Raw genomic sequence first — 69745 nt, 5'->3', positions numbered from 1 at the left:
ATGAAACAAATGAACTTATTTGCAAAACAGAAACAGATTCATAGGCACAAAATGCAAAATTCTGGTTACCAAAGGGGAAGAGAGGGTAGGGATAAATGAGGAATTTTGGATTAGTAGATATACACTTCTGATATAAAATAAATAAACAACAAGGTCTTCCTGTATAGTACAGGTAAGTGTATTCAATAACCATAATGAGAAAGAATATATGTGTGTGTGTGTGTAACTGAATCACTTTGCTTGTACAACAGAAATTATGCAACACTGTAAATCAACTATACTTCAATAAAAGTAAATAAATAAATAAAATAAGAGGAGCTGAAAGCCATTTCCTCACCCACCAACATTCCTCCTTCACCTCAACCGGAAAGAAGAGCTAATCAAACACTGAGCCCTTCCTCACCATTTTCAGGAACTCCAGAGAAATGCAGATTATTTCTCCTTTGAGGAAATGCCCTTCAAGGTCTACCTGGTCCTAAACCTGGACAGGCTCCAGCCTGAGCCCCACCCCACCACCCCCGAGGGCTGGGGGCCGAGTGGGGGGCCCCTCACCTGCCTGCCGTCCTGTCTGAAAACCCACCACTCAGTCAGTTCTTTGTATCTGGTTGCCCACCACAAGGTACAAAACTGGCTGAACGCTGGCTTTATCCCCTTTAATTCTCAGCACAGTCAGGCGGCAACTTGACCCTGGGTCCCAGCCAGCCCCATAGTCTGACTTTAATCCCTCTTAAAGACTAATGAGCTGTGACCTATTTTGTTTTGGTTTTCAATGTTGCTGATGCTGCTGCTTACCTTGCCCCTGGCAAGAGATAGCAACACAGTGTATAATAGTGCCTCCCTTATCCAGAGGTGAAAGGCTATAAAAGAAAAAGAAACACTCAGGAACCAAAGGGGGGAAGTTAACATTCACTGAGTGCCAACCGGGTGCCAGGCACAGCTTCAACTCTCTAAACAATCGGCTGTCCATCTCTGAGCGAGGATTAGTAGATATACACTACTACTGAGGTGAGCCTGCCTGAAGTCACACAGGGCACCGACACCAAGCTGTGGCTCCTGCTGGAGCCCCCTGCCCACAGCCCTGAGCAGTGCAGCTGGTTTACAGATGACAAGGCCAAGGCTGGGAGAGGTCAAGTGACTCTCCCAAGGCCACACTGCCGGTGAGGGACAGCACAGTCTTAACTCAGAGCTCCTGAACCCTAACCCAGGCACTCATGCCTTCTTTGGAGGGTACTGGAGGGCTGCTATTGACTCCTCAGGGGGGCAGCACTTATGTAATTTGCTGACCACTTAGTTGGCAAGCCAAGGAGCTTGCTGAAATGCAAGATGGGAGAAGGAAGCCACCTCAGCTCTCTTGCGGTGGGATGTCCTGGTATATATAGTTTGGGTTCTACGGGGAAGCCCACGGTCACCCCTCAGCATGCTTAGAAAATTCCAACTTAAGCTTAGGGTGAGGCAGCTCACCCCATCCTCTCTGTGCCCAGCCCAGGCCCTGGGGCACGGCCTCACCAGGACAGTGTTCTGGGTACCGAATAAGGACAAGGTCAACACGCACACCTGCAAGCTCTGGAAACTCCTGAGGAGGCAAGATGGGCTGACTTCTGGAGCCTTCTCTTCTGTTCCCTAAACTCTCACCCTAGCCCTTTGGGTCTCTTCCTTGAAGCCCCCTCCCTGGTCTTTCCCCAGCTGAGCACCCCTCCATCTAGTACCTCCCATCCAATCTATGTCCCCACAAAGGCGTCCCTCAGTGAGGCCTCCCAACTTACAGGACTTATCAGAGCCCTTAGGCCCATCGTCCCTTACAGAGCTGGAAATTCCCCGAGGACAGGGCTGCTTCTTCCCCCTCTGACAGGTATCTGCTATTTGTTTCATCTGCACCGCTGCCAAGGACAAGACGTTTGGATCAGGAAATTCAAGAGAAAGAGATGCGTTCTGGTCCCAGTTCTTCATTCCCAGTCATGTCCAGGACTGCCCGGTGACCATGGAGTTTTTCCCAACAGAAGAGGAAAGAATTCTATTGCCAATGATGCAATGTCACCCTCCACCCTGTGGGCTCAAGGCAAGTCATCGTGGTTGAAACCGGCAGGAAGAAAAACAGAAACAGGCAGCTCTGATGTCAGATTTCAGGACACCCCAGCCCCAGTGTGGGTGTAGCACCCCTCACATCAAATGCACAGCCCACAGTTTTGCTTTGGACCCCAACACATAGGCCATCTTTAACCTCAAAAGCTCTCCTCCTCTCCCTCCTGCAAGGCCCCAGGAGTTGGTCTTCTTGCCTCTCTTCTCCAGCAACTCCATCCCCCTTCATCCTTTGAGTTTGCAGCAATCACTGTTGGTCACCAACCATCTGTCGGTCCCCTCCCCATCCTTCCTCTTTTTTGGCAAACTCCACCTTCCATGAGGAAAGTTGAAAATGCCAAAGACATCTCAAAACTTCCTTTGCTCCTGGAAGTGGCCAATGGATCTGGTTCTGAAGTGCTGCAAAGGAGAAAGACCTCTCCTGGAGAATTTAGGAGAAAGATTTTCTGCCTTGGAAAGAAAAAGATTTGGGGAGCGGGGAGAGGAAATACCTCCTTCTTATGTGAACTGTTGTTGCTGAGGGAACTATACTTAAGGCTGCTGGAGAGGGGAACAAAAAGAATTACAAAGAAATTGGCATGGTTGAGCTGCAGAATTATCCAGACCAGGAACCCCTGACATCCAGGTTTCTTATTATGAGATAATAGGCTCCATTTATAATCCAATTTAAATCAGGTTTTTTTTTTTTTCAGCCTAAAGGATCCCAGTTCAGTTCGGTTCAGTCGCTCAGTCATGTCTGACTCTTTGCGACCCCATGAATTGCAGCACGCCAGGTCTCCCTGTCCATCACCAACTCCCGGAGTTCACTCAAACTCACCTCCATCGAGTCGGTGATGCCATCCAGCCATCTCATCCTCTGTCATCCCCTTTTCCTACTGGTACAAATTTCCTCTTCCCAAGACTAATCATAGAGACAATCTCCAGCTCCCCTCCTTGTAGCGGCCCAGAAATCAGACCTCAGAAATCAGAAGTCCCAACCAGACACTGTCCAGCCACAGGGCCAACTTAGGCTGAACTCCTGCCTCCCATCTATATCGTTAAGAGAAGGAGAGGTAGAGCAAATATTAATATCTGGAAACCTGAGCATCTGGAAATCAGATCATCAGATCCCAAAGGGAGGTCCAGAGGGAAAAGGTAGAGAGAAATGAGGTCCCAGATAGCCAGTTGGCTTTTTCACTGATGCAGCTTGGTACGCTGTTTCTGCTATCTTCGAAGTAATGTAAAGATATTTCTACTATCTTCTAGATGTGACCTCCTGGGACTTCCCTGGTGGTCCAGTGGTTAAGCATCCACCTTCCAAAGCAGCTGGCGCAGGTTCAATCCCTGGCTGGGGAACTAAGACACCGCGTCGCAACTAGAAATCCGTGCACCACAACTAAGATCCTGTGTGCCACAACTAAGACCCAACGCAGCCAAGTAATTAAATAAACAAATAAAAATTAATTCTTTTTTAAATGTGACTTCCTCCTTCTGTAATTTCCTCCTTCATACTAGATCAGTGCTTTTCACCATATCAGTTTCAACTCCTCCCACCTTTGCACTCAAGGCCTCCTTGTACTCAAGAGCCCACAGCACTTCTCTGGTGGGACAGGTCTCACAGTCCCCACTGCACACCCTCCTTCAGGCTGCACCTTCCTCCTTTTCTCACCCACCCATGGGCCTCCACCTGCCAAACTCAGATCAAGTCTCACTTGCTGCGCAAAGCCTCCCAAACCACAGTAAACCTTCTGACCTCTTCCTTCCACAAAGGCTTCAGATTTTATTTCCTCCAACACATCATTCAGCCTGTAATGTCACAGGCATCATCATTTAACTGCCATGGACATTACTGCCTGTCACAAAAACCAAGACCCTACTGCCTAAGTCATGGCCCCAGAGGGCAGCCGACACAAAGGTCACCCTGGCTTGTAGATTCTCCGACTGGTGGGAGCCGGCTCTGCCTGCCTCAGTTCTGACTCCAAGAAGGACAAGTTCACAGTGGCTTTATTTGTGAACAACATGTTCTCCAGAAGCATCCCAATGCAGGTCCAGCCTGCTGTCACCAAAGAGCACAACCCATGTCACAAAGAGGGGCAACTTCTCGTGTTTGTTAGTCACAGGTCTTACAATATCACCCAAAACACCGCAAACACCAACTCTGACCATTTCACATTTTTCCAGCACTTATCTTCAAAATATTTTAGGCCTTTATATATTTCTCTCAACCAGAATCTATAAATCAAAATACCTGGCAGTCCAGGAATTAAGATTCCGGGCTTCCACTGCACAGGACTCAAATTCAATCCCTGATCAGGGAATTAAGATCCCAGGTGCCATTCAGGACAGCCAAAAAATTAAATTAAAAAAAAATACAGAAAGATGTTCATTAAAAATAAAATTTTTTTAAATAAATAAATTGGGACTTCCTTGGCAGTGTAGGGCCGTGGCTAAGACTGTGGGTTTGCTCCCTGGTTGGGGAGCTAAGATCCCACATGCCTGGCAGCCAAAAATCCAAAACATAAAAGCAGAAGAAATATTGTAACAAATTCAATAAAGACTTTAAAATACTAAAACCACCTTAAAATAAACGAATAAATAAGTAAAACATCTAACTTGCTTCTGTTGCCTCCCTGTCCACTGCTACCAGTGCCCGGCCCCTGCCTGGCCTGCCCTGCCTCTGTCCCCCCAGTGCCACAGCTGTCCAAAGCCCTCCCCAAGATGCCTGCAAACTGTAGGAGACTTTACATCCTCACGCTTATCTCTGCTCTCGAGACTGTTTTCTGAAACACCTCTATGAGCAACATGTAACAATGATTTACATGTGAAATTTAATCTTTTCCTCAATTTCCACCTAAAACAAAACAAAGACATACAAAGGACCCACGTCTGCTTCCACCAGCTTCCAGCAAACCGCTCCCCACCCTCTTTCCTGTGTGTGTTTGTGTGTGTGTGTGTGTACACACACGCGCACAGGTGCGCTAAGTCACTTCAGTTGTGTCCGACTCTTTGAGACCCCATGGACAGTAGCCCACCAGGCTGCTCTGTTCATGGGATTCTCCAGGCAAGAACACTGACGTGGGTTGCCACGCCCTCCTCCCCCACCCCTCTCTCTGAGTCCCCTAAATGGGAATGACCTCCCTCCTTTTCCCCCTCTCCCAGCTCCTCTTATTAGAGTACCGCTGCTGCCCTCTCCTGGCCTATTTCGGCAAAGGCCCTGGGCAGCTCTGCAGTCCATCCCCTTTGTCCTGCCTGCTTCTCTGAACTGAGAGGGCTGATGGACCCACGCTTCACATATACCATTCCCCACAGCTACTGCTCCCAGGAGTCAAGGACACATCCTTACCTTCTTGGCATCAGGCTGGAAGGGCAAGGGAGAGACCCACGGGCCTACTCTAACCCACCCAGAGAGAAGCCTTATCCTTACCATTAGACCAGCGATTCGCGTTCAGGGGCTGTCTCCTGCTCAGAGAGCTCCCTCTTTAAATTGGGAGCTTCCTGGGGGTCATTCTATGATTGGGGGCTATCCCCTACTTCTCCTGGCTTCCTCAGGCAGGTGAAAGCAAGCTCAAGGAACAGAGCGGCTGCAGGCCAGATCTCCAGCCGCAAACCAGGGTAAACACAGCAGCTGAGCTTCCAGATGGTGAGGACAGACCAGGGTCACCTTGCCCTGAACTTTGCTGAGATAATGAGGATCAAGGTGTGTTGATTTTTTTTCCCCTTAGATATTAATCCCATTATTAAAGCGCTATTTTAACTTTTTAAAACATAGGTGCTTGCATGAGCTGGATGAATATATTAAAAAGGAGGAAACACTGGAAAATCAACACACCCTGGGAGTGGGTCATGACAGAAGCTCCTCCCTGACCACTGCTGTGGTTCTCACACCCGTCTCCCATGAAGGCAAGCAATGAGCTCACCTCCCCCCAGGGCCCAGGGCCTTCATTACCCGCATGGCCGGTGCTTCCCCCCTACCTACCTTCCATCACCCCCTCCTGTGTCCTTCTAGGTTCCCCAGACAATATCATGGACTGGCCACACAGGCCAGGGCTGACACAGATACTGGGACTCTTAGAGGGCCCTCAGCAAGAAAAATGAAAGTGTTAGTCACTCAGTCATGTCCTGCTCTTTGTGACCAGCCTGCCAGACTCCTCTGTCCTTGGAATTTTCCAGGCAAGAATACTGCAGTGGGATGCTATTTCCTTCTCCAGGGGAATCTTCCCAACCCAGGGATCGATCCCCTGTCTCCTGCATTGGCAAGCAGGTTCCTAGCCACTAGTACCACCTGGAAAGCGCTTTAATTTTCCAGTGCCACCTCCTTTTTTATATATTCACCCAACTCATGCAAGCACCTAGATTTTCAAGAGTTAAATGGTTCAGAATAGCTTTTAATAATAAAAGAAAAAGAGCATTCCCTGCCCTCCTGCAGGTCCTCTCTTCAAATACACATCATTTTAACTGTTTCTTTCACTTACTCTGTACTCACTATTCACCACCATGCTATGCCCGTGGCTTATGCTTCTCTTACTCCAGGCACTGGCTTTAGACACTATCTGCTGAGTGCATACCATAAACAATAAAGATTAACTTGCCTTTTTTTATTAAAAAAAATTTTTTTTTTGTCAGGGACCTAATGTGGCACCCCCCGCAGTGGAAGCCCGGAATCTTAACCACTGAATTGGCAGCAAAGTTCCTAACTTGCCTTTTTTCTACTTCCTAATTCTTCTCCCTGTCTTCCTCCCCAGTGTTGATAGTTACACTATCATTCCAGCTCTTCTCTTGACTACTTGTGCAACTTCTAATAAGAAATGGCAGGCCCCCTTTGCTTTCAGCCAGTACCTCTTACCTGTCCCTCTTTAAGATGAACTTGTCAGGACCTCAGCCTCCCCAGCAGTCACCTCCCCCTTCCTTCTCCTCCCACCTTCTGTCTTATACTGTTGTGCAAAACATTCATATTCTGCTCTGGGACCGCAATTAAACCTTCAGGCTCTGTTTATAGGTTTAGTATAAATAACGAACCAAAACACAGGGCTTACTTTGCTATGGCAACATAATTATTGTTTACTCCACAGCCGGAAGTTGCTAAGATGACTCTGTTTTATCTAATGGCCCAGGATCATTCTCCTGGTTTCTTACAGGACAGACCTAGCATCACAGTTGAATAAAGCCTTTTCTTTCATCCTGTGCATTGCTCAAAATCATGTCACATTCTAGGTTGCTTTGTTTCTGGATCATGACTTTCTTATTATTTTCTATTTTATCTCAAGTCACTAATTGCTTTGGATTTTTTGTTGCTGTTGATTTCCTCTTGTTAAGAAAAGGCAACTATGGGACTTCCAGGGTAGTGAAGTGAAGTGAAAGTCGCTCTGTCCCGTTGTGTCCGACTCTTTGTGACCCCGTGGACTGTAGCCTGCCAGGTTCCTCTGCCCATGGAATTCTCCAGGCCAGAATACTGGAGTGAGTAGCCATTCCCCTCTCCAGGGGATCTTCCCGACCCAGGGATCAAACTGGGGTCTCCTTCATCGCAGGCTGGTTCTTTACCAGCTGACCCTGTAGTCGTCCAGTGCTTGAGAATCCACCTGCCAATGCAGGGGTTGTGGGTTTGATCCCTGGTCTGGGAAGATACCACATGCCACAAGGCAACGAAGTCAGCGCACAACTACCTCTGAAGCCCACGTGCCTGGAGACAGTGCTCCGCACCACGGGAAGCCAAAGCAATGAGAGGCCTACACGCCACCACAGAGTCGTCCCGCTCTCTGCAACTAGAGAAAGCCCATGTAGCAATGAAGAGCCGGCACAGCCAGAAAGAAATAGATACAATTTTAAATAAAAAAGAAGAAGAAGAAGTTCCAGGGAGCCTGTTCGTTTTCTTTAGGGAAATGCTGGGTCCAGACAGCTATTGCTCTGCAAGCAGGTAAAGGAAGAGAGGAGAGGGGTGTGGCTGCTCTGGATGCCCACAACTTTCAGCCAACTCTAGCAGTGCCAGCCCCCTACTCATTCCCATCCTCCATGGCCAACTCATCCTGAAGTCTCCCTGGTACTCCAGAATGCACATGAGTTTCCAGTTTCACTCCATTCCCTTCCTGGCATCATATTCTGTCTGAGGTTTCCTTCACTCAACCAACATACCTCCTTCAATTTTCCATCTTTTGTAAATCTTTGAATCTCTGACTCACTGTCTCATGCACCTCACATCACCTTTCCTGCTATGAGCTTCCATCCCTTTTTCCAATGGGATCTCTGGAGAGAGACACAAACACAAATCCTCAACCCATTATTTGGAGCCAAATATCCACTATGATTCATTTACTGTGTTCTCTTCCAGATTTTTTTCTAACCACAAGTTTCCAGTTCACGTTCCACAGCATATTAATTTCACAGGAGATTAAGTTTTGTACAAAGAAGAGAAAAAAAATGTAGGCAGATCACTTTGGAAAATAAATTCCCTCTTAGAAATTTATAGTTACACATTAACATAATGTGTGGGTCAGTGTTCAGAACTGCAAGCAATGGGAACTGCCTCCAACTGATTTGAACAGGAAAAGATTTTAGTCAAATGATGTTAGACATTCGACAGATTCACCAAGAAGACTAGGGAATGAGAGCTTACGGGCTAGCAAAAATGGGCAAGAATAAACAAAAGTTACACAAACAGAAGCATAGACATAACCGTGCCACAGTAGCGGTCTGGCAAGGACCTGCGTGGTCACACTGAGCACTGGGCTGAACAGCCATCACGGGCACTGGCAAAGCTGCTGCCCAAAGCCAGGAAGGATTCTCCATAACCCCTGATTCCTGGGGCACCCGGCCCACCTCCAGACTTCCAGGCAGGTGCATCTCTGATTGGTGCAGTTGTCGAGGAAGAGAGAAATTAAGTATATAACTGGAATCTTCAGCTTCTACAGTGGAAGATGGATCTTCCCCACACATAAAACGGAAATCCAAGAGCTGGGCAGCCAAAATGAAAAATTATCCACTTCCCATATCCAACAAGGCTCTGAGAAGACTCGCAAAAAATAAATCCTGTCTGATAAGGTTTCACTTAGGCTCTCCTCACCTTGCAGTACCACATCTCCTTTTCTAGAACAATTATTAACATCTCACAGAAAGGAACGCTCGACAGAAAGTAATATGGGAGATGCTGTTACCTCTTACATATTACTTAGAGTAATATCAAAATTGGAAACATACTGTACACATAATTTTGTATTATTTAATGTGCAACAGTATATAACAATATATAGGTTAACAGGGCACGGTCCCTTGTTTCTGCTTTCTTAATGCTCTCCTTTTTCATACGTTCTTGCTCTTCCTTTGATTACTACTTTTGTTACATGGATCATGCTTTATTTCATCATAGTTTCTCCAGTTACTTGGAAAACATGTATTTCACTCTCCATTTTTCCTGTGGATACTTTAAAAAAAAATTTTTTAGCTTTCTACAAATATTATTCTAATCTTGAAAGTCAAGAATAAAATTATATCCTTTCATTTTCCTCATATAATATAAAGAAATGTATACACTTTTGCTTTTTCCAAACCCACTTCCTGTTTAATGTTAATATGGTTTACAATTTAAACTGCAGTTGTTGCCAATAAATTATTGTGTTTACATTGTATTTTCCTTGAAATAATTATTTTTAAGCTTACTTTTAAAGTTTAGTGGAACAGTAAATTAATAATATATTTTATTATTATATTTTGGACCTAACTATAAGTTAAGTGGCTTTATTGGTTTATTATTAAGAATTCTAAGCCACTATGCCTCAAGTTCTTCGTTTGGATTCATCTTTCGATTGGGGTCATACTTCCAGTAATTTATTGCGAGAAGAGAATATAATCAGTATATTTACTTCCAGAAGAGAATATAATTAGATCACTTTGACCTTGGCAGGTCTGAGAATATTTTTCTGATGCCTTCACAGATGGCCAATAACTTAGTTATAAAATTCTGAGTCAAAAACTTTTTCCCCACAAAACTGAAGATTTTGCTCACTTGTGATCCTTATGAGTAAATTCTAAGAAGCACGAGACACTTGAATCATTTCTTTCTAGATAACATTTTCCCTCTTATAATCCAATAACTTTTCCAGAGCATGTCTAGGCATTTCTGCCTTTATAAATTTTGCATGGATTGCAGTAAGCCCTCCTCCCACACATTCTTGTATCTTTTTTATCCCAGGGAGATTTTATTTGTGTTGTATGTAATTATTTCAGCTCTCTTTATTCTGCCCTCTTTCTCAGGAACAGTCATCACCACATGGGACAGTACTGAGATTAAATATCCAGGTGTGGAATCACGCCCACCTGGGGTCACACAAGCTCTGTGATCTTGGGCATGTTTATTAATCTTCCTAAAGCTGTTTCTTCATGTGTGAAAACATGGTGACAATACCTTGCAAGGATTAAATATGATGCTTATAAATGGATTAGCATAATGACTAATACCTGAGAAGTATCAGGTTGCAAGGCAATTGGGGTTTTGTCTTCTTCTTCAGACTCAAGTAGAAAGAAAGGAAGAGCAAGGAAAACACTTTTTTATGATTATAACCTCACGTTTGCTTCATCTTAATTTTGCAGTTGATACTTAATCCACAGTGCTTGGAATAATTGTGTTTTTAATTTTTCCCTCTGTTAAGAGTGTTAAGATGTTGTAACCCTTTTATATAACCCAATAATTTTTTTATAATGTGAATAATTTCTAATCTATCTGTGTGCAATGAAGATATTCAGGCAATAGCATGAATTTTTAAACAAGTATTCTTTTTAATATTTGCTTATTTGTCTGTGCCAGGTCTTAGTTGCGGCATGTGGCATCTAGTTCCCTGACCCAAACCTGGGCCCCCTGCACTGGGAGCTCTGAGTCTTAGCCACTGGACCACATTATGGAAACTCCTAATGTGAATTATGTTTAATAATATAAAAAGCTAATCCATGTGGTAGACGCTGCAGCTCTAGAGTAAGTTTTGGATTTGTTGCTGCTGATTTGTTGTTTGTTCTGTCCCCCTATACCTTCCTCACCCGTGTTAATGGCCAGGCCTTCCATGAGTGACTGCTCACAGTCCTATTAGACTACTTAGCAGCTGCTATTACTGTTACCATAATGTTACAGACCACTTCCAGGCTCCTCTTTCTGCTCTCTTACATCTTCTTCCTGCCCTCTGGTTCTTTGGGAATTGCATTCTCTTATGAAATATCGAAAGATTGGGAAGAACAGGAAAGATCTCAGGGCTCTGGCTACCTCCAATGGATAGAGAGAAAAACAGGATGGCAAATACACGCTTAAAATAAAATAAACCTTTCAAGAGACTCGTCCACTTAATGATAACCCTGTGTAGCCAGAAGCTTTCCTCCTTGCGCATATTAGGAGACAGGGAGGGGGATTACCCTTTCAAGGACCGCCATTCTGGGACTTCCCTGATGATCCAGTGGTTAGACTCTGCGCTTCCAAGGCTGGAAATGCAAGTTTGATCCCTTGTTGGGGAACTAAGATCCCATGTCAGCGGCCAAGGAACTAAGATCCCATGTCAGCAGCCAAGGAACTAAGATCCCATGTCACCGTTCTCCCAGGTATCCAGGCCCCCACACACATCCATGTGGCTGTTGGAGAATGAGATGGGAAGTTCAGCCAAGTCTTCAGGCCCAGAGCCACCTTCCTGCTGAACCAGCCAATGCTGGCCCTGATCAGCTCCAAGAGGCACCATCTCAGGGCCAGAGCTTGTTCTGAAACCTCAGTGACCTCTGTCTGCTCCTGCACTCCCGCCCCACCCAGTCACCCTGGCTCCTTGGGGGTTCGGAGGTGCAGGGTTCGAGGTTTGGAGGAGGGGTCTTAGGGAAGGATTACATATGCATCCAAATCTTTATTTTCTTTTTAAAATGCAAGCACCAAAAATGTGACACCGATGTCCTTTCAGGTTCTGCACTAACTCATAGCCACCAGTGACTCTGGTCCAGCAGCCTAAGTAGTGGGAGGGCTTAGGGTATCACTCAGTGAAGCCAGAAAAGGGAAGACCACCAAAGGCCCCCAGCTCCATCTCCGAGCCCTTGCAGAGCAGACCCTTGAGGACAGTGGTTCTCAAAGTGCAGTCCACCAAACAGCAGAACCAGCAGCACTTGGGAACCTGTGATAAAGGCAAATTCTCAGCCCCACCAGATCTACTGTGTTAGAAACTCAGATGGTCCTGCAATTTGTGTATTAACAAGCCTTTCAGATGATTCTGATGAATGCTACAGTTCGGGACCCATGGCTCAGATAACAAATGTCTCCCCATGTTTTCACAAGCAGAAGAAACTCTCCTGAGAGAAGACAGAGGAGAGTGCTGCCGGATTTCCTCAGCCCTCGTTCTTCCTCATATTTCATACTTGTTGTCTGTAGAGATTTTGTCTTTCTCTCTACTTCCATGAAGGGTTTCCCAGGTGACATAGTGGTAAAGAATCCATGTCCCAATGCAGGAGACTCAGATTCGATCCCTGGGTCTGGAAGATTGCCTGGAGGAAGAAATGACAACCCACTCCAGTGTTCTTGCCAGGAAAATTCCATGGACAGAGGAGTCTGGCGGGCTACCAATCCACGGGGTTGCAAAGAGTCAGAGCGACTGAGCATGCACGCACGCCTAACCTTCGTGAGTCATTCTATGAGAACACGATGGTAACAGGGGCTGCAGCCCAGACCCCTTTTCAACCAGAAGCTCTCTTTGCAATCTCATGGCGACTTTGTGGGATGGATCATGTGATCCCCACTTTTCAGCTGAGGAAACTAAGTTTCAAAGACGTTAACTGCCTTTTGAAAGTCCCCCTCCCTCCCTTCTGCAGTGCCATCCAGCACCAGAACACCTGGGCATGTGTCTCAGCCCTGCCACCAGCTCTGAGCCAGGGGCCCCGAACTTCACTGGTCTGAGCCTCTGTCTCCTCATCTGTACGGTAGGAGTACAGCTGACCTGCCCAGCCCATCTGCCTCACAGGGTCATTTGCAGAGCCAAGTGGGGGGAGAAGACATTGATACAGTACTTATCTCTTAATTATCCTCGCCTGTATGTGTAGGTGGGGTGGGGGAGGTGGACAAAAGACGGTGGCCCAAGGAGTTTGGGGTGGGGAGGGGGGCAGGGAGAGAAACCACCAAGGATGTGAGTTGCTGTGACGGAGTGTGAATGCAGGGGTTCTGAAGGGATGTCTTACGAGGACTCTGCTGACTGAAAAGAACAAAACGAAAAGTAGCTTCAGGGGGGAAAATACCTCGTATCACTAGAGGACACAGAGAAATGCCAAGACTCAAAAGATATCACCTGTTTTCTAGATGATGGATCCACTGATGCCCTGTCTCTGTTAGGAAATCCCATTCTCCCCTGCCTAGGAGGACTTCCTCCATGAGAAGACAGACAGCTTTTATCACACACATGTTGCAATCACAGGGAAAGAGAGCTTTCTTCCTCTAGCATCCGTCCCCCAGGAAAGGACCCCGATTGACTCAGTTTGGGTCACATGACTTAAAAGACTCGCTCCTTGGAAGAAGAGCCACAACAAACCCAGACAGCGTATTAAAAAGCAGAAACGTCACTTTGCCAGCAAAGGTCCGTCTGGTCAAGGCTATGATTTTTCCAGTGGTCACGTCTGGGTTTGAGAGTTGACCGTGAAGACTGAGCGCCAAGGAATTGATGCTTTTGAACTGTGGTGTTGGAGGGGCTCAAACCATTCAATCCTAAAGGGCATCAACCCTGAACATTCGCTGGAAGGATTAGTGCTGAAGCTGAAGCTCCAATACTTAGGCCACCTGATGGGAAGACCCAACTCACTGAAAAAGACCCTGATGCAGGGAAAGATTGAAAGTAGGAGGAGAAGGGGTGACAGAGGAGATGGTTTGATGGCATCACCGACTCAATGGACATGAGTTTGAGCAAACGCCAGGAGATAGTAAAGGACAGGGAAGCCTGGTGTCCTGCAGTCCACGGGGTTGCAAAGAGTCAGACACAAATAATAATAATAATAAATTTAACAAAAAAGAAGAGTCAGACACAAATAATAATGATAACAAATTTAATAAAAAGAGAAGAGTCGGACACAACAGAGCAACTGAACAACAAGGTCACGTGACCACCGTTCAATAGTCCTGTGGCCAGGCTGACATCATCCACAAGAGCTGGATTTGAGGCTTGAAGCAAAGCGCATTCTGACACCTCATTTGTGTAGTTTGTTTTTATTGCAAAAGACCCCAAAAATTCCATCCCACAAGACATTCCAGAGGATCTCAGGCTGGAAGCTGTTCTCTGAACTTTTCCAGTTCCCCCTCATGTTTTCAGCTTGGTCACACTGAAACTCCAGAGTGACAATATCAAAAACCGACCTTCAGAAAACCACGTCACCTGGATCCAACCCCTGGTTTCAGGCACAAGTCCCTCTTGGCTCTGAGCCCCATCTTGCTGCATCACTCCTGTGGCAAAGCCACACAGCATCCAGGTCAGGGTGGTCGTCGACCCTCATCCACCAGGTGTCTCCTCCGTTCCAGGGCCGGGAGGAACTGGGCACAGCAGGCCAGCCAGGGCCCGCAGCGCCAGGGGACAAGGCTGTCGGACCAGCCAACCTGCACTCACACACCCACTGCGGCTTGGAGGAGTAAAGTGGTATAACTGGGAGCACAGCCAGAATGCAGTGAGAGAGGGGAAGGAAAGTTCCTCAAAAGGGGAAGAGATGGTGGTCAGAAAATGCATGCACGCATGAAGATGAAAGCAGCAAGCACACCAAGGGCCACCTGGCCTCCACGGGCCTTCGTGGGGCATCTGACCTTACTGAGCCCTTCTCGCCGGTCATGTGGTCCAGTTTGACTCGCCAGCTCTGCGCAGCTGGCTTCCTACACCAGCTCCATGAAGAAGAGTTTCCATTTCCAAGACCAGAGAGGGGTGGCTGTGGAATTTTTGGCCAGAGAACCCCAAGAGCGCATGAGTCAGCCATGAAGGCCCTCCTGGGGCAGGGAGGAGGGGCTGACCCAGCAGAGGAAGGGAGAGGGGAGAACCTGGACTGGGGCTCGGAGGGGACAGGACCCTCTCTCCTGCCCACCAGGGCCACTCTCCAGGGACCCAGCTCAGGGCTGAGTCGGTCCTCCCCACGCAGGGAGGGAGGGCAGATTGCCTGCAACCAGGCTGAGTGAGCTGGGGAGAGGGGGAAGCTGGCTAGGGAAGTGGGGATTCATCTCTGACTTTCTCCTCCAACAGCTGCCCAATCCAGGAGCTGGAAACTGGCTTCCCCTCTGGACTGAATTCCTCACTCCCTGTCTCTTCTCCTCCTGCTGCTTCCTGCCAAGCCTGAGCCCCGACCCACTCTTAGCCTGCTGACGAAGCCACCCCTGGCCTCTGAGGAGCAATAACCCCAACACCTGTATTACTACCAGAGTGCAGACTGTCCTGCAGGCTTCATCATCTATTAATCTGTGTGCTAAGCGGCTCGGTCATGCCCAACTCTTTGCAACCCTGTGGACTGTTGCCCTCCAGGCTCCTCTGTCCATGGAATTCTCCAGGAAAGAATTCTGGAGCGGGTTGCCATTTCCTCCTCCAGGGGATCTTCCTGACCCAGGGATTGAACCCACATCTCCTGCACTGGCCGGTAGATTCTTTACCACTGCGCCACTTGGGCTCTCGTTCGTTAGTCTACATCATCTCATTAGTCCTAACCCTGCATGGCTTCTATAATTATCCCTACTTAGAGGTGAGCCAGTTGTAGAGAGAATATGCAGCTGTCCCCAAAACACACAACCAAGAAACGAGAGCGCCAGCGTTCAGGTTCCCGTCTACTATGGGGGTCCAAGCCGGGCCCCCTCGCTGCTCTCCTGCCACCTCATGGCTGACCCAGGAAGCTTCCTGGTCATCCCTTCATCCATTCCACAAACCCTAGAATCAGTGTCGCTAAGAGAGCTCCCTAAAACGGAGCCAAGAGGCCACTGAGGGAGTGAGACCTATGCACGTCTCAGCGCATAGGGAAACTGACCTTTCGACCTTTCATTGTCTTCACAAAGACATCCAGAGCATCTGCTCCACGTTCCAAGATGCTTATCGGACACTTACCCTAAAATAACTCAGGACAGCCTATCCCTTAAGGACAGTACTTCCTTCCTTGTGTCAGAGGACAGACCTGTGGCTTTTGTCTATGTGAGCCCCTGACTGTCTCTTCCTCAGAACACTCCTTCTGGTTGACCCCAATCTGTGCCTCCAGACTGCAGGTCTTAAGAGCCCAAATGAAGTTCTTTGTTCTTTGAGGCCTTGATACTGATTGTTTTCCGACAACCTTGACGTAACAGGATGTTAAAAAAAAAAATGGAACTTTTTCAACGGTCTTCTTTTTGACTGAGGACGCAGGCTGAGGTCAAAGGGTTAAGTTTCTACACATTCTAAAGAGAGGCTCTTGACCAACTATAGAGAACTTCCTAGGAAGGAGGTGAAGCAAAAAGGCAATGTCTTTACCTATCCCTCGATGTGGGGGAAGGAAAGGCTGGGATCAGTCAGAGACAGGAGGGCAGCAGGGTGGTGTGGCAAGGCTATTATCTGTACGCTCCCACACCGCAAAGAGGCAGAGGCTGAGGCGCTTCTCCTTCACTTTAACCCAAGTGAGAGCCACGCAGGGCATGGGCTGTGTCCTGCGGACACCCAAACTCTCCAGGCAAGAGGCCGGCTGCTCCAACAGCAGGTATGGAAAGATGCCTGCCAAGGGGTGAGATTGCCCTCCTGCAACTGTGGGGCAATTGCTGGGGTCCTATGGCCAGACCCCCAGCAAAGGGGGCCTGCCTCCAGGATGGAGGGACCCCAAATGAGGGCCTGCGTGGAGACTTCTGCTGGAAGTCAGAGCAGAGCAGAGAGAGGCGAGATGCTGTAAAGGATCAATGAAGGGGGGTTCTGACAAACCCACAAAAGTTACCCTCGCCCTGAGAGAGTCAGCATTTGAGCCCCACCCAGGAGGACTCCAAGGCCAGCTGATGCGTGCCCTGATCACTAAGACCTCTGTAACCCCTTGTCTCTCCTGTCTCTGTCCCCCTAGAAGGGCCAGAGGTGACGTGGTGAGCAGGGAAGGAGGGTGAAAGGGTAGGTGTGACCAGTGAAGAGGCCACAACCCCCACCCTCACCCCTCTTCAGCCCCCACCAGGCAGGCCAAGTGCGCTCACTGGGATGAGAGATGGATCTCTGGACTCAACGTTTCACTTCCTGAAAATTAAGAGCTGCAAGATTTCCTCTGCAGATAGAGAAGAATGAGAAATCAGGTTTAACGGAGAGCATTTGGAGGGAATAGAGGTTCGTTTTTGTCTATACTTCACTGAGCGCAGTGCATTCAGTAAGCTGGTTATGTTTCGTGAATCACCTGCTGTACACCCCATATGGTGCTGGGAATGAGGGACACAGCAGTGAACACATCCAGGGTTCCTCGTGGTCCTTCTGGCATTTCCATGAGAGTGGAATTCCAGGTCTATGCCCACCACTGCTGTGTTTCCCCGCCACCCTTCAGCCATGTCTCTCAAAGGGTAACTCATGGATACCCTCTGCTTGGTATGTGCAGACTCAGGACCCACATGTTGAGCCTGATCTTGACTAATCAATTCCTCCAACCCCTGCCTCAGAGCTGAACTTTTTCTCCAGCTTCGAGATGCGTGGCTCCGAGTTCTGTGTAAAAATTCTTGTGCAGTCCCCCATTCCTAGCCCTTTATCCCAGAGCCTTCCTGAGTGTGGAAGTGTGTTCATCCATCCGACAAAGATGCATGGGACACTTATTAGGTGGCGGGCTCTGTGCTAAAATAAAGACGAGGATGACACGGTCCCTCGTTCTGAGTAGCTCCAGGTGTGAGCACCAGGAGAGGGGATGGAAGGAAGGGGAAATGAAGGAGAAGAGGCTTATAGGCAGGTGTTTACGCTAAGGTGTAGCAGGACTAATATAGACAGGTGTAAGAGGTGCTATAGGAGTTAAGAGCAGAGACCTAACATGTCACAAAGCAGGTGACACTTGAGCCTGGAGTGGGTTTCCCGAGAGACGGAAGAAATTGCCTGGACAAATCATGGGATGGACACGGCAAGATCTAGGGACCAGGGCAGGTGTCCAGCGTGTGTGCAGTGCTCCCTTCTACCAGCAGAGGATACTTTTAAGGGCACAAATCCCATCCTGAGGGCTCCACCCCCATGACCTCATCCAAACCCAGTTATTTCCCAAAGGCCCCAGACTCCAAGTATCATCATGTTGGGGATTAACATACGAATTTGGGAGAAAGGAACATTCAGTCCATAGCAGAAGTCAATATAGGATTTTAAGCTACAGAATCAGCTTTATTAGCCAGAAAGACAAATTTGACAACAATGTGGAAGACAAACCGGGTCTAACTCTATTTTTCCTTATGCTGTAAGGCTGCCCATTAGCAGAGCAGTGTGACTCAACACTAAAGAGGAAGGGTCTGGCTTCTGATCAAGACATCTGGCCGTCAGGTTCTCCCAGGCAATCTGCTAGCCTCTCGGGCTTGCCCGTATACAGGACCACGCTGCGTGGAGACTGAATGGTCAGCAGGGGGCACCAGAGGACTGGTGATTGGACTGTCTCAAGGCTGGTCAGAGCCTTCCCACCACGTGGTGAAAAGGAAAGCCTTCCAGGTTCCAGACCCTGGCACAGCCTAATCCCTTGGGTTCCATCATTGCCAGCCTCTCCCACCCCTCACCCCAACCCCACTCTGACCTCAAATAAGAGATCAGAAAACGAAGGAGGTGGGATTTTTTTTTCCCCCCAAATTCAGGGCAAACATGCACACATACATTTTTTTTTAAGGCTCTTCCCTGTTTCTTAGGAAGGTTTTTACCCACCAAACTCAGTATTTCCTGATCAAGTTTTGGGTCATATTTCTGTGCGTTCCTAAACTAATGCTCTGAGCTTTGAGCAAGGACCCTCCTCAGAACATAAAATCACAAGCTAGAGCTGGGTGTGAGCCTCAGAACTAATTACAATCTGGTAATAATTCACACGACTGAAGCGACTTAGCAGCAGCAATAATTCACACTCTTGAGAGTAACTCACAATTTAAATCTATATTTATTAATATATTTACCATAGGTGATCTGTAACTGGGAGGAGGAAAGGACCATCTAAATGTCCAAAATTAAGGGACACCTGGAGAAGGAACTGGCAACCCACTCCAGTATTCTTGCCTAAAGAATCCCCATGGACAGAGAAGGCTGGCAGGCTACAGTGCCCAGGGTCGCAAGAGTCGGACACGACTTAGCGACTAAACCACCACCACCAGCAAATGTGGAACATCAACAGGAAGGAACTGTGTGTCACCAGTAAAATGGAAATTATGTACTTGTAGGAAAATTTGGTGAGAGAGTAGAAATGCTTGTCTTTTCTTTTTGTAGGGGAAGGGGTATGCACTAAAAGAATTTTGACTCAAATAGCTATCATCAAAAAAATCCACACATAATAAATGCTGGAGAGGAAGTGGAGAGAAGGGAGCCCTTCTACACTGTTCATGGAAATGTAAATTGGTACAGCTACTATGGAGAACGGTATAGTGAAGTGAAGTCGCTCAGTCGTGTCTGACTCTTTGCAACCCCACGGACACCAGGCTCCTCCGTCCTTGGGATTTTCTAGCCAAGAGTACTGGAGTGGGTTGCCATTTCCTTCTTCAGGGAACTTCCCGACCCAGGGATCGAACCCAGGTCTCCCACATTGTAGACAGACGCTTTACTGAGAACAGTATGGAGGTTCCTTAAAAAACTAAAAATAGAACTCCCCTGTGATCCTGCAATCCCACTCCTGGGCATATATCCAGAGAAAAACATGATCTGAAAGGATACGGGCACCCCAGTGTTCACTGCAGCTCTGTTGACCAAGACGTGAAAGCAACCTAAATATTCCGCCACAGAGGAACGGACAAAGAAGACACGGTACAGATATACCATGGTATATTACTCAGCAGCCGTTAAAAATAATGAAATGATGCCATGTGCAGCAGTATGGATAGATCTAGAGATTATCATATTGAGTGAAGTCAGACAGAGGAAAAGAAATATCCTATGAGAAGAATCTGGAAAGAAATAATACAAATGAAGTTATTTACAAAACAGAAATAGACTCACAGACTTAAAGAAGGAATTTATGGTTACCAGGGGGGTAGGGATAGTTAGGGAATTGGGGCTGACATGTACACACCGCTGTATTTAAAATGAAGAACCAACAAGAACCTACTGTATAACAGGGGGAACTCTGCTCAGAATTATGTAACAACCTAAATGGGGAAAGAATGTGAAAAAGAATAGGTGCATGTAAATGTGTAACTGAATCACTTGGCTGTACACACAAAACTATCACAGCATTCTTAATCAACTATACTCCAATACAAAATTAAAAGGTATTTTTTTGTTAAGTTTTTACTCATTCCTGGAGGCAAATGTAGTGTTCCTTCCCAGAGAGAGTGAAGGCAGGCAGAGGAGTATCCTGCTTGGTTGGGAATTTGATTGCTTGCTCGTTTATTTGAAACAGTAAGTGATTATAATGCCTGTTTTATGTATTTCTGTATTCTGGTACATTGTGTAATTCTTAGGTACCAAACTATTAGCATTTTGTCAATATAGCAACATTAATTCAATATTTTTTAAAACCTGAAACCCTAACCATTTTCATATTGAGGTATACCTAAGAATTATAGGTTACATTAAAATTTCAACTCAAACAAAAGTTAATCCTATTAGAAAATATTTTTCTATACCTCCATAATCTGCAAAAGGTGACAGAAAATGGCAATCAACATAGTAAAAAATAATTCTTCTTATCCCTGAGCAAAGGATGATGGACATTTTAGTACCGAGATTGATACCAGTTCCTCCAAATTATCATCCATATTCATATATGAAGTCAATAAAGAAGACAAGGGCCTCCCTGGTGGCTCAGATGGTAAAGAATCTGCCTGCAATGCAGGAGACCTGGGTTCAGTCCCTGGGTTGGGAAGATCCCCTGGAGGAGGGCATGGCAACCCACTCCAGTACTCTTGCCTGGAGAATCCCATGGACGGAGGAGTCCGTGGGCTACAATCCATGGAGTCGCAAACTCAGACACGACTGAGCGACTAAGAACAGCACAAGGAAGGCAAAGCAAACTGAATGTATATTCTTTAAAACAGGAACTGTACCTTACAACAAACAACAAAGACAGGAGGCCCCGAAAACAAACCCAAAAGCATCTCAAATTAAGCAAGAAATGAGGACTTCCCTGGTGGTACAGGGGTTGAGAATCTACCTGCCAACGCAGGGGACACAGGTTTGATCCCTGGTCCGGGAAGATTCCACATGCCTTGGAACAACTAAGTCTGTTTGCCACAACTACTGAGCTCTGGAGCCCCCTCCTGCCTCCCCAAGCCGCAGCTACTGAAGCCTGCATGCCTAGAGGCTGTTCTCCACAAGAGAGGCCACAGCAATGAGAAGCCTGCGCAGGGCAACAAAGAATGGCGCCCTCCCCCACCACCACAACTTGAGAGGGCCCACACAAAGCAATGAAAACTCAGTACGGACAAAAAATAAATAAAAAAATTTTTTTTAAAGAAATGACATCATTAGGAGATGGAATCAGCTGCCCCTCACCCCTCTCAGTCTCGATGAAGATGACAGTACCTTCTGTAACTGTCAAACTGTCCACAAAATTACATTCACAGCTCAAGGACAGCACCGTTGATGATGATTGCTTTTTTAAATTGTGTTCTTTTCTAAATTAAAGTATAACTGGTTTACAATATTAGTTTCAGGTGTCTAACATAGTAATTCAATGTTACATCATAAAATGATTACCACAATTACTCTAATTATCATCTATCACCATACAGAGTTATTACAATATTAGTGACTATGTCCCCTATACTGTATATATATCCCCACGGGGATATAATTTCACATTTGCTTTTCACATTTATTTTCACATTATTTCATTCACATTTTATTTTACTTATAATTTTCACATTTTTTTTCACAACTAGAAGTTTCTACCTCTGAATCTCCCTTACCTATTTCATTCATTTTCCCTTTATCTCCCTCCCCTGGCAATCACCAGTTTATTCTGTCAGAGAGGAAGAAAATGTTCCCTGCCCTTTTCAGTTCTTCTGGCTGGTATGAGAATTAAATTGACATGAGGCAGATTAATGGGAAAACATCAAACAGAAGTTTAATAACATGCATACGCAGGAAAGTCCAGCCTCCTAGTGTGACCAAAATTAATTAATGAATGAATGAAAATCTACACGTATTTACTATAGTTTCTACTGAAATAATTCTTTTTCTAAAATTACCCTCATTTCTAAACAAGATAGCCAAATTAAGACTAATGTATTTGCAAAATAAATTTACTTTCATTAAAATTGGTCTGACTATTTAACATAAATCCAGCAAGAATAGCTATTGACCAATAAGCTCTTTTAAATCAGTTTGTTGGGAACTTTTCATAAGAAATCTCCAGATTGAACTTTTAAATGCCTCCAAGGTCAGGAAACCATGCCAACAACCTGCCATCAGACTTGCCTGTGATCCCTACAAATTTGGGTGAATTTCTCTCTGTCTGAGGTCCCCCAAATATCCTGAGGTTCTTGTGCCTGCCAGGAAGTGACCATTCTTACTCACCTGGTAAGACTGCTGGAAACCCTGTAAGGAAGGTTCCAAACTATTTTTCCAAGGGGCTTTAAGACTCAATAACATCCATCTTAGTTCCTTAAAGCTGTCACATCTGATTCTATGCTTGTCTCCTTCAAATATGATATTCCAGTCAAAGTCTTCATAAAATAACCAATGTTTCCGATTGTGTCCTATTACAAGGAGAACAGATTCTTAGCAAGTATATGAAATAATTATATTGCCAGGGCTTCCCAGGTGGCGCTAGTGGTAAAGAACCCACCGGCCAATGCGGAGGGGAGACAAGATCCCTGGCTCAGGAAGATCCCCTGGAGAAGGCCATGGCAACCCACTCCAGTATTCTTGCCTAGAGAATCCCACGGACAGAGGAGTCTAGCATGCTACAGTCCATAGGGTCTCACAGAGTTGGACACGACTAAGGCAACTTAGCACACGCACACGTATTACTGTGAAAATAAGAACACCCACTAAGAGTTGCCGACTTCTGAAAGGACCAGGGAGAGAGAAAAAAAAATAAATGTTTCAATTGTCCTTACAAAGGTATAATTTACCAAATTGCTGTAAGTCATAGTTAGCATAAAAGAAAAGGTATCCTTTTAACTGGAAAACAAAGATTAAAAAACCAATAATATCCCAGCTATGGTTTTTCCACATGTATGGATGTGAGAGTTGGACTATTCAAGAAAGCTGAGCACCGACGAATTAATGCTTTTGAACTCTGGTGTTGGAGAAGACTCTTGAGAGTCCCTTGGACTGCAAGGAGATCCAACCAGTCCATTCTGAAGGAGATCAACCCTGAATACTCATTGGAAGGACTGATGTTGAAACTGAAACTGCAATACTTTGGCCACTGAATGAGAAGAACTGACTCACTGGAAAAGACCCTGATGCTGGGAAAGATTGAGGGCAGGAGAAGGGGATGACAGAGGGTGAGATGGTTGGATGGCGTCATCGACTTAATGGACATGAGTTTGAGTTAGTTCTGGGAGTTGGTGATGGACAGGGAGGCCTGGTGTGCTGCAATTCATGGGGTCAAAAAGAGTTGGACACGATTGAGCGACTGAACTGAAACTGAACTGAACGTTCCAGACAAAAAGTTATACAAATTAGAATTGTACTCATCAGTTCATTTTAGTCCCATGTAATTAATTCTTGTTGATCTTGATCTTTTGTTAGCATTTTTAGTATGTTCAGAAAGCCATCAGCGTTTTCATTAGAGTTCTGTAATTTCTTACCTAGTTTCACTGGTATTATTTAAAAGTTATCAGAAACTTGTCCGTTTTTTTAAAAAATGTCCTATCTATGAAGCTTGAAGCATTTCCCCAAAAACATCAGAGTAAGATAATAACTGTCTATAAATGCCCAAAGACTTTAAATGTCACATTAAAGATTTGATTACAATGCAATTGAAAAAGATATTTGGTCATTTCTGTGACATACAACATTTTAACATAATAACTAGAAATATAACTGATGACATAACAGGACATATCCAACTTTTAGGGATTTTATACAATTTCTAGCATATTTATGTTAATGACATTTATCCATACAATATAACCTGAGAAGATTTATCATTATTTATTTGATAATGTGCCACAAGTAATTTAATATGATGAATGAGACTAATTAGTTTAATATCTCTTTTGGAGATGTTTCAGGGGCCCTTTGATTCTCTAAGTTAGCTAGCGGTCAAAAGGGCTTTATTTAGAATTTGATTTGGGGAATTTTATCAAAGATTTTTTAAACACTTGGTCAAATAGGATCATAAGTCACTGTGAAACAATACTTATCCATTTAACCCAAGTTTCAATAAAAGATTTCAAAGACAAATACAGGAAGTTATAACATATTATTAATACTTAAAAGATGAAGAAATTTGTACAATTTGTTACCCAAAACAAATCAATAGGGAATTCCCTGGTGTTTAAGTGGTTAGGACTCAGCACTTTAACTGCCGTGGCCCAAGTTCAAAATAGATCAATATTTCAAGAAAATGCTCTCCTGTTATTAGAGAGAGAAAGCCAAATTCTAATTTTGTATCAGCTTACTTCTATATTAAAACTAATTCACTTAATTAAATTCATCTTAATCTTAGCCATCTTGACCATATATAAAACTCTTTTTTCCAATGTTCCTTTTCCACAAATCTTCTATAATTTAATTATTTACATTCAGAATTTTGTCCCATTCTCCTCTCTCTCAGCCTCTCTTTAGTATAAAATTACTTTCTTTTCCCTTAACAAAATGCACTTCCATAACTTTATACTTTTAAAATTTCTTGCATATGAGAATGTTTTCCTTCTTAATTTTAGTAACTTTAATTACACTTGTTGATTAGAATTATTAACCTTTAGAAACCTTAATTTCTATTTAAAAGTAGAAAACAACCAATTGAAGACTGTTTGTTATACCAGTATTTTTTCTTTGGCAAACTTATACATGTTATAATTTCTAAAAATATACATTTCCTCATAGCATGACTTTTTTTTCAGTGGTACATGACATTTTTCTAATAGACCCAAACATCTTTAGTTTTTCAATAATAAGAAAAAAGTAAGTAAATTTAGATTTATTTAGCAATTAATGTTTCAGCATTTTATCTTATCTGGAAATAATCTAGGCATCTAATGAATTTCCATCATTTAACTTAGCAAAACTAAAGAGTTAAGTTCCTGAAAGATCTTGGAAACTATCTTTAGAACTTTAGATAGATTTACATCTTTCTAAGTCAATAAACTGTGGAAAATTCTGAAAGAAATGGGAATACCAGACCACCTGACCTGCCTCTTGAGAAACCTATATGCAGGTCAGGAAGCAACAGTTAGAACTGGACATGGAACAACAGACTGGTTCCAAATAGGAAAAGGAGTACATCAAGGCTGTATATTGTCACCCTGCTTATTTAACTTATATGCAGAGTACATTATGAGAAATGCTGGGCTGGAAGAAGCACAAGCTGGGATCAAGATTGCCGGGAGAAATATCAATAACCTCAGATATGCAGATGACACCACCCTTATGGCAGAAAGTGAAGAGGAACTAAAAGCCTCTTGATGAAAGTGAAAGAGGAGAGTGAAAAAGTTAGCTTACAGCTCAACATTCAGAAAACTAAGATCATGGCATCTGGTCCCATCACTTCATGGCAAATAGATGGGGAAACAGTGGCAGACTTCATTTTTGGAGGCTCCAAAATCACTGCAGATGGTGATTGCAGCCATGAAATTAAAAGACGCTTACTCCTTGGAAGGAAAGTTATGACCAACCTAGATAGCATATTCAAAAGCAGAGACATTACTTTGCCAACAAATGTCCATCTAGTCAAGGCTATAGTTTTTCCAGTAGTCATGTATAGATGTGAGAGTTGGACTGTGAAGAATGCTGAGTGCCGAAGGATTGATGCTTTTGAACTGTGGTGTTGGAGAAGACTCTTGAGAGTCCGTGGGACTGCAAGGAGCTCCAACCAGTCCATTCTGAAGAAGATCAGTCCTGGGTGTTCTTGGGAAGGAATGACGCTAAAGCTGAAACTCCAGTACTTTGGCCACCTCATGCGAAGAGTTGACTCATTGGAAAAGACTCTGCTGCTGGGAGGGATTGGGGGCAGGAGGAGAAGGGGACGACAGAGGATGAGATGGCTGGATGGCATCGCTGACTCGATGGACGTGAGTTTGAGTGAACTCCGGGAGTTGGTGATGGGCAGGGAGGCCTGGCGTGCTGCAGTTCATGGGGTCACAAAGAGTCGGACATGACTGAGCGACTGAACTGAACTGAACTGAAATCACTTATTCCCAACAATTATGTTTGGCTACCCATGGAAACTTTGTGAGACATTAGACAAAGTCAGCCATCATCACAAGCTATTTTTCTTGCTAACAAATTTTGTAATGGAGATAACGAACTTTATTTGACTTTTGGCAAGCCTATATATTATAAAATTTTACATTTAATGCTAATAACTCTAAAGACACTTTTATTTTAATCAAACCAATACCTTTAAACTTGCTTTTATTTACTTACCAATGATTAATCCTATATCACGTGAACTTGAAAACATTTGAGATAGTTTCTATTATACTTTTGAGCTTTGGAAATATTTAATCTATAGGTGGTTGCATTTATTTACTTAGGCCATGCCACATGGCTTGCAGGATCTCAGTTGCCCAACCAGAGACTGAACCCAGGCCACAGCATTGAAAGCCCAAGATGCTAACTATTAGGTCACCAGGAAACTCCTGTGACTACTTACTTTTAAACCAATTAAATAGAGTACATTTTCAAATTAATTTTGGCAATATGATTCTGAGATAGAAAAATATCATATCGATAATGTACATACCCTCTACCTGCCTAACATTTTCCTGTCTGTTCTAAGAATTAAATTGATCTGAGACAGACTAAAAGGAGAAAATCAAAAGTTTGATAACATGGGTACATGGGAGAGACCCAGAAAAACTGAGGAACTCACCAAAACGGCCAAAACACTCATCTTAAATACTGTCTTCAGTGAAAGACAAAACAAGATGTTGGGGGTAGTGGTTTTGGACTTCAAAGGGGAAGAAGGTAATTCCCATGGAGACAGAAAAGCAAATGTTTGGTAAACAAATATTTGCTGGGTCATTTAAAGATTAAGAGACACAGAGAGAAATTTTATCAGACTGTGCTAGGTTCCTCCCTGTCTACGCACCTAGTCCAGTGTTCCCAGCACCATTCATTACAAAGGCTGTCTTTTCCCATTTGTATATTCTTGTTTCCTTTGTTGTCGATTAACTGACCACATAAGTGTGAATTTATTTCTGGACTCTATCGTGTTCCACTGATGCATGTGTTAACGCCCTCCAGGTCCATCCAGGTGGTCACAAATGGCAGGCTCTCCTTTCCTCTCATAGCAGAATAATACTCCATTGTGTAAGTATATACACTGCATCTTGATCCATTGAAATTCACTCGGATAGTTTCCAGATGTTGACTATTGTGGGTAATGCTGCAAAGAACATGGGAGCACAGATGTCTCTGAGAGATTCTAATTTCAATTCCTCAATAAACCTGTTTAAAAAAAGAGAGACACGGCTAATTTTTCTTGTAATGAAAACAGTCCCTGAGTGAGGTGCTAGCCTCTGGATAGGGGCACCTATTAAATACAAAAGTCACTGTGCTGAGGGCCTTGAAAACATATTCATTTATTTTGAAAGTATGAGAAATCTGAATATACAAATAATGCATGTATAATAATGAATCCATTTTGGTTCACATTCATCTTTACGCCAGTAGTAAAAGATGGCTTTTATTATGCTCCTGTGGAGGAAAGAGTTCACAGAGGCAAAAGTACTTAGAGCTCATGAAGTCAAAAGCAGTCCGACTTCGAGGTAATTTGTGAGGAAATTGGTCACAGCCTTCAAGCGCTGCAGGGAAAGAACCAGGATTGGCGACCCTACTCCTCGGTCTGGAACTCTATTGCCTCCCCTCAACCCTGAACCCTCCAGAGAAGGCAGAGCCTGCGCAAAAGCTCTGTTAGCTCCCAAAGCACCAAGGGCCTGAATGCTGGGACACCCTTAAATAAAGAGAGCAGAGGGGTGTGCTGAGGGAGGGGTGTGACAACTCAGAGTCTGGAGGCTTAAAGAACTGTGTGAGGAGAAGAGCTCCAGGGAGGGAGCTTCCATGTAGGACTCCCCACCTGAGAGCCGTACCGTTGACCCAGAAAGTGAAAGTCGTGTTAGACTCTATGCAACCCCACGGACTGTAGCCAGGCTCCTCTGTCCATGGGATTCTCCAGACAAGAACAATGGAGTGTGTAGCCATTCTGTTCTCAGGGGATCTTCCCAACCCAGAGACTGAACTCAGGTCTCCTTCATTGCAGACGGATTCTTTACCATCTGAGCCACGAGAGAAGCCTGGAGGCAGGAGAAAAGACTCCTGAGCCCGTGAGTGCAGCCTTCCTAAGGAGAGAGGTGAGGGAGTACCTCCGGACCTTCCCCGCCATTCCCTCCCTTTGAACAGAGGCCTGGGTTGCTTTCCCCTGGACTCTGGGAGGACACAGGCAGGGCCCTCAGAGGACAGGGAAAGGGTCTGCTTGGACATCCCATTGAGCAATGATCTGTGCCTGACTGGGGTTTCCCTTTCTCCCCTTCTCCCCTCCCGCTCTCCCACCACACCCTTCCTACAAGAAGCCAGAAGAGCCACAATCAGCCCCAGCCCTGATCCTACACACTCCCCACCACCCCTTACCCAGCTCCTTTTTCAGCCTCCTCCCGGTCTGTCCCTACTAACCACCTCGGCTAGGCTTATAAATTAATTTCCAAAGTGCCAGGAAGACTGGTATGCTCACTCCAGGAGCGTCATCACAGGCCTCCTAGCCAACCACTGGGTGCCAACCTGGGGCATCCTAGATTGTCTACAACTCCACCCTCACCATATACCCAGGAGATCCTACAGGTTCATCTTTGTGTAACTGCCTGCCCTCTTCCTGCCACCCCACCGCACTCCAGGTCAGATCCTCATTGTCCCACTCGCAGGAGTTACCAGCTTCCTGGCCTCTTCCATGGGCTCCAGATCTCTCTGAAGTCCAGGCTTTCATCAAATCACCACCTCATTCAAAACCTTCAATACCAATTGCATACCCATAGTTGAGAGGCAGGGCTTTCAAACATTCCTTTACCCCTGGAAAGTGTTAGTGGCTCAGTAGTGTCTGACTTTTTGTGACCTTATGGACTGTAGCCCTCCATCCACAGGATTTTCCAAGCAAGAATCCTAGAGAGGGTAGCCATTATCTTCCAGAGGATCTTCCCAACCCAAGGATCAAACCCGAGTCTCCGGTATTGCAGGCAAATTCTTTACTGTCTGAGCCCACCAGGGAAGCCCTTAATTCTTGGAACCCTTTCTTAAAAGGAAACATTATGGAGGAGGCTGGTCTATGAAAAATACCAAAAATAGGGCTTCCCAGGTGGCTCAGTGGGTAAAGAATCTGCCTGCAATGCAGGAGACACAGGAGATGTGGGTTCAACCCCTGGGTTGGGAAGATCCCCTAGAGAAGGAAATGGCAACCCACTCCAGTACTCTTGCCTGGAGAATCCCATGGACAGAGGAGCCTGGGGGGATACAGCCCATATGACTGCAAAGAGTCGGACACCGCTGAAGCGACTCAGCACACAGCACTGGCTGAAATGGTAAATGGTCAGAAGCTGCACCAAATGAGAATCACCCCACCATGGGCAAGCGCCTAAATCACCTCTGAGGACCCACAAGAGCTCTTGTAGTTCAAAATCCACTAGATCCTATTAGAATAGCTAAAACTTTTTAAAATGATACTACCCAAGGCTGTCCAGGATGCTGAATCATTTACCAGTAGTGGGAAGTGGGAACTGTTACTGTCATTTTGAAAAGTTTTATAGTAATAGCTATTTAAATTAAATATGTATAACCCCTTTAACTCAGCAATTTCACTCCTAAGATTCTGTACTAAATAAACAAAACCATCAGTTCTTAAAAATGTGTATACAGAGATGTTTATTCATCAATATTATTATTGTTTATAGTGAAAAAAATTGGGGGTAGAAAATGCCCACCTCTAGGGAAACAGGAAATAGGAAGCAGCAAGCACCACTTGGTGCTTCTGTACTATGGGATAATACACAGCCATTAAAAAGAAGGATTTAGACCTCTACAGATTGACTTGAAAGGATTTTCATGATATATTGATAAATGGAGAAAAATAAAATGAGAAAAACATATACAGATCATGATGCTATTTTTATAATGCAATTATACAAAATGTCTCTTATATTCGGGACTGCATTTAAATATAGTAACACGGTCATAAACAAGCTATGGAAAAATGCGTTCTCGTTTATTAACAGTAGTTGTTTGCATGTGAGAAAATAAAACTTCAGTGAATATCTCAGTTCCCCAGCACAAGCCCTAGCCTCCTGGTGTTGCAGGAAGCAGGACCCCTTCCAGGGCCTAAAAGTGGGCTCTTGTCTAAAACTCAGAAATGAATCGTCCAAGGAGACACACGTGCTGACAAAGAGGTTTTATTGGGAGGAGGTGCCCAGGCGGAGAGCAGTAGGGTCAGGGAACCCAGAAGGACTGCTCTGCCATGTGGCTCTCAGTCTTGGATTTTATAGTGTTGGGATTAGTGTTTGGGTTGTCTTTAGACAATCATTCTGACTCAGAGTCCTTGCTGGTGGTGCACGCCTTGTTCAGCCAAGATGGATGCCAGCAAGAAGGATTCTGGGAGGTGGTCGGACACGTGGTGTATCCTTCTGACCTTTCCTGAACTCTTCCAGTTGGAGATGGCTTATTAGTTTTGTGTTCCTTACCAGGACCTACTGTGGAAAACAACTCATGCAATGGTTACTACGGTGCCTGGCCGGGGTGGGCAGTTTCAATCAGTGTGCTTCCCCTAACACTGGGACTCTTCACATACCTTGAGAATTAAACTTGCAGGCATTCTGTACTTAATTGTTTTGCTCCAGAGCTTCCCTGGTGGCCCAGATGGTAAAGAATCTGCCCACAATGCAGGAGACCTGGGTTTGATCCCTGGGTTGGGAAGATCCCCTGGAGTAGGAAATAGCAACCCATTCCAGTATACTTGCCTGGAGAATTCCATGGAGAGAGGAGCCTGGCCAGGCTACAGTCCATGGGGTCACAAAGAGTCGGACACGACTGAGCAACTAAGACTTTCACTTTTCTTTCACTTGTCTCCCAAGTCAAATGCTTACTGTCTGTGGTAGGTCCCAAGGTTAAGCTCCAAGAAGCTCAAGAAAACAAAGCTATCTCTCTAGGTATTTAGACTTCAAAAGAGGTGAAGACTCGGAATTTAGAGATCTCTAGGATCTAAAAACTGGAGACTCCCGAAGCTATCTTCTTCCTAGAGAAATTTTATTTACATTCCAAAGGGTGGTGTTAGGATTCAGGCCAGTGACATTCCCAAGGAGACCATTCCAGAAGAAGAGAACAGGTTCCCTTTCCCTCCTTACAAGTAGTGAAAAATCATCTTTCCTTGTCACTAGTCTTTGAATGTCTGGCCCTTGAATGGGACCCAGCCCAGGATAAGATCCAGGCCAAGGCAACTCTGACTCACTGATTGTTTCTGTAAATCATTTTGTACACTCTCAATACGTAATGAAAACATTTAAGAGAAAAACATGAAAAAGAAATAGCCAAAATATGTCATGATGTGATAAGCACTGAGGAACTGGCAAAGAGAATGGAGCGGCTCCAGTTCTGAACTTAAGTTTGCCCAGGGTGGAGGCACTTACTGCTTTACTGGTCTTTTCACTTGTCAAACGAGGTTAATAATTCATACTACCCATGAATCTTGTGAGCATCACAAAAGACAATGGTAAGAGAGTGCCTTGTTAAACTAAAAGCGCTATACAAATGCACAGCGGCTTTATTCTCCACTGTACTGGATACACTTGGCAGAGAACAAAGAGTTACAGACTGTGACTCAGTCCTAAACTCCTGTGACTGGGGCCCGCCCCAGCTTACAGACATGGGCTGTGATGTTGCTGCTTCAGCTTCCTGGGAGTCAGGCTGACTAGGTTGTAAGATTAATGCCAGTTTATACATTGCAAGGGAAAAGGGAGCCTCATCAAGGGGCATGGGGAACACACAGCCACTTCCACCAGAGGCCTGGATCAGCCTCAGCAAAGGGACACGGTATGAAGCCCCCAGCTCACATCTGAACATTTCCTTCTGCTCTAAGCCCAGACCCCTGTTCCACAGCATGAGCTAAAGGCTTCACGTCCAACCTTACACCAGTTGGAAGCAAACGCAATAAAACATGACTAGTCTGTGCCTCCCCTCCACACCCAATCCCACCCCTCTGAGTAGAGCACCCGCCAAATTTCATTGGAAATCCTGCTGCCTCCCACTGCCCCCCCCCACAAAAAAAAAAAAACTTAAAAACCGTAACTTCAAAGCAAACAGAAGACTTGCTATTAGTTTGCGGTTTTATTTTTTAAATCTGTGTTCCTATTCCCCTCCACTACTATGGAAAGACAGCTGATAAAGGACACGTCTGTTCAGGTGCGGGTGAACTGTGCGTGTTTACTGATTTCCTTCGGCCTCACGGCCTGCCCACCCACCAGAGCTCCCTGAAGTCGCAGGGCTGCAGGCCTTGTCTGCGTGGCCCCTCCCCCTGCAGTGGGTCTTCACCCGCTGAAATGACCCCTCCTCCCTCTTTGTATGGTCTTCTTGGCCCTGAAACTGAGGGAGGGGAGGCGAAGTGTTCAGATTCTATTTGTCTTTGCAAACCGCCTTCCTTTCTTCGACTTGCTGGTGGTAGGCGTGTCTTAGCTGAAGCTGAATTGCTTTATTCGAGGGCTGAGTTAGGTTTGCGTTTGTTCAGCCTCTGAGCCATGCCCGACTCTGCAACGCGATGGACGGCAGCACACTCGTCTGTCCTCCACTATCTCCCAGAGTTTGCTCAAACTCGTCTGTTGAGTTGGTGACACTATCCAGCCATCTCATCCTCTGCCGTCCCCTTCTCCTTTTGCCTTCTTTCCCAGTATCAGGGTCTTTTTCAAAGAGTCGGCTCTTCGCGTCAGGTGGCCAAAGTACTGAAGCTTCAGCTTCAGCAACTGTCCTTCCAGTGAACATTCAGGGTTGATTTCCTTTAAGACTGACTGGTCTGATCTTGCTGTCCAAAGGTTAGGTGCCAGGAGCCAAAAGATCACCCGGCTGGCATTCCCTGAGCGCCAAGTGGCGTCTTCTTCTGCACTGGAAGGGCTCCATCAACCACCATCGGCCCCTCCCCAGGGGCTGGAGAAAGCCAACCCCGCCGGTCTGCAGCGTCCTGCTCTCTGCCCACAAGAGGGCGCTCGCTCCACGCCCCAATATGCTGGCCTCTGGGGTTCTGGGAAGGTACCTTTCCAGGTGGTGTTGGATGCAACCAAGGCCTGGGACCTCAGGCCCTGGGTCCCTTCCTGGTTCCCAACTGTGCAAGCCACTACACCCTGCAGGGAAGGAGAGGTCACTAGAGAAGGAGGGACACCAAAAGGTAAGGCTTCCAGTCCTCTTGAGACGGTCCACTCATCCCCACCCCAAGGAGGAAGAAGACAATGCCGCAAACCTGGGCCCCAGGGAAGTGCGAAGGTAAGAGGAAAAGGAGGATATGGTTTCCCTTTGAGGTCCCCAGAGCCTACAGGGGAACTTGCCTGGGGCCCACCAGGCCTGGAGGGGACAGAACTATGACACCTGCCCCATCACCCTGAGACACAACTTACCCCCTTGCCCCCACCCTCACCCCCCACGTGAAAACACTAACGCAAACAATGAACTCAGGCAGTAATTCAGACAGTTACTCACCTTCCCTGATGGGGGCTGAGAGTGAGGCTTGGCTCTGATGGAATATTACTGGTGTGATTCATTCTGCTAAGGCTGTAGGGATTGGCTGGATCAATATTGACAGAAAAGCTTGAAGCCGTGGTTGCCCAGCCCTGGGATCCCCACCCCATCCTGGGGACCCCCCACTCCACCCCTTTCACGAACACCCCATGATTCACATATTGACACAGCTGCCAGCTTCTCAGACCACCACCCCTAGTACAAAGAACCCTGTCCCCTGAATGCACGGACAGACTCCTGAAGCATGCTTCCCAACTTCGACCACCCAGGGCATAGGCATCAGAATGGAACTCAAGCATCCAGTGTCCTGTCTGTCTGTGGTGGTCTCAACAGAATGACAGAACACTCCTTGACCAGGCGCTGGGCATGTCAGTGGCACCTCCTCTGCCCCCACTTCACTGTGGTGAGAACGTGGACCAGCCCCGCCTCCCAGCGCTTGTGACTTTTCCGCTCGGACCATACCCAGAGCAAAAATAAGTCTTCATCATCAGGGACCTTGCTAGGACTATCTCTGCTCCACTCTGGGCTCAACACAGCCTGACTCAAGCACCGTTTCCTCCAAGCCCATCCCAGAACCCACTCTACTGGGGACCACTTGTGTGTGTGTGTGTGTGTGTGCTAAGTCACTTCAGCCGTGTTCGACTCTTTGCAACTCCATGGACCGTAGCCCACCAGGCTCCTCTGTCCATGGGATTCTCCAGGCAAGAATACTGGAGTGGGTTGCCATGCCCTCCTCCAGAGGATCCTCCTGACCCAGGGATCAAACCCCCATCTCTCCTGTCTCCTGCACTGGCAGGCGGTTCTTTACCACTAGCACCACCAGGAAGCCTGGGGACCCCTTGAGCCTTTCCTTAAGGCAGCTTCACCCAGAGTGGACATCTTTTCTAATCCACATCGAAGCCAGCTTATGAGCTCACAGCCACTCTGTTAGGGTACATCCACCATCTTGTGAGCCTTCCCACCAGTTTTCCTGGCCTGGTGAGTCACTGAGTCACTCCCAGAGGTAACTGTAACCTTCTGATGGTTGATGCGGCATCAAGCAGAGGAGGAGACAGAAATCACTGGGAAGCCAGGACACAGGGGTAGATTTAAACAAAAAATAATCATAATTTTATCGTACAATTACCACCATTAGACAGACAGATCAGATAGAGGGCGTCTCCACCTCCCAATTTATTTTCAGTCCCGGAGAAGTTCATTGTAGATTATAGCCAAGGCCCCCAGGAAGGTCACATATTCTTGGAAGTTCACCACCTGGTCCTTGTTCTGGTCCATTTCGTCCATTAGCTCTGCGGTTTCCGCATCCTGCATCTTTTAATGTGTCAGAATGGGAAAGCCAGACTCAATGGTGATGAGACCTTGAGTTCTCTGCATTTCCCCCTCCCAGGAAGCCCTCTCTCATACAAGGGTCTCTGTTCTCACTCGTCACCAAAGATCCAGTTCCACCTTGGGTTCACTTGGCTTTACCCCTCCTCTGTCCCTCACTCAAGGGAGGGAATACCAGGCTGAGAGTAGCCCCAGCCCTGCAGGAGTGTGAACCAACGGTAAGGCATGTGGTCTAGGGCCCTGGAATGTGGACAGGGGTGAGTCAGATGCACCTGGCACCCCGTCCTCTCCCAATCCTGCTGCTAAAGAGTGGGAGGTGGGGAGAGGGGGCCTGGGAGGCTCACTCATCTCCCCAAGGGTGAGCTCCTTCTGGACAAGCTCTTTCAGCTCCTTCCTGCTCAGGGTGTTCTCGTCACCATCACGGCCGGAGTACTTGTGGCAGATGACCACCAGGAGGCTAATGGCCGGATCCAGGGGGTGTCCCCATAGCTGAAGACTGGGCTCAGAGCTGCAGGCAGCGGGGCAGGTCAGCAGCCTTGGCAGCAAGGCTTTCTCACTCACCCACACACCTCAAGACCACTGTCAAGCAACCCCTTCGACTCCCTTTGGCTAGAGTGAGGTGAGCCTTGGTGGAGAAAGCCCAGGGCTGGAAGGGGAGGGGAGGGCAGACTCTAGTGCCAAGAGATGAGTGTCCTGCAGAGAAGGGAACCAGAGCAGACGTGGTTCAAGGATCCTAAGAAATAAATAGGACCACAGTTGAGAACTCTCCTCTAGGGGTTCCAAGAAAGTTGGGGAGTATGCTGGGAGTGTGGGCTGGAGGCTGCACACCCAGCCGCCGCCCCCCCCCCCCCCCCCCGCCGCCACACACACACACACACACACACACACGCACACATCCTCACAGGACTATATACCGTGGCACTGACTCACCCCACGCCCGGGACGCACCCTCCTGCAGCCTCCCAGGCCCGCTGTGAGAGCTGCCCCATAGGATGCCTTAGCCCGGGGCCAGCCTGACACGGCCTGCCTCTCCCCGCCACCGGCCTACTCTGAATGCCAGCGGCTGCCCTGGTGAGAACTCACCGCCGGTTGCAGCGAAACGAGAAGGGAGCGACCGAGCGGAAGGCTGAGTGGTCGGCCAGTCCGCCCTATAGTTGCGCTGCAGGGAAGCGGGTCAGCGAAAGCGCCCCCCGCCCATGTTCCCCCCACGCCCCACCCTGCCGGCTCTTTACACAGTACCCCGGCCGAAGTCTGCATGTCCCCTGCCCCGGCTTTTCGGGGCTCCGTGGGGTGGGTGTGAGGGGCTTAAGGAAGACCTGCACTCCCTCCTAATCTCCCAACCTCATTTTGTCCCCCATGTCTTGATGTGACAGGGCAAGGGGAGGAGGCGGAGAACCGGGCAGCGACTGTGTGTGTGTGTGTGTCTGTCTGTCTGTCTGTCCGTGTAGAAGTAAGAGGGTGGCTATGCTGGGAAAACCCTCGATGAAGGATAGAAGTGACAGGGCCTCTGGAACACCCATCCCACTAGGGAAAATAAATTCCTGCCGCCACCACCCCCTCGCTTCCCCCACCCCACCCCCCTCCCGAATTCCACTCGGAACCTCTTGCCCTTTAAAGTGCACGCACACCCGAGCGAGCAGAGCCCTGTGTCCTTAGTTATTTACCCTCCACTGCAAAGTTTTTCAGATCCTCTCCTAAAAAAGGATTTTGCTATGGAGAAGTGGGGAGAGCAGAAATCTCTGGACCCCAGAGATGATGGGGGATGGGGCTCGTTGCAAAAGGAGGAGAAGGGGCTGGCCTGGAGGTCAAGGCCAGACTCTGTTTTCTTAGTGTGTTGGGGTTGGGGAGGAGGGAGAGCCTCCTGTGATCCAGGGACAAGTCTTTCTGGCCTGCCCACCACTGCCCTCAGGAACCAAATCCCAGCTGCCCCCAGTGAAAGGGACAGAATAAAGGGGCAAAGTAGTGGGATAGTTAATCCCACTAGGGGACTATAGGTAGAAAAAGTGTAAGAGACCCCTATGAATTGATGATTACTCAAGAAAGTGGGTTTGCTTAGCCACAAAACCAAGCAGGCTTGCTTAGCAATGAAACAATGCATCAGAAACATAAGACATAGCCCCAAACAACAAAACAGTGATGGTATGAGCCCCACATACTGCCCAGTGAGCTCAGTAAGTTAATGATCCCGAGGTCATGCTCTCTGTACACATGAAAAACAGTAATTTGTGGACCTAACTTGACCATGTAGAGACGAGAAAACTCCCTGCTCAACCCAGAGGAGGAGTTAACGATGGAAGCATGATGTCTTCTAAGAGAGACAAAGGTCTTCTCCCCCTCCCCACCTTTCCTCTGATTGTAAAATTGTAACCCAGTAAGTTCTTAGGGCCCGGTATCTCTCACTCACCCACTTGTAAACCTCACAATCGTCCTCTTCCAGTAAATCACTTCTTTTCTATCACTTAGCCTCTTGCTGAATTCTTTGCTATGCTGACACATAAAGGGCTATGGTAGCAGAGCTCTTTGGAACTCCCGAAAAAGCACCTAAGGATTTCACCCCCCGAGCACTTTGCCTCAGCAGCTTTCTCTGCTTACTTGCAGCATTCCCTCGAGACAAGCAAAAGCCTGGCCCCACTTCCCCATTTGTGTGTGTGTGTGTGTGTGGAGGGCAAGACTACGCCTGGATAAGATTAGTCACACCCACTCTGAAAGACTCAGAACCCTAATTCCCAGAGGCTGTCCATTTACTCAAGGAGAAGCTCTGCCTGGCCCCACCCCACCCCCGCGAAGGTGGAAAAGAATCTACCAAACCAGCCCTGGACACCTGGAATGGAAAACCTTTATTCCTCTGCTGGAGGGGAAGGCTGAAGCAGGGTCTGTCTGGGAGGGAGGGGAAGGTGAGGGGCCATGCACGGTTTGTGAACAGAGCTGCAGGGGCCAGGGACCAGGCCCCGGTCATTGGTTCTCCTCCAGAAAGAAGTCGTTGTAGGCCATGCACAGCGTGGTCAGGAACACCGAGTACTCCTTGAAGTCAATCTCCTGGTCGCTGTTCTTGTCCAAGCTCTTCATCAGGTCGTCAATGCTGCTCTCCCTCATCTTCTTCGAGGGCCCAGAAAGAGAGACAGGTCAGCCAGCCACCTCTCCCAGCCCTGCGGTGGCCCCTGGGAAGGTGGCCTCAGGCTGATCCCCAGCTGAGTCAGCAACATGGAGCATCTCAATCCCCAGAGCCTCCCCCCAGGCCACAGCCAGCATAGGATCTGACACCTAGCAGAGCCTCCGTGCCCTGACTCCTCAACCTGAACAAATGACTAGAGTACAGCTACTGCAGGCACCCCTCTTCCTCTCAACAATTTCTACCATTCAAAGAAACAGCTAGATTTCCTATAACACCTCATAGAAACAGCTTGGTGACTATACTGGCCCTGAGCAGCATCCAAGTCTTACTCTGTCCCTGTTGGGGATCGCTCAGAACGCAAGCAGATCACACATCCCTCCATGAGAGCAGTGGTTAGAGCTCTGTGTTCCCTAGCTAGCAGAGCCTGCAGGACAGCTGTATGGAATGAGTGCATGGCACCCAGGCCTGCTCTCTGTCTGGTCCCCTGCCCTCCCAGCTCAGCTCTACAAGAGGAGGGAGACAGGGCACTTGGGGGGAACAGGAAGAAAATACAGGCACATCCCGCCCGCTCCTCTTCACTGCCCTCCACTCCAGCTTTGCCACAGGAGACAGGACGTCAGGACATACAGAGATGGAAACAGCCTCTCTGTGATGCCGTGCTTGTCCCCAATCTGGGCTCCTGTTAAAGCCAGGCCCTCCCCAGGGCCTCCATCTCCCTGTAATTAACCCTGCCGGACCCATGGCCCCTCCCTCTGCCCTCATTAACTCCAGGATGCAGAGAAGTAGGCAGGAAGGCCAGAGTGGAGGCCTGGTGACACCCACACCTGCTTTGGTCCCCTGTCCACAAAGACACATTCCCACTTTTCTCTAGGGAGGTCCACTAAGGTTCAGGATGCCGCAGGAGAGCCCCCTGCCCCAGGCTGATTTTAAAGGAAAGAGGGAGAGTGATACGTGGAGCTAGCCTGGAATTCCAGCCTCTCACTAACTGGAGATTATATAATGTATCTGAGCCTCAATTTTTTTTTTTAAGTGTAACAATAATGTGATGACTACCACATAGGCCTCTCCCTCTTCAGTTGCCTCCCTCCCACCATCTCCATCTGGTAAGAATCAGTTCTGCTTCCTTCCAACCTGTGTTCACAAACTAGCAGAATGGTCCTTTTGGGTCCCCCGTCAGCATCAGCTGAAAACCCCAGCAGTGGTGGACGCACAGAGCAGGACCAGGTGGGAGCCCTGCCTGTGAGGTTTGCATAGCTGACCTGGACCGCTGAACCCGCTCACCCACCACCCACCCCATTCCTCTCACAGATTCCACAGCTGCAGGAACCCAGCCTCAACCTGGAAGTCTCCTTGATCTCCTTCTCTGAATCCCTCACCCGGGCTGAGGTCCACCCTGCAAACGCTGCCCTTCTCTGTTCCCAGTGATACCTGATTCATCCCTCCTCGCTAGGTCTAGAGTTGTGCACACCCAAGATGTCCACCGTCTTCCTTGGGTCTCCGGCCCTACTTTTGGTCATCCTGTCCTAGCTGAGACTAGTGTATCTTGCAGACAGACATGCGCCCCCTCTGGAGGGGCCTCCCTCCCTCGTGCTGGGGAGCCCCTGACAGTGGCATCCGTGCTTCCCCTTCTTTTCCCTCCCTTCCCCCAAATGCCCAGGGAGCACTGGGACTCTGGGGTACAGGGGAGGGACCAGAACCTACCTCACCAAGACACAGCTCCTTCTTGATCAGTTCCTTCAGCTCCTTCTTGCTCAGAGTCAGTTTGCTGCCCTCTCTCCCAGAATATTTATGGAAAGTGGTGACCATAGTGGTCAGGGCCTTCTCCAGAGGGGTCTCCATCACGGTGTGCAGTTCCAGAAGCTGAAGGGAGAGGGAAAGATCACATTCCCCAGGAAGCCGGACCCCATCACTAGCCCCTCTCCAAACTTCTCCTTCAAGGACCAGTGACTGGAATGCATGGTGAGACCAAAATCTAGCACGTGGACCCCAATGTCTCAGGATAGGCTGTAGTGAGACCCACAGCAAACTTGGAACAGCCAGAGCCTGACCAGCCCTGGAAGGAGACTGCACACTCTCCTGCTTAGAAGATGTTGTAAAAAAGGTCTAGGGGCAAGCTGACCTCCCCAGAAGAATTGGTGGCAGATGGTGGAGCCAATGAAGGGTCAGGATTTTCTTCCGGCCTGACCCAGCTTGGGCACTCATTTTCCAGAGGTCATCCTCCTTGCCCTAGTCACCCTCCTTACCCTAGTCACCCTCCTTGCCCCAGGAGCCTGAACCACCCACTATCAGGGAGTGTCCCATTACAGAAGTGGGGGACAGGGCAAAGAGAGAGTCCGGGGGTTGGAGGAACCTGGGGCTGAAACTGGAAGATAAGATCTCAACAGGAAGCCAGGAGGGGTGACAGGACTTGTCCGGCTGGTCCCCAGGCTCCCGCCCAGAGAACTGTGCACACGGACCAGTCATGAGTCAGGGAAGGAAGTGGGCCTCCTCTCCGGAGTCATTGTGAGGGCTGGATCCAGAGACTGGGTCTGATGGGGCCCTCCAGTCCACCAGCACAGCCACACACCCCTCCAAAGGAAGAAGCTCTTGGAGCTCCTGTGACTCAGACTTGAAAACCACTTCCCCCTTAAGCAGGAAGGAGCCAACACCCAAGGAACTTGGGGGCTGCAGGTAAATCTGTGTAGAGTCCTGAGCCAGGAAAGGAGGAAGAAGCTGCTGTCTCCTACCCTCAGCCGGAAGCCCACCTGGCTATTCCTGAACCGGACCTGTCATTCATCTCCTACCTCCCCAAACCCTCAGCTTCTCCCCACCACTGGGAGACTCAGCCAGGACCACGGTGAAAGCCGAGGGTCTCGGCAGTTGCAGCAGCCTCCTGGCTGGTTCCGATCCCCACCTCCACCTCCAGGGCCACTTCTCAGGAAATTCTCATAGCCATGATGCCAAATACCTGGCCCTCTCCTCCCTGAGCACATGCCCACTCATCAGACCCAGCCTCTCTTGGGGGAGGTCACCAGAGCTTGTCAGCCTCTGGCCTCATCGCCCAACTTTCCCTACCATATTAATGAGCAGGGAGATCAGAAGGAAGGACTCACCAAGGAAAGAGAGAGCCAGAGAACTCACGCGGCAGACTCGGGCTGCCTGCCACTGCTCTCTGCCTTTATTCCCTTGTTCCAATCCCCAGGAAACCAGGGGAAAGAAAGGGCCAATAAGAAGGGGCCAGGGACCAAAGAAGCTTAGGTCAGAGCCTCCTGGGACATGACTGCAAAGAAACCCCCTTTTGCGAATCTCACCTCACTTGTTTCTAAACAGAGGGGATGGGAGTATACTGAGTTTACCATGGTACATACATTTTCAATCCCAGAAGCTTTGTCTTTCCAACCAAAACCCAGAACTCACAATCTGATGGGACGACAGCCAGGCTCCCTGGAAAGAAGAATCAGGAGGTATGCAGCATACCTTAGGCTGCTCTTTGTATTGGAGCCCTCCCACCCACCCCAAGAGCAGAACAGATGCAGCTCAAGATGGGAATCAGAGGGGAAAGATGTTTCCTACCAAGGGCATGGTCAAGGCCATTAGCGAGTATGGAGGCTAAGATTTTTAAAGGATTCTTCGACACCTCACTGGTCACCATAGGAAAAGAATTGTCAGAGACTCCTGGGGAACTGAGAATCAGGGAGACCAAGGCAGAAATCGGGGACGGGTAGGGCTGGATGATGGGGTAGAGGCTGCGGACTCTGGGGAGCAGGTTCAAGGTGCAGTAATGACCAGGGTGTGAGTCAAGGAGATTTGCCTATATCCTAGGAGAGACTCAGACATTGTTCTGTGATTAGTTGCTCAGGCATGTCTGACTCTTTGCAACCCCATGGACTGTAGCCCGCCAGGCTCCTCTGTCCATTAGATTCTCCAGGCAAGAATACTGGAGTGGGTTTCCATGCCCTCCTCCAGGGGATCTTCCCAAACCAGGGATTGAAACCAGGTCTCCCACATTGCACGTGGAATCTTTCCCATCTGAGCCACCAGGGAAGCCCAAGAATACTGGAGTGGGTAGACTATCCCTTCTCCAGGGGATCTTCCCAACCCAGGAACCCTGTCGGGGTCTCCTGCATTGCAGGCAGATTTTTAATCAGCTGAGCTACCAGGGAAGCCCAGACATTGTTCTACCACCAACCAGTTCAAGAATGAGAAGAGAACAGAGTTAGGGGCTTAGCACCTGTGGCTGATGCCGCCAAACCCTAGCCTGCCTAGATGCTCCCGGCTGCCCCCAATTCCACTCCCACCCCCAGCTGCCAAAGGTAAAGAGGCAGCAGGGACTGGTCGCTAAGCAACAGGAGTTTCCAAAGTAGAGAGTGATGCAGAAGGGAGACTCAGGGGAGGGCACTCCGATGGAAGATGGGCAGACCGGGGCGAGGGATGAGGGGGAGAAGGAAGAAGTGGCAAACTTTTTCCTGGATCAAAATTCTATCCGAGTCTCTGTAGTCACACTCTGAAGGAACATCTGAGTCACCTACCCCACTCCTCTGCAACTTGAGAGAAAAACACAACGTGATGGAAGAAAAGGGGAAAGCTTGAAAGGTCACGGGAACCAGACCTTCTCTGCCTCCGGACCTGCCTTCTACTCACCTCTTCACTGAAGGTCCCTGTACCACCCAAGCAGGGCCTGGAAATCTAACCCCCACCCGCTGCAGGCTGGAGCTGCTGGTCCTTAACCTAGAGAGAAGCGCTATCGTGCCTGATATTTTCAGGAGGGGTGGGGAGGAGGGGAGGGGAGTCTCAATTCACTTATCAGATCTCATGCCTAGAATTTTGTCTCCAAAACGCCGGTCGCCTCCCTCTATCTCCCTCCCTCCCAATCCAGTTACTGTCCTACACTCATCAGTTTCAAGGCCCTTTGTCCTCCTCTGATGGAGCATGACTGTTAACTGGTAACGAATCTCATCCCAGGGCCTGCGGGAGAGATAGGCTTAGAGAAGGATGATATGCTCACGCTGTGGCCATCAAGCTGCCCTTCCTCCATGTCCCCTCCCTGATCTGACCCTGGACAGGAAGGATTCATCTTCCCTGGGGTCTGAAGCCAGGCCACGGGAACAGGTGGCAGGCAGGGCCCGAGCTGTAAGTGTCAGGATTGAGCCTCCCTCCCCATCCCACTCTGGCCTCACTACTTCCTCCCCATGACTCAGCCCTTTCCCCACCACCCCAGGGCACCCACACTCCATTCCAGACCCCAACCAGGAGCAGATGTGACCTCCGAATCCATCCCAGCCTCAGTCAGAGATCCTGCCAGAGGCAAGGCTGGGGAGGTGGGATGGGTGAGAACACTGGCTAAGATCCTACAGCTGGGATGTTCCAAGCCTCTGGGGTCCCTTTCCCTGCCTTTGACCCCATCCAGAGTCGACTCTGTCCTCCACACACATGCACAGCCCCCCACATCCCTCTCCACTTTCACTAATCTGCTCTCCACTCTCCAGAAGACTACAGCTCAACTCTCAGCATCCTCCATTCCCCCTCCCCACTGCCCCCACCAGGCATCCCTCAGGCTCCACCCCACACCCCCGGAGTTTCTCAGACCATCAGCCTCATAGCTTTCAAGAATCTTTATTGAACTTGTTCAGTATTGTGCTCACATCTGGAGGAGCCTGGGTGAGGTGATGTGCCCACCGCCAACAGGGAAGACCCCAGGGGGCAGCCCACCACCCCCCACACCTGAGGAGCCTTCATTTTTTCCGGGGCTGCTTATCCGGGAACCCTTCGAAGAACTCATTGCACATCATGGCGATGCAGGACAGGAAGACGCAGTACTCCTGGAAGTCCACCTCGTTGTCCTTGTTGCAGTCCAGGTTGCTCATCAGTTTCTGGAACGCAGCTTCATCCGTCCTTTTCTGCAGGAGGAAGAGGCTACAGGTGGAAACCGGAAGCGAGGTCGGGGCCGGGGAGTGGAGCAGAGCTAGCACCGGGTGAGGTCTGAGCTCCAGACTGGCGCTCAGGAAGGCACAGGCACCCCTGTGGGGCCTGGCTTTGGACCTCCAGCCCTAGGGGCTAAGCTACCCCTCAGATGAAGTCTGAGGACCTGGGTACAACTGCGTGAAGGAGACCACAGCCTCTTCTGCCAAGGTCATTTTAAGAGTCCAATCATACAGTGGTCATGAAAGCAATATATAAACAGCGTAAAGGTTGATACAGACGGCATCTGGGATTGCTCAAGAGAATTCTGTGTGTGAGTGTCTCCAGAGAACTATATCTTCACGTCCACAAGCCAAAAGAAACTCAAAAATGGTTTATGGGGTGGGGGGATGGTGATAAAATAGGAATATGGGGTTAACAGATATACACTACTGTATATAAAAGAGATAAGCAACAAGGATTTACTGTATCACATAGGGAACTGTATTCAGTATTGTGTAATACCTTATAATGGAAAAGAATCTGAAAAAATAGATATGTGTATATATAGCTAAATCACTTTGCTGTACACCTGAAATGAACACACTGTAAATAAACGATATTTTAACTAAAAAAAAAAGAAGGCATATAACTTTCACAGAATCTTTAAAAAAAAAAAGTTTCATTGCTGGAGTGATGGCAAGAGTTCGACCATCGCAGTTCATGATCTCAGCTTTAAACACGGACTTTCTTGGGAAGTTACTTAGCCTCTCTGAGCATCAGTTTCCCTCCAGGGAAGTTGTACAGAGCACCATACCCTATCTGCTCACTCTGCCCTCTTTCTGAGGGTGCTAGGAAGTGAGCTGTGGGTGCTCACCGTGCTTTGGCCCCAGGCAGCCAGGGTAAGCTCTCTGCCTGGAAATTGCCCATGTCAGCAGCAGATGCCAGCTGTAGGTAATGCTTCACAGAGGACGGGTGCCTCCCAGGCAGTATCACTCACCCCTAAAAAGCTGGGCAGCTCCCGGGTCAGCAGCTCCTTTAGCTCAGACTTGTTGAGCTTGAACTTGTCACCCTCCTTGCCCGAGTACTTGTGGAAGGTGGACACCATCACATCGAGGGCCTTCTCCAGGGGGTATGCCATGGCAGCAATCAGGAGCTAGGGGGAGGGTCACAGAGACAACCTTATTTTCCCCACCCCACCCCCAGCTATGTATTTGTAAATGCCCCCCACTCCCATCCCTCAGGGAGCACATTGGTGACACTGCTCCCATCCAGAAAGGGGTTCAGCTCCTAGCGCGAGAGGGAAATGTATGCTTGGGGCAGCGAACCCCTGCAGGGCCTGGTGCTCAGGCTCCGGGTTCCAGGCAGCCTGCTCCCCAGGAGCACTTTCTCCACCCTCACTTGGTCCATTCACCCACTGGTATGCTCAGCCCACAGCAGCCCCACCCCAGCCCATTCTTTCCCCCTCCCAGCACTGGGCTGGGCGAGGCTGCTGGAGGCTTGCCCAGGGGCCTAGCGGAAAAAACCAGTGCATAGGGAGGGGCAGGGTGAGGTGGCAGAGGCACGGATGCAGGGGAGGGACGGGGAGGCCACCCTCCCTTGGGCTGGGCTGCTGGTGCAGGACCGAGGCTCCTAGGACATAACCAGCCAGAGCCCACAGGCGCCTTCTGCCTTCACTGTGCTTTCCACATCCAAGTGTGCCACCCAGCAGACACCAGCCCACACACCCACCAGTGTGTACAGCAGCAACAATGCACGCAAGCCCCGGCATCACAGAACCCCTCAGACAGTTCCCACCAGCCACCTCACACTTGTTATTCTTTCCTGAATGCACACGCACTTGCGCACACCACACCACCCACCCCAGAGCCTCCACATCGGAATCTCACATCTGGACCCGTTTAGTGCCTCTGGCCCCCACCCACCTCCCTTTCTCCTGCACCCAGCCTCGGCCTGACACTGACACTGCATGCCAGTCAGGCGACCACAACTCACCAAGAGAGAGGAAGTGCCGGGGAGAGATGATGGGGAGAGAGGAAGAATGGGGAGAACCCAGCAGTCTGACCTATTTATACCCGGGCCAGGCCCTGCCCATGGCAGGGGATGCGGGAGAACAGGACCCAGCCCTCCTATCGTGGGCTGATGTGGTGAACACGGCCCCCCTCCACCCCCCTCCACCCGCCCAGCCTGGAAAGCTAGCTTCCTGCCCCAGCAGGCACAGACGGACATGGGAGAGCCCCAGGGGCACAGGCAGGGGCCTGGAGGGTGGGTGTGCACAGCTCAGCTCCAGTTTTAGGGAGCTGGGGGGAGGGACAGGTTGTGCCTGGGGCATGAGGGACAAGGAGGACGTGGTCCCACCAGGCAGCCAGCATAGAGGGGTGGAAGGTGGCAGGTGGGAAACTGCCCTGGGATGTGGCAGCCTGAGAACACAGGGAGGGCCCCTCAGGTTCGGTGCTGGGGACGGCTCAAGCTGCCCTGCGCCCCTCCCCAAAGAGCTTCCTACCATGTTGAGTGAGCCCCGGGACGGGAGCTGGGGGTCTGGGAGGAGGAACTGACTAACACCCAAAGGAGGCTTGGGGACCCCCCGCAGGCACATCCTTGCAGAAAGGCACTGGATGCAGGAATGATGGAATGGGGAAGGAGAGGCATGCCTTGGGGCTCAGGGATGGACTGAAGGGACCAAGAGCGGTGGGGTGGCAGAGGGCGTTGGGAGGGGGCTTAGGTTTGGGCTGGGTGTCAGGGATGAAGAGGGCAGGGAGCGGAGGAAGGTTAGAGGGGATGCAGCACAAAATGAGGGGAGGCAGGGATCAGGGGAACCTCCCAGCGTGAGCTATGAGCTCAGCGGTTGAGGGAGGGTCAGGAGTCGGGGGCTAACCCCTCAGGTGGCTGTGGCTTCAAGGAGAGGGGTCTGCCTGAAGGTCTCTCTCCTTCCCCCTTCAGCAGCAGAGCACCCCTCCCCAAATGATCAGGGAGCAACACCCTAGTCCAACCCCTGGTCTCTCATAGCCCAGGGCGGGGAACAGACCCGCCCTCTCCCCTACGGCCCCACCCTCCTCCCAGAACATCTGGTCTGGGGGACTGAGTTTGACCCCTCTCTCACCTCCTTCACAGCCCAAGGGAGCTTCTTCTTCAGAGACCTGCCCGATACAGACAGACAGACAGAAAGACAGAGAGCCCCCCCCCCCGCCCCCAACCATCCTCCCATGGGCATTGTCCCTGAGTCGCCCCCATGCCTTCCTGCTGGACATTAGGGCCATTTCATTTCCGCAGGGTCTGAAACTGCCCTCAACCTCCTGTCCTCCCATGGAAAAGTCCAGGGAGGGGTGACGCCCCAGTGGGACTCTGTCCCCAGGCCGTCCTCTCAGAAGAACCAAACAGAGCCAAGTGATGCCAGTTCTTTATTAGGAACAAAAGAGGCCTTTGCCGCCACAATCTCTCTCCCAGACATGCTCTTCTGGGCCTTGACAGCCACCACCGCTGTGGCTGGTGGGGGGAGGCAGCGGCTGGCTGCTCTTCAGATCACTAGCTGTGATTCTGGGGATGGTCCCCTCGTGTCTCCTGGACCCATGGGTTGACACACCAGGGGCAAACCTGGGAGATTCTAGAAGGAGGAGCCTGGGGGGCTGGGAAGGGGAGAGCTGACGTGCCCAGGATGACCTTGGGGCAGAGTCAGAGCGGTCGAGAGGACCCCAACCTCTGCCCTCTGACAGCAGCCCCGCCCGTTACTGGGAGCAGGAGGGCTTCAGGGGGCTGTCCTTCAAGTACTCATGGCAGCAGATGCAGAGGCAGGCGAGCAAGCGCATGTACTCCACAAAATCCACCTGGCCATCCTTGTCGGTGTCCAGGGCGCTGATGAACTGCTTGTAGTCACACTCCCGGAGCGTGGTCTGTGCGGGGTGGGGCGGGGAGGGATGAGGAGGCAGGCTGAGGAGGGCAGAGCAGCCTGGTGCTCACATCCAGCTCCCCTCCCCTCCACGCCTCCTCCCCGCCATCAGCAACCCACGCCCCTCAGCCTCAGCCTCAGCCTCAGCCTCCCTGTTCTGAGGATTCACCGCGTCAGTTCCCCTCCCACACCCTCTTTCTCAGCTCATTTACCTACCACCGGCTGCGAGTCAGGCGTTCTTCACAGAGCTCTCCCTGAGTCCTCCCAACCGCCCTGCCACAGTCTGGGAGGCGATTTTCCTCCACTTTACAGATGAAGAAACTGAGACTCCGGTTGTGCCCATTTCCCTCCCAGCACCCCTCCCCACAGTCTAACCTCCACCCCCTTGTGCCCCAGACTCAGAGCAGGGTCTTTTCCCAGAATTCAAGCAGTGCTTCCCCTGGGGGCTCGGCCCAGGTGCTCACCGGGGCCCAGGTAGGCAGCTCCTTCTCCAGGAGTTCCTTGAACTTCGCCTGGCAGAGCGAGTTTCCAGAGAACTGTGAATATTCCTGAAAGGTGTTCACGAGAGTAGCCAACGCCTGCTCCAGAAGACTGGCCATATTGACTGTCATGGAACAAAGGTGGGACTCATGGCAGAGGCTGAGTCAGCCCCTCTTCTCACCACTGCACTTCAAGTGTCCCAGGGACTGAGCCCAGACGGGATTGACCCCCTACACGCTTCCGACCCCACAAGCTCCCCCTCCTCTGAGCAGCCCTCCTTGACTACACCAGCTCCTCATTTATTTTCCAACCGCCCCCACCCTCTCCCACCACCACCGCTTGTTCCATTTCTGGACAGAGGCCTTAATTGCCCGACATCACTGCAAACCCCTCAGGGAGCGTGGCCCACTCGTCACCTCACTCCCTCACAGTGGTGGTAGTTTAGTTGCTAAGTCACGTTGGACTCTTCCGTGGCCCCATGAACTGTAGCCAGCCAGGCTCCTCTGTCCATGGAATTCTTCCAGGCAAGAATACTGGAGTAGTTTGCCACTTCCTTCTCCAGAGGATCTTCCCGATCCAGGGATCAAACCCTGGGTCTCCCGCCTTGCAGGGGTTCTATACCATCTGAGCCACCAGGGAAGCCCCCACTATTGTCTCCATCTTTTCTCATCTGACACCCAACAGTGGCTCGGTCTGGCTCTGCATCACCCTCTGAGACACAGCCCCCTGAGCCCAGAATCTTCCTCCCCTTCAGGACCCCAGAGCCCCTTCCATAGGAACCTGCATGGAGATCCTTGCTCTGGGCTCCCAGCCTCAGGTCCTTGGCAAAGCTGAGCATCCTTGGAGGGAGTCAGGTCTCAGAGGAACCCCTACAGTCTCACCACCACCCCTCACCATCCCGTCTGTCCTGAACTTAGGGAAGCTGCATCCAAAGATCCACTATGCCTCTGACTAGCTCTGCAGGCAAGGATGAGCCATTTAAGGTCTCAGGTGTCTTTTCTGTGAAATGGGGTTAATCCCACCTCACAGACCTAATCAGGGACCTGAATCAGATGGTCTCTGGAGACAACCAGCTCCGGTCCGGACCAGTCTGTGATCTACCCCAACTATAGCCATCCGCCTGACCCATGAGGGTCTTGAGACAGAAGGCTCTGCAGACAGGTACCCCGCTCTGTTAGAGGGGAAGCCCTTCCCAGAATTGCCCACCCACCCCCATTGCATTGGCCCCTCCCACCGCCCTCCTGGGAGATGCCTCCAGCCTGGGGAAACCCTAAGGCAGCCAGGAAGGCATGTGTTGTTTCCACGTGAGCCGAGTGATTCACTCCGTTCCCCCAGGGGACAGGAGTCCTGCAGCATGTGGCAGCCTGGGCCAAGGCTCTCTCCCTCCCTAATGATTTGTCCTCTGCTGGGCGCGGTGGATGGTCAAGAGTAGGGAGAGAATGGCAGAACCAATACAGTATTATAAAGTAAAATAAAGTAAAAATTAAAAGTTTAATAAAAAAAAAAAGAGTAGGGAGAGACAGTGGGGTTAAGTGCTGCCTGGGGTTTAACGCTTTGTGACAGCCCAGGATTGGAGCAGAGTTCCGGGTTCCCAGGAGAGGAAAGGGCCATGATGGCAGGGAATGGGGAAATGCAGAGAGGCTGAATTGCCCCTCTGGGTTCCTGCCAGCCTGCCTGGCACCACCACTGTGGCTTTTTCAGGAGCTCAGTGCCTGGAGACTAGAGGGAATCCTCTCTTGCCCACCTCCCTGGCCCATCTTGCCTCCCCGGCAGGAATGAAGGGAGTGGGTAAGGGGGGAATTAACTGTGGGCAACAGCAGTGCTTTAAGCCCATCGTCCCCATCCCTCGGCCAGACCTCAGCTCTGCACACCCCCTAAACCCAAGCTCCCCAGCATCCCCTTACTGTGCCAGGGAACCCCTGGGTCTATCACCAGACTCTCGTCACCTCATCAGTCCCCGCTGTGGTCATCCCTCTGCCCTCAAGCTCAGACCCTGAGCCAGGAGACAGAACTCGGGCTGACCAACACCCAACCCAGGGCAGGACCCAAGCAGCTGGCACTCACCACTGATGCTGGCGTTTCAAGTGGAGGAACCCAGAGACAGGACATCCCTATTTGTAGCCTCCCGATGAAGGAAGGGAGTAATTATGGGGAGATCCAAGTAGGTCAAGCTCAGGATGCCCCCCAGGGGCTCCCCTGCCTCCCTCCCTGGCAACCCCTACTACAAGCCGCACTCACACACCTAGCCATGCATACATCAAAGGCTGCAGACACCACCACCTCTTCATTTTCCCTCTGCCCTCCCCCAGCGTTGGGAACAGGGCATGGCCTCCTGTCCATCTCCTTCCTGCATGGTTAGAGGAGACAGGTCATTCGTCACAGCCGCCCTCTATCTCTTCATGCTGAAGAGGCATCCCAAAAGAGGGATGGACACATTTTTGCCTCACCCCCAGAGAATCCCCGTGCCAGAGAGGGTCTTGGTGAGCCTCTGGTTCAGCCCCCCATTTATGGTGAGACCACTGAGCCCATCAGACACTCTCCCTGCTTGATCCCCAGACCAACAGTCTTTGTGATGGGGGCATAGTCCTGGTGGCTCAGATGATAAAGAATCTGCTTGCAGTGCAGGAGACTGGGGTTCAATCCCTGGGTCAGGAAGATCCCCTGGAGCAGGGAATGGCTACCCACTGCAGTATTCTTGCCTGGAGAATTCCATAGACAGAGGAGCCTGGGGGACTACAGTCCATGGGCTCACAGAGACTCAGATACAATTGAGCTACGAACATTTTCACTTTCAAAGGGACAAAATAGGTGATTAAATAGGTAATCCCATTAGGGGATGGTAAGCAGAAAAATATGAAAGACCCCTGAATGTTAATGATTACTCAAGAAAGCAGGCTTGTTGTTGTTATTTAGTTCCTAAGTCATGTCCGACTCTTTGCAACCCTGTGGACTGTACCCTGCCAGGCTCCTCTGTCCGTGGGATTTCCCGGGCAAGAATACTGGAGTGGGTTGCCAGTTCCTTCTCCAGGAGATCTTCCCGACCCAGAGATCAAACCCACATCATTGGCAAGTGTATTTTTTACCACTGAGTCACCAAGGAAGCCTGAAAGCAGGTTTGCTTAACCCCAAAACCAAGCAGGCTTCCTTAGCAACAAAACCACACAACAGAAGCTCAGGACATCCCCCAAAATAGTGAAACAATGGAAGCATGAGCCCCACACACTGCGCAGTAAGCTCACAAAGCTGACATACTATCTGTACACATTAGGAAAACAATAATTTTTGAACCTAGCTTGACTATGTAGAGACAAGAAAACTCCCCTACTCAGCCCGGAGGAGGAGCTAATGATAGAAGCATTGATGTCTACTAAGAAAGACAAAGAAGGTCTTCTCCCCCTCCCCACTTTTCCTCTGATTATAAAACCGTAGCCCAGTAAGTTCTCACGGTGTGTCATCTCTCGTCCTCCCGCTTGTTAAGTCTCACAAGCGTCCTATTCCAGTAAATCATTTCTTCACTATATCACTTCACCTCTCCCTGAATTCTTTTCTGTGCCGAGACATAAAGAACTATGGTACTGGAGCTCTTTGGAGCCCCTGAAACAGCACCTAAGGGTTTCGCTTGGACACCGTGGGCAGAAAACTGCTTTCTTCCCCCGGGGGGACCATCAGTAGAAAGCCTTGAGACCCGGGAGGAAGGCGTGCTGCTCCTAGGGGCCCTTCCGGAAGTCTAGGCTGTGTTTCCCTGGTGCCCCCTCACCCCACCCCACCAAGCACAGATTCTCGCCAGGGCAGCCTGGAGCTAGAGCTCTTGTGCCCTGTCCTCCTGGCTCCACATGGCACCAAGGCCGAGTTCCCTGCACTCCCTTGGGGTGGGGGTAGGTTTCCTCTGGTGTGGGGCTTAAGGGTATAGCCCTCTGGGGTCCCAGCATTACATGGGGTGTCCCCTTTGCCTCCGCTCCTCAAATGAACCCTTCCTCTTTCCACAAACAAAGCCAAAGGTCACTTTGGCTCAGTTTAGTGATGTCCTCAGGATACGAGGGGCCCGGTACCTGGCTCTCTTCCTGGAATCTGCTTTCACTTAGATTTTGATCTCATTCCTTACCGCCTTGTGAGCTCTTTAATGCTTTGAAAAGCTGTTTTTATTCTCTCCAGCACTTTTTGTTGTTTTTAGCTGGAACCAGCACAGATCACCATATTACCAGAAATGGAAATCCCTTTATATCAATTCTCTCCTCCTGCCCCTCATCCCTGGGCCCGAGAGACCCCTCCTCGTTTCTCAGAAAGAGAACTCAAGATCCAGAAGAGTGTGGAATGGGGAAGAAACCCTAACGCTTATGGGGCAGCCAGAGAGTTCATGACACCTTGGCCTCCCTTGAGTCCCCCTGCACCTGAAGCTCAACCTTGCCATTAGCTCCCTGAAGACTCAGCCCCTTTAGATGAGGGAAGCAAGCAGTGGGAGGGCAGGGAAGGGAGGGCTGTGATTATCTCTGTTTTATAGGCAAGGAATTATGGGGAGTAGGGGACAGAAGCAGGGGACTAATGTGGACCAGCGATTGATTCAGTTCTGGGTCAATCACTGTTCCCACCTATGCCATCCTAGGAATGCCACGAGCAGCCACCTTCCTTAAGCAGATCACCTCACCTCTCTGGGCCTCATTTTCATCATCTGTGGATGACCAAGGAAAATAATGGTCACCGTTTTATAGGACTGCTGTGAGGCATAAATGAGTTAACATGCACACAGCTCATAGACAAATAGCGCTGGCACCTGGTGAGCGTGTGAATGTTGGCTGAGAGGCAAGTAACTTGCCCAAGTCACACAGCTAATTAGCGACGGGGTAAGAGCCATTCGTGACTCATGTCAGTATTTATTTTATTTTTTTTAAGTGTACTTATTTTCAGCTGCGCTGGGTCTTCGTTGCTGCACAATGGGCTTTCTCTGGTTGTGAGGACCAAGGGCTGCTCTTCATTGCAGTGTGAGGGCTTCGCATTGCGCCGGCTCTTCTTGTTGCAGAGTACGGGCTCTAGGCACACGCGGGCTGGGCTGCTCCATAGCACGTGGAATCTGCCCAGACCAGGGATCAAACCTGTGTCCCCTGCATTGGAAGGTGGATTCCTGCCACTGCACCACCGAGAAGTCCTCCTGTGAATATTTAGAAGCATCTCTTCTAGGCATTGGAGGTATAGCCATAAACAAAGCAGACAAAATCCAAGTTCTGTGGAAAGGACCCTCTAACGCAGGCAACAAACGGTAACAAATGTACTATGAGAGATGGGTAACATAAATGCAAGGAAGAGCAGGAAACAGGGCTACAGTGATGGGGCCTGGGGTACTTTACGTGAGTGGTCAAGGGAGAGCCCGGCAACCTGCTCCCAGTCTGAGTCCTTATCCCCCAGCCCTCCCCTGTTTCTCAGCCTGGCTGCACCTCCCCGGGACTCCTCCCTTTTGTTTGCCCAGACTGAGGCAGGCAGGTGCTCACCCTAGGAGGTGACAGGTGAGGGGAGGGTGGGTGGACTGGAGAGTCTGGGAGGAGGTGCTCTGGGGCTGGAAGACCATGATGAGAAGACCCCTTCACTGAGCCCTCACTCTTAGCTCCACCACCCTCCTCTCTCCACCTTGAGCATGTCCTTTACCTTGTTTGGGTCTTGATTTTTTTTTTTTTAATCTGGAAGATTCCTGCCCTGAGACTTCAGTGTGAAAATTCTTCATATCATTTGACAGTCCTGTGGAGTGTGTAAGAGTGGAGGGCCCCGCGTGTAACTCAGCAACCGCACGCAAAAGCCCCCACTCAATGGGGGAGGCAGGAAGAGAAGCAGATGCTCTCTGACCTGGCAGGACTGCCCTTCTCTCCATCTCCCCTCCCTCCTTGCCTCGGTTCCCCACTATCACCACCTTCACCTTACAAAGGCCTCTGGGAAACCCCTTTGCCCCCTGAAGGTCAGTGTCTGGTTCTGCATCTCAGGGAGAAATCAGATGAAATGTCCTGGAGCGTCCGGACATTCTTGTGCTTGTACCACGAGGACCTGGGCCTGAGGGACAGGGTGACCCCACCCCCAGTCTCATAGCCCCGTGGGAGTCAATGAACCTCCTCAAACTGACTCATCTCCTCTCTCTCATCATCTGAGCCCAGTGTGGAGAGAGTGTGGGAAGGGGTATTTGATTTACCGAGGCTGGAGCCAGGGAGGCCTTCGCTACAGAATTAGGGAATAGGGGTGGGGAGAGAATCTGAACTGGGATCAAAGAGAATCTGTAGAGCTTAGACCTACCACCTCTTCTGAGTGCCTAGTCAATGCCTGACTGTGCCCATTTCCTGGATGGGAGCCCTGAGCTGGTGAGGAGTTCAAATGACCTAAATGTGGGAGCATGGGGAGCCTCATCTGGGTCACTTCTATTGAAGGCAGGAGAAGGGGACAACAGAAGATGAGATGGTTGGTTGGCATCACCAACTCGATGGACATGAGTCTGAGCAAGCTCTGGGAACCGGTGATGGACAGGGAAGCCTGGAGTACTGCAGTCCATGGGGTCGAAAAGAGTCAGACACAACTAGGAGACTGAACTGAATTGAACTGTCTCAGAATCCACCTTTGCCTCTGTCCCTCTTTTCTTGCAGGACAGACCTTGAAGAGCAAATAGCAGAGTCGCAATGGGACACAATGGAAGGGGAGATACATTTCCCTGAGGTTCTGCTCCCTGCCCTAACTCCAGGAGAAAGTGAGAGAGAATCTGGCCAGCAGGCCCCTGAACAGCAAGCACCACTTTCCAGACCCTCCTGCCCTCTGCCTTGGCACGGAGATTTGCAGGGAGAAGTGGGATGAGGGAAGATTACTGAGACCAGCTAGGAAACTCATGTGTTTGTTAGTTTGTCAAATACACAGAAAGAAATTTGTCCCATTAGGTGCCTAGCCAGTCGGGGAACAGTTCCAGAGGCAGCCAGTCGTGACCGCCTCCACCAGCCCAAACAGCCCCAGAATCGGGGACAGAGGGCCAGCAGAAGCCAGGATCCACTGCAAGCTGTCACACTACGGCCTTGCGATCACCAAGTGGACCCGCTTCCCCATGTCTTCAGGGTCGAGAGACCAAGGGCATCTGGACTCTGCCCAGCCAGGTGCCCTTCATCTCACACAAAGCCCCAGGGGAAGGAGAGGAAGCCCAGGCTATCGCCTGCAGGTCGCTTAAGCAGGAGCCCCTTTCTCGCAGACCTGGGGCAAATTCCAGCGCCGCTCCCTGTATAACTTCTGCTGCTGCTGTCCAGTGGCTAAGTCATGCCAGACTCTTTTGCAATCCCAAGGACTGTAGCCCCTCTGTCCATGACATTTCCCAGGCAAGAATACTGGAGTGGGCAGCCATTCCCGACTCCAGGGAATCCTCCTGGCACAGAGATCAAGCCCATGTCTCCTGAATTGCAGGCAGATCCTTTACCACTGGGCCACCGGGGAAGCCCGCACTTAACCTCTCCCAGGCCCTGTGTCCTCCTCTGTGAAATGTGGAAACTAGGGATAGGGCCCTCACACAACCGCTGTGAAGAGTCAGTGGGATGTTGCTCGAACAGGCCTATGAGAGAGCCTGGCCAAAAACGAGAGCGCCTCGAACGGCAGACGCTTCCTCCTCTCGATTTCCTTATCTGTAAAAGGGGCCTAATGATAGTTCTCTGGGGGGTTACCATGGGGCTGAAGAAACAGTGTTCATGAAGGCAGCTTTGGGAACTGCTGTGGAAAGGTTAATTACCATTATCATACATCCCTGACCTGTATTCACTGGTTCCCTTCCCTACAGGGTATTATATTAGGAAATAGGCTCCTCTCTTTTCATTGCTCAGCCTGCCCAACCTCACCCAGCACCAGCCCCAGATGTGCAGTTAAAGCGAAACAGTGAGAACAAGCAGGGTGTCTCACCCCTTATTTGGGGGGAGCTTTTGTCTGAGCTACTCTGTAAGCAGTTCCCAAGCAGCAGAGCTTCCCAGGGAAGTGAGAAAAGTAAGAAAGTAATTCACAAAAATATTGTCTATTACTTGTCTACTATCCATCCCCCCTTTCCTTTTCGTTAAAACTCTTTTTCACTCCTCGCTTCCACTGCAGGGGGCATGGGTTGGATCCCTGGTGGAGGAACTAAGATCCTGCATGCTTCATGGTTCAGCCAAAAAACAGGAGCTCTTCAATTCGAGTAGAATTTAGAGAAGATATAGAGGGCCCAGGACAGTCGGAGAACAAGGTCATGGTACTTGCTCAGTTGTGTCTGACTCTTTGCGACCTCACAGACTATAGCCCACCAGGCTCCCCTGTCCGTAGGAATCTCCAGGCAAGAATACTGCAGTGGGTGTCCATTCCTTTCTTCCAGGGATCTTCCTGACCCAGGGATTGAACCCGGGTCTCCCACACTACAGGCAAATTCTTTACTGTCTGAGCCGCCAGGGGAGCCCCAGGCAGTCTTCCCAGACAACAAATGGCTCTCAAAGTAATAGATGGCCCTGGGGCCAAGATCAAACCCTTGGCCCTGTCCAGGAAAAGGGCCTCAGGGTAAGACAAAGTCAAAGAGGAGAAACTTCATGCGGACTTCAAAAAGATTTAAGGGCAAGTCTCAGATTTCACATACATATTATGTCTTCTAATAATTTTAACGTGTGTCTTCTTGAGCCTTTCAGACAAGAGGGTCTGTAAGAATCATAAGGACATTTTCTCCCAGCACCCTGACTCTAAGGTGGAAAGGGCCAGTCTCAAAGAGATTTATAAATGTGGCTTTTGTCTAACTGAATTTGTAAGTTGATACACAGGAAGCCCACAACATTTTTGAAGGAATTGTATCATCTTGCACTGAAAGGGATAAAGACAGCTCACAACAAAAAGCAGCTTTGGGTCTTAAACTTTCAGCACAGCAACAGGGCCAGCCAGATGACAGGGCCACTCTGAGCAATGAAAATACTGTCAACCAGCAAAAGGAGTTTATTGAGTAAAATTTAAAAAGATAGAGAGTCCTCCTGGGCCGAAGAGACCCATAGCAGGGAGCCACAAGCTCTGCGTCAGGACCGTGCTGGGGAGCCCTGGAAGAAATCGTTGCACATGATTGTGATGAGGGCCAGGAAGACGGCGTACTCCTGGAAGTCCACCTGCTGGTCACTGTTCTCATCCAGATCACCCATCAGCTTCTTCAGGCCCTCCTCATCCACCTTCTCCTGAAAGCAAGAGACAGTCAGGCCATCTGCTCTCAGGGCAGAACCCAGCTTTCCCCTCCTCCCTGGGCAGCAGGTAAGTGGTGAGCAGGGAGCACCTGGAGTGATGGGGAGCAGGGAGCACCTGGGAGCACTAGGGTGCCCTGTGAGTGGGGACACAGGGGAGTCATGAGCCAGAGCCTCCAGCTCTCCCTGCTGGGGGACCCCAGACCCTCCCTTCAGAGGATCAGCTCTGCTCCCTACAAGGGCCCAGCGAGATGGGCATTACCCACATCCTGCTGATGAGGAAACTCAAGCTCTCTGAAGCTACCACCACGCCTCATCACCAGAAAAGTGAATTCCAAAAAGGCAGGCTCTTTCCCATACCAGATAAAATGAAACCAAATTAGAAAAGTATGATCAAAAATATTTTTTTACAAAAAAAGCACATGCCTCGTATGTTCAAAGCCTGAGATGTGACCTTGGGATTTGTTCCAGCAGCTAAGACTCCACTGGGATTTGGTCCAGTGGCTCCACACTCCCAGCGCAGACTCCTGGATTAGATCCCTGGTCGGGAAACTAGATCCCACATGCCGCAACTAAGACTCCCGCCCATGCACTCTCAAGGAACCTCGTACCCCTGGACTGTACCCAAGGCCGCTGCCAGAGCCCAGTGAGCCCCACTAACCAGCCCCAGGAGATGCGCATCTCCACAGCCCTGGCATAGAGCCCACTGGCCTGTGGAAGGAGGTCGAGAGCTGGAGCTTCCTGCCCATGTACCCCGCTCTGTCCTCACTGCAGTGCAGCCAAGTAAATAACCGTTTTTTTGGTTGGGCGGAGGGGGAGTGGTGCACTTCTCAGGAGGTGCTACTGCTGCTGCTGCTAAGTTGCTTCAGTTGTGTCCGACTCTGTGCGACCCCATAGACGGCAGCCCACCAGGCTCCCCCGTCACTGGGATTCTCCAGGCAAGAACACTGGAGTGGGTTGCCATTTCCTTCTCCAATGCATAAAAGTGAAAAGTGAAAGTGAAGTCGTTCAGTCGTGTCTGACCCTCAGCAACTCCATGGACTGCAGCCCACCAGACTCCTCTGTCCATGGGATTTGCGAGGCAAGAGTACTGGAGTGAGGTGCCGTTGCCTTCTCCGTCAGGTGGCGCTAGTGGTAAACAATCCATCTGCCGGTGCAGGAGACACAAGAGACTCAGGTGTGACCCCTGGGTCAGGCAGATGCCCTGGAGGAGGAAATGGCAACCCGCCCCAGTATTCTGGCCTGGACAGTTCCATGGACAGAGGAGCCTGGCAGACTATAGTCCACGCGGTTGCAAAGAGCTGGACACGACTGACCAAGTGAGCACGTGAGCACACACGAGGGAGGCACTGATTAAAGGCAGGGCAAGGGGATTTCTCTCCAAAACATCTCAGGGTGTGCCTTAGCTGAGCTTTTCTCTCCCTAGACACCTTCTTAGTTTGGCAAGCAAATATGGAAAACAAAAAGGGAGAGGAGAGGATGGAGGGAGGAAGAGAGGAGGAGATCACAAATGAGAGCTGTGTGATCCTGAGCGAGTCCCGTCCCCTCTCTGGGCTCTGGCAGCACAGCCGTTCTCCGGAACGCTGCAGGGAGGAGCCAGCAGCAGAGTGCCCCCTCACGCATTCACACAAAGGCCTCCCTCTCACTCTGGTGAGGTCATAAAAGGCTTGACTCCACCCTGGTGTCTGCATCCCCAGGCCCGCCCACCCCCAGCCAGGGAGGGAGAAGAGATTCATCCTGTGCCCCCACACCATACACCAGGACCCTCTCACCCCCGGTCAGCCCCACTCACCCCCACAAAGCTGGGCAGCTCCTTGTGCAGAAGTTCCTTCATCTCCCCCTTGCTCAGCTTGAACTTGTCTCCCTCTTGGCCAGAGTACTTGTGGAAGGTGGCGACCATCACAGCCAGCGCTTGCTCCAGGGGACTGGACATCTTGGATCTGAGGCTACAGGGGTGGCAAGCGAGGGAGAGGCCTCAGTCCAGCCTGCAGGACCGTCTGCTGCCCTTGTGCCCCAAGCTGCCTCTCCAAGTCCCTCTCTGAATGGGCAGGCAGGGCTGAGTCTCCGCCTCAGCCTGTGGCTCCCTGGCCAGAAGCCATACCTCCGTCTCACACTAGGTGGGTGAGGCAGAGGCTAGACCTTCCCCTGTATTTGGAAGGGCCTCATGTCTCCTCCCATCATATTTGGGGCCCAGAGCGTCTACGGGGAAAAAGAAAAAGGCAGGGTGGCCAGAGTCCCACTGGGGATCCTTTCTGTCAGCTTCTATCAGAGGGCAGTGGGCTCTGTGCCAGGGCTGCGGAGACAGGCGTCTCATGCACAGTTAGTGGGGCTCACTGGACTCTGGCAGCGGCCTTGGCTACAGCCCAGGGGTATGAGGTTCCCTGAGGAGTGACCTCCCCCCTCAGCCAGAGGGCGTCGTTCTCCCATCTAACTGGAAGCTCCCTTGGGTAGGTTGTATCCTCCGTCAGACCAGGGGCTCTCACTCGGTAGGGAATGTGTCTCCCCTCACGCTGGAGGCACCGGAGCAGGGGTGCTGGGAACTAGCACTCTCCCTAACAGCAAGGATTCTTCTGGGACTGGAATTCAAGAAATTAAAAGCCCAGTACCCCAGGATCAGGACAGAATCTGAGACCAAGGACAGAATTTGGAGGTCATCCTTTCCAAGGCCCAGCCTCTCAGAGCGGTCACACCACCCTGGGGGGATTAGGCAGGCCCCAGGGTGAGGCCAGAGGAGCAGGCGCCAGAGGCAAGAAGCACCCTGGGCCCATCCTGCCAGCCCTGCCTTCAGGAGGCGGGAGAAGACAGGAAGCGGCAGGGCTATCCCGCTGCTCAGGGCAGGGGCCAGGCAGGCCCGCTCGCTTGAGATCCCTGGCTCTTAGTCCTGCTGGAACCCAGGACTTCTCAAAAACAAACAAACCCAGGATTCTCCTTAAAGCACACCCCAACCCTCCCACCACCACACACACTTCATATGCCTGGACCCAAACCCCCAAGCAGCAGCACTCAGAGTGAGAGATGCAAGACAGACCCCAAGAGTAACCCCTAAACCTCACAGAGGAGCTGGGAAAAAGCCTCTACTGACACTTCACAGGAGGTCTCCCCAGATGCAGAGACACACAGAGGCCCCGGGCCTTCCACCAAGGAAACCGGGAGACAGAGAGCAGCACAAGGGGGCATGCCGCCGAAGCTAGCACAGCACTGTAAGCCAGCTCTGCTCCGACAAAACCCATTAAAGAAAACGCCAACGGGACAGAGGCAGAGACCCATGGGGGTCTTGCCCACCCAGCCCTGCCCAGGACAGAGGTACTCACCAGACCAGAGGGCAGAGAGAGACTCAGGAAGGAAAGCAAAGGCCAGCTGCAGAGTTGGAATTTATATGCTAGCCCCACTGGCCCCCAACTTTGCATTTTAAGGAAACCAAACCTGCCCTAACCTGATCCCGCCAAAGCCTGGCCTGCTGCCACCCCCACACACCCCCTCCCAGTCCCTCCCTTCCCGACAATACCGGCTCCTGGGCAGCCCCTCCCCCGGCCCCGCCCTGGCCACAGCGGGAGCGGGGGTGTCACCGGGAAAAGGTATTCTGGGCCCTGGGCAAGGGGAGGCAGCCCCTGTTCACGGGGGCCTGGAGATTCAGGCCCAGTCTTGCTCTCATGACAAATGCCTGCGAGTCACAGTTCATTGGCGTGCCCGAAGCTGCAGGTGCGTGCTGGGACTTCACGGGCCTGTGTGTGTTCTGGGAACCAGGAGGCAGCTGGGGGCTATCAGGAAGAAGAGGGCAGGGCTGACCGCAGGGAAACAAAGTGGCTTTTAATAGCTGGCCCCAGAATAACTGTCAGTGATGTACTGAGGCAAGTGGGTGTGCTTTAAAAGACCTGGAAAGGCCCCCTTCGGGTAGGAAGGGGTCTGGCAGGAGACAGGGAGGCAGCGACAGGTGGAATGGCTCTGCTATCGCCAGCTGGGGTGAGCAGCAGTCTGTGTGTGTGAGGAAGGCCCAGGAGAGTTGAAGGGAGGAGAAAACAGGAGTCTCCTCCAGCTTGGGAGGTGGGCACGTGAGGAGGAGGCCCGCACAGCTTCCCAAGCCAGGAGACCAGGCTGGGGATGAGGCCACAGCCTCGGCCTCTCTCACCCACTCGTCCAGGCCCCTCCCCAGAGAAAGGCAAACACTGAGGCCTGTTAGGACCCAGCCCAGGGGAGGGCCTTTCAGAGAAGAGCAGACTTCACTCGGCCCCCTCCCAGGCCCCCGTCGCCTACTGCCTCAGTCCAGTCCGGGCACCGCCCTTCCTGTGTGCCAGCTCCCCTCCCCGCTCCAGATGTCCACCAGCTTCTTTCCCCTCCTCTGGCGCCCCTAGTCCTGGGTGACTCACCCGAGGTTCCAGGCCCAGAGGCTCAGGCAGTGACTCAGCGGCACCGCCCTCCTCCCCCAGGGCTAGGGCAGCCGAAGTTACGAAGTTACAGGGCAGCAGGCAGAAACCACAACCCAGCTCCAGCAGACAGGGCACTGGAACAGAACCCCCTCATCAGGCCCACTCTGGGGAGTCTGGGGTCATGACACCACAGAGAAACTCAGACTGAGAACCCCCAGAGATCAGACATCGAGCCAGGCTGCTCTTTCCCCGGCGGTCACTCGCAGTGGGACTTGGGGGCGGCCTGAGCAGCACAGATGAAACCAGGCCCCGGGGGCCCCCGGTGCCCACTCCTACACCTCTGCAAAGCCACCCAGTGTCCTTCCTCCCCAAGGCACTTGACCCCCTTGTGCTACTGCTCTTCTCTGTCAAAACCTATTTCAGGTCGAGCTTGGAATAAACATTGTTCTCCCCGAGGGTAAGGATCAGTGGGGTGCAATGCATTGGTTTTTACAGCACTTCTTCCATTTTAACTGAGGACTTCGGCAGATGGCACTTCTGCTCAGAAGCTGCAGTGGCGTCCCCATGGCCCTTGCTGGAAGTGAGGTGCTGGGGCTCTGGCCCCTACCTGCATATCCAACCTCTCCTGCACGTCTCCTAATTGCCTGCTCACTGTGCCTGAGCACTTGGAGTGGCCAAGACTGCCTACGCCCATCCTTCTGCTCAGAATGTGCCCACTCACCACCTCCCTGCCTCCCGAAGTCCCACATATCCTTCAAAGGCCAGCTCAATGCCCCCACCTCACGGAGCCGCCCCAGGGCTAACCAGAGTCTGTCTCCACCTGTTCTGTCCCACAGCAAACGCTCCTTTTGTTCTCGGAGCATTCTGATCTCAATTGAATCACTCGCGTGCCTGTCTTCTCTCGTCCTCACTCCCACATGGTGAGCTCACCGGGCAGGGACCGCATGAGCAAAGGGTCTTGCCCACACCAGGTGCCATCCTAAATTTACGGTTGGCACCGTGGTGGGTAGGGTGCTGGGGACAGTACCAGGGGGCCTTCCCACCTCCCGAAGTCACATCACTGATGATGCTGCCAAATCATAACTTCTCTGCCTGCTCCCAGGAGTGGAACTGAAACCCTGGGTTGGAAAACAGAGCTTCAGAGAGCTATGAGTCCCTGAGGAGTGGCTGCAGGAAATATCTTGCTCTGGGGAGCCACTGAGGGAAGGAGCACCGCAGAGTTCCCAGAGGGCAGAGATGGAGACAGGAGGCAGACAGAGAAAGAGACGAACAGGCAGTCAGACAGAAACTGGGAGAGAAAGTCAGAGAAAAACAGAGTCACGGAAAGTGAGAGGAAAAGGGAAGACCAGAGAGATGAGAGAGCGCGCCTCTGATGCTAGGGGCAGCATCTGGACCCCGTCCCCAAACTGAGACCAGGGCTGTGCCCATCAAGGAGCCATATTCCCGAACTGATGAAAATCACGGTAATTTGCCGCTAACTTGCTGCGTTATCTAGAGTAATTCCTTCCCCCTTGCAGAACAGAAGGGTTGGATAGGCTGACCCCTCAAAGTCCAATTCCATTCTGTGCTCTCCACTTCTTCGTGAAGGCAGAGAAGCCAGGACGCAGGCAGGCAGTGGACACATCCTGGCAGTGACTGTGCCCATGCCCAGCTGGGAAACGGGGTGTCCTCTTTCTCCTAGGCCTGGTTCCAGGTGCCAAAGGTTTCCCATCAGCCACTCCTGCGTTTTCCCCGTCTTGTTCATGCCCCCTGGTGGTTGAGATGTGTCATTGCAGGCTGGTCTCCCTATTCTTTCCCTCCCTCCTGTCTGGGTCGGCCAGCCCTTGCCCAGCCCTGCTCCTGACTCAGGCAGGAGAAGACAGTGCTGATTCACCTCCAGCAAGCCTTCCCACGCCCACACCTCTCACACCTGCATGACGTATGAAGTGTTTCCAGGACAGTTCCTGCTGAGACGCCCAGGTGGACTTCTGAAATGGAAATTGGATGCCTGTAAAGGGTTTAAAAGCCATAGGGAGGAAGCAGGAAGGAACTAGGTGGCAGAAGTGAGGGGCTGAACACTGTCAAGCTCTGTCAACCTCCCCACCATCTCTGGGGCAGTTCCAGGGAAAGAGAAATGGTCTCGCTGTTGGGGCCCGGGGCCCTTGCTTTCCCCTGACTTAAGCATGCGACTTGAGGAAGTTGCGCCAACCTCTGAACTCAAAATTTTTCACCACAAGGATCCTTTTTATTATTCCTCTGCCCTCCCCAAATCTGCTTTGAGATATTTTCTCTCAACAAACTGCACGAAATAATTTATCTAGCTATCCCCTAATGGGTCTTCCCCGGTGGCTTCATGGTAAAGAATCCATCTGCCAGTGCAGGAGACACAGGGGACGAGGGTTCCATCCCTGGGTCAGGACGATCCCCTGGAGGAGAAAATGGCAACCCACTCCAGTATTATTGCCTGGAAAACCCCACGGACAGAGGAGCCTGGTGGGCCACAGTCCATGAGGTCACAAAGAGCTGGACACAACTGAGTGACTGGGCCCAGCACAGCACATCCCCTGACAGCCCCTCGGCATGAGACAGCCTGCATTATCACACTGGGTTTGGGTCATTCTGGATCTTCCATGTGTAATGGATTTGTCATACCCTTTGCTGGAAGAGTCCAGACTGACATTATGAGCCACCTACTGTGTGCTGAGTGATGTCCATATATCATCCCATTTAATTTACACAGAAATCCCAGAAAGTTGGTACAGTCTTACCACCACTTTGCAGAGAAGAAAATTGAGGCTCAGAGAAGTTTTCCCAAGTTCACACAATTAATGAGGCATGGCTTAAACACAGGTGGCCACAATGGTAAACCTCCCTAGAAGAGCCAGTCATCAAGAATCCCCTAGGGACTCCCATCATTGGTTAAGACCTCACCTTCCAGTGTGGGGGATGTGGGTTCAATCCCTGGTCAGGGAGCTAAGATTCTATATGCTTTGTGGCCAAAATGCCAAAACATGAAACCAAAGCATTTTTGTAACAAATTCTATATAGACTTTTTTTTCAAATGGTCCGCATCAAAAAAAAAAAAAAAAAAGAATCCCCTAGAATCCTAACCTTCTGATTCCTACATAGACCAACCATCCATCCCCTCACATTATACCCAACCTTTGAGTCTTATTTCTGGACCTCATCCAGTACCCAGGAGCCCATCTCTTGCCTGCTTTGGTCTGACATCTTCAGTGGACCCCTCTTCCTTTCCCTCCAAATGCACTCTGGCTTGAATCTAAAATAAGCTTTAAAAAAATTTTAAAATAAACTTCCTCAGCTCTGCCACCTCCCTTGACTCTTACTGCTGCAACAAATAATACCTCTTCACACAATGACCCAAATCAAAACCTTGGCTGTCTTCCTATCCTCCCCTTACTGCCCTCCAGTTACACAGGTCAGGTGACCTGACCTAAATACTGCTCAGTTCTGTCTACGCTGCCTGAGATCCCGCGGTATCACCTTGCCCCTAGGCTATTCTAAACACATCTGTCCTTTTCCCCCACCGCTAACTTTGTCCCCCACTATGAGCCATTCTCAGTTCTGCCACCAGGGTGATCTTCCTAAAATTCAGACCTGACCATGTCACTCCGCAGGTGAAAACACTGAGTCATCTCCCTTAACTTTAGGAGAAGGCTACCCCGCGTGGCACACCTTCCTAGGTACCCAGCTGTGTTGAGGCACATGCCATGCCCTTCCGGGCCTCTGAGCCCTTGCCCAAGCCATTCATTCTCTCAGGAAGACGCCTCTTCTTGCTTTGTCCCCCTGTCGACCTGCTGTTGTCGTTTTCAGTTGCTCAGTCACGTCAGATTCTTTGCAACCCCGTGGGCTGCAGCACGCCAGGCTTCCCTGTCCTTCACTGTCTCCCAGAGTTTGCTTTAACTCATGTCCATCAAGTCGATGATGCCATCCAACCATCTCATCCTCTGTTGCCCCCTTCTCCTCTTGCCCTCAATCTTTCCCAGCATCAAGGTCTTTTCCAATGAGTTGGCTCTTCACAGCAGGTGGCCAAAGTATTGGAACTTCACCTTCAGTATCAGTCCTTCCAATGATTATTTTCAGGACTGATTTCCTTTAGGATTGACTGGTTTGATCTCCTTGCAGGCCAAGGGACTCTCAAGAATCTTCTCCAGGACCACAGCTCTAACGCATCAATTCTTTGGCAATCAGCCTTCTTTTCAGTCCAGTTCTCACATCCGTACATGACTACTAGAAAACCATAGCTTTGACTATAGTGACCTTTGTCGTCAATCTCCTACTCATTATTTATATATTTTTTTAGCCACACTGCGAAGTATTTGGGACTTTAGTTCCCTGACCAGGAATCAAACAAGTGCCCCTGAATTGGAAGCTCAGAATCTTAAACACTGGACCGTCAGGGAAATTCCTCCTCAGTTCAGTCGTTCAATCGTGTCCCACTCTTTGCAACCCCATGGATTGCAGCACACCAGGCTTCCCTGTCAATCACCAACTCCCGGAGCTTCCTCAAACTCATGTCCATCATGTCGATGATGCCATCCAACCATCTCATCCTCTGTCATCCCCTTCTCCTCCTGCCTTCAATCTTTCCCAGTAGCAGGGTCTTTTCAAATAAGTCAGTTCTTCACATCAGGTGGCCAAAGTATTGGAGTTTCACTTCAGCATCAGTCCTTCCAATGAATATTCAGGACTGATCTCCTTTAGTCTTCTCCAACACCACAGTTCAGAAGCATCAATTCTTCGGCGCTCAGCTTTCTTTATAGTCCAACTCTCACATCCATACATGACTACTGGAAAAACCATGGTTTTAACTAGATAAACTTATGTTGGCAAAGTAATGTCTCTGCTTTTTAATATGCTGTCTAGGTTGGTCATAGCTTTCCTTCCAAGGAGTAAGAGTCTTTTAATTTCATGGCTACAGTCACCATCTACAGTGATTTTGGAGCCCAAAAAAATAAAGTCTAACACTGTTTCCTCTGTTTCCCCATCTATTTGCCATGAGGTGATGGGACCAGATGTCATGATCCTAGTTTTCTGAATGTTGAGTTTTAAGCCAACTTTTTCACTCTCCTCTTTCACTTTTATCAAGAGGCTCTTTAGTTCTTCTTCGCTTTCTGCATAAGGGTGGTGTCATCTGCATATCTGAGGTTATTGATATTTCTCCTGGCCATCTTGATTCCAGCTTGTGCTTCTTCCAGCCCAGCATTTCGCATGATGTATTCTGCATATAAATTAAATAAACATGGTGACAATATACAGCCTTGACATACTCCTTTCCAGACTTGGAACCAGTCTGTTGTTTCATATCCAGTTCTAACTGTTGCTTCTTGACCTGCATACAGATTTCTCAGGCAGTAGTTAAGGTGATCTGGTACTTGAACCTGTTTCTTGAACAATTTTCCAGTTTGTTGTGATCCACCCAGTCAAAGGCTTTGGCATAGTCAATAAAGCAGAAGTAGGTATTTTTCTGCAACTGTCTTTCGATAATCCAACAGATGTTGGCAGTTTGATCTCTGGTTCCTCTGCCTTTTATAAATCCAGCTTGAACATCTGCAAGTTCACAGTTCATGTGCTGTTGAACCCTGGCTGGAGAATTTTGAGCATTTCTTTGCTAGCGTGTGAGATGAGCGCAACTGTGCGGTAACTTGAACATTCTTTGGCATTGCCTTTGTTCGGGACTGGAATGAAAACCTTTTCCAGTCCTGTGGCCACCGCTGAGTTTTCCAAATTTGCTGATGTATTGAGTGCAGCATTTTCACAGCATCTTCTTTTTGGATTTGAAATAGCCCAACTGGAATTCCATCACCTTCACTAGCTTTGTTTGTAGTGATGCTTCCTAAGGCCCATTTGACTTCACACTCCAGGATGTCTGGCTGTGGGTGAGTGATCACACCGTCGTGGTTATCTGGGTCATGAAGATCTTTTTTGTGTAGTTCTTCCTACTCACCCTTTAAATTTAGCTCAAAGATCAACTCCTCTGTGCAGCATCCCTGGATCTACTCCCCAGCCTCCTCACATACTAGAACACATGAATGTACATGTGTGTTCATGTGCACACCAGCAGAGCGGGGTGTTGGGTTAAGTTAGGTGTCCCTCCTACGCACTTCTGCAGCCCGTTGCCAATCGCCCTGTAACCGCACATTTTATGTGTCGTCGTGGCCATTTCTTTATGTGTCTTCCCCAACTCGATCAGGCTGCTGGGACCTGGATGCTGGGCCGACTCCTGGGATCCCCGGTGTTTGACACGGAGTGAGTGTCCCGTGAATGGCCAGAAGGAGGCACAAGCACAGTCCCTCGTTGCCGCCACCCTTTCTCCTCCCTTTGACCCCACATTTCTAAGACTCTAAATCCCCTACCCCCATCCCTGAACCTTCTCAGAGCTGACCCGCAGGAATTCCCTGGGGGTCCACTGTTTAGGACTCAGCACGCTTGCTGCCAGGGGCCTGGGTTTGATCCCTGGTCAGGGAACTAAGATACTATAAGCTGCAAGGTGCAGGCAAATAAACAAATAAAAGCTGACTTTCTACCATCCTACAAATCCAGCTGTCTCCAGTGTCACAGGAAGCAGCCTTCTTACCAACGCCAGTTTGGGGGAGGGGGTGACTTAACAACCCCACCCCTCAGAAGGGCCCTTCAGAGGGAGGGGCCCGTCCACACCTCCCGGCTCTGATAGAAGAGGCCACGCTCCCAGCCTGCTGCTCTCTTTCTCCACCAGCCAGCCCTATCCTGTCCTCACCTCCCTGGTGACCACACTAACCCCATGGGCAGGGGCAGGAGGACAGCTGCCCTCTGTGATGAGATGGGGAAGGTCAAGTCAAGAAGCAGCAGGAAAGGAACTTAAAGGGCTTTGGGCTCCCGTTCTAAATTATATTCTCTGGTCCATTTTCTCCAAACTCAAAAAGGAGAGGAGTGTGAACAATTAGTACCCTCAGAAACCCCAGTACTTAGGTCTCCTCCTTCTTGGCCCTTCTACTGCCATCTACATCTTTTAAGCAGGGTCATTCCTCAGGGGTCTGGCCAGGAACAAACCACTCTTTGCACCCACCCACCTCCAGCCGCCCTCACCCTCATTTGTGTCCTCATGAGAGAGGGCTCCCAGGGGCACAGGCGCCTTCTGGGCCATTCCCCCACACTGCTGGACTTGCCTCTCTGGCCCGCAGCTCCTTACAAGGTCAGAGTACAGGGGCCTGTAAGTTGCTAACGTCCGATGCCTGACTCAGGGGCCTAGATTCTGGCTGTCCTGCTGGCAAGCACTCAGGCCTGGGTGTCAGACAGACTGAGGTCTGAAGTGGAGTTCTGCCATTTGCTAGAAGATGGGGCCACAGATGGAAAATATCACTTGGTGAAACTGGTGCCAACCGGAATCAACACAAAGGGGAGTGATTAACATTCTTCCCAGAAACACTCAGCTTGAGAGATGCATTCTGCCGTCCTCTGATAAATCTAGGAACTTCCCAACTCTCAGAAAGGAGCTAAAGGCAGTTTCAGAAAAAGAAAGGTAACTCAGGAAGGTGAGTAGT

At 50.0% G+C, this 69745-nt stretch overlaps 4 protein-coding genes across 7 annotated transcripts; all 4 read right to left on the bottom strand.

Annotated features, from left to right (window-relative positions):
• Window positions 1–38233: 38233 nt before the first annotated feature.
• Window positions 38234–41014, bottom strand: S100A5 (S100 calcium binding protein A5). Of its 2 annotated transcripts, none has more exons than XM_052637972.1 (3): window positions 40908–41014; window positions 40153–40311; window positions 38234–38435 (listed from the first exon to the last, which is right to left on the bottom strand). In XM_052637972.1, the coding sequence occupies exons 2-3, from the start codon at window positions 40288–40290 to the stop codon at window positions 38292–38294; spliced, it is 282 nt and encodes a 93-aa protein (XP_052493932.1). In that variant the 5' UTR covers window positions 40291–40311; window positions 40908–41014; the 3' UTR covers window positions 38234–38291. The 2 variants fall into 2 exon arrangements, with proteins under 2 accessions (XP_052493932.1, XP_052493933.1); XM_052637973.1 differs by having other exon boundaries at window positions 38234–38432.
• Window positions 41015–44027: 3013 nt separating this feature from the next.
• Window positions 44028–46448, bottom strand: S100A4 (S100 calcium binding protein A4). Its single transcript, XM_052637618.1, has 3 exons — window positions 46324–46448; window positions 45329–45484; window positions 44028–44327 (listed from the first exon to the last, which is right to left on the bottom strand). The coding sequence occupies exons 2-3, from the start codon at window positions 45467–45469 to the stop codon at window positions 44163–44165; spliced, it is 306 nt and encodes a 101-aa protein (XP_052493578.1). The 5' UTR covers window positions 45470–45484; window positions 46324–46448; the 3' UTR covers window positions 44028–44162.
• A 1602-nt stretch (window positions 46449–48050) lies between these two features.
• On the bottom strand, window positions 48051–48810 carry S100A3 (S100 calcium binding protein A3). The gene is made up of 2 exons (XM_052638242.1): window positions 48676–48810; window positions 48051–48215 (listed from the first exon to the last, which is right to left on the bottom strand). The coding sequence occupies exons 1-2, from the start codon at window positions 48808–48810 to the stop codon at window positions 48051–48053; spliced, it is 300 nt and encodes a 99-aa protein (XP_052494202.1).
• An 8795-nt stretch (window positions 48811–57605) lies between these two features.
• S100A2 (S100 calcium binding protein A2) lies at window positions 57606–61587 on the bottom strand. Of its 3 annotated transcripts, none has more exons than XM_052637331.1 (3): window positions 61367–61587; window positions 59654–59807; window positions 57606–57858 (listed from the first exon to the last, which is right to left on the bottom strand). In XM_052637331.1, the coding sequence occupies exons 2-3, from the start codon at window positions 59792–59794 to the stop codon at window positions 57706–57708; spliced, it is 294 nt and encodes a 97-aa protein (XP_052493291.1). In that variant the 5' UTR covers window positions 59795–59807; window positions 61367–61587; the 3' UTR covers window positions 57606–57705. The 3 variants fall into 3 exon arrangements, with proteins under 3 accessions (XP_052493291.1, XP_052493290.1, XP_052493292.1); XM_052637330.1 differs by lacking the exon at window positions 61367–61587 and adding an exon at window positions 61173–61317; XM_052637332.1 differs by lacking the exon at window positions 61367–61587 and adding an exon at window positions 61173–61317 and having other exon boundaries at window positions 57606–57855.
• Window positions 61588–69745: the final 8158 nt, after the last annotated feature.

Source organism: Budorcas taxicolor, chromosome 3 (assembly GCF_023091745.1).
Source record: "Budorcas taxicolor isolate Tak-1 chromosome 3, Takin1.1, whole genome shotgun sequence".
In the NCBI taxonomy this organism is placed as follows: domain Eukaryota; kingdom Metazoa; phylum Chordata; class Mammalia; order Artiodactyla; family Bovidae; genus Budorcas; species Budorcas taxicolor.
The sequence above is the reverse complement of the archived record's forward strand: the minus strand, read 5'-3'. Positions and strand labels throughout refer to the sequence as shown.

Excerpts from the sequence above, each read along its gene's own strand:
- S100A5 (XM_052637972.1), bottom strand. The coding sequence starts at position 40,290 with ATGGAGACCCCTCTGGAGAAGGCCCTGACCACTATGGTCACCACTTTC. Across the intron at positions 38,436-40,152 it reads AGGAGCTGTGTCTTGGTGAG|AAGATGAGGGAGAGCAGCAT; the intron begins GTAGGTTCTGGT and ends GGGCCCTCGAAG.
- S100A4 (XM_052637618.1), bottom strand. The coding sequence starts at position 45,469 with ATGGCATACCCCCTGGAGAAGGCCCTCGATGTGATGGTGTCCACCTTC. Across the intron at positions 44,328-45,328 it reads AGCTGCCCAGCTTTTTAGGG|AAAAGGACGGATGAAGCTGC; the intron begins GTGAGTGATACT and ends TTCCTCCTGCAG.
- S100A3 (XM_052638242.1), bottom strand. The coding sequence starts at position 48,810 with ATGGCCAGTCTTCTGGAGCAGGCGTTGGCTACTCTCGTGAACACCTTT. Across the intron at positions 48,216-48,675 it reads AGCTGCCTACCTGGGCCCCG|ACCACGCTCCGGGAGTGTGA; the intron begins GTGAGCACCTGG and ends CACCCCGCACAG.
- S100A2 (XM_052637331.1), bottom strand. The coding sequence starts at position 59,794 with ATGTCCAGTCCCCTGGAGCAAGCGCTGGCTGTGATGGTCGCCACCTTC. Across the intron at positions 57,859-59,653 it reads AGCTGCCCAGCTTTGTGGGG|GAGAAGGTGGATGAGGAGGG; the intron begins GTGAGTGGGGCT and ends TCTTGCTTTCAG.